The 72,089-nt window shown below is 40.5% G+C and overlaps 4 protein-coding genes and 2 long non-coding RNA genes across 7 annotated transcripts in view; 2 read left to right on the top strand and 4 right to left on the bottom strand.

The window, feature by feature from the left end:
• Positions 1-5,854: 5,854 nt before the first annotated feature.
• LOC5573525 (tyrosine--tRNA ligase, mitochondrial) lies at positions 5,855-9,079 on the bottom strand. Its single transcript, XM_021847539.1, has 3 exons — positions 8,830-9,079; positions 6,123-7,216; positions 5,855-6,061 (listed from the first exon to the last, which is right to left on the bottom strand). The coding sequence occupies exons 1-3, from the start codon at positions 8,961-8,963 to the stop codon at positions 5,898-5,900; spliced, it is 1,392 nt and encodes a 463-aa protein (XP_021703231.1). The 5' UTR covers positions 8,964-9,079; the 3' UTR covers positions 5,855-5,897.
• A 4,487-nt stretch (positions 9,080-13,566) lies between these two features.
• LOC5573520 (chondroitin sulfate synthase 2) lies at positions 13,567-35,306 on the top strand. Its single transcript, XM_001660869.2, has 2 exons — positions 13,567-15,434; positions 34,175-35,306. The coding sequence occupies exons 1-2, from the start codon at positions 13,866-13,868 to the stop codon at positions 35,006-35,008; spliced, it is 2,403 nt and encodes an 800-aa protein (XP_001660919.2). The 5' UTR covers positions 13,567-13,865; the 3' UTR covers positions 35,009-35,306.
• Positions 35,307-43,221: 7,915 nt separating this feature from the next.
• On the bottom strand, positions 43,222-44,379 carry LOC110677080. Its single transcript, XM_021847762.1, has 2 exons — positions 44,035-44,379; positions 43,222-43,788 (listed from the first exon to the last, which is right to left on the bottom strand). The coding sequence occupies exons 1-2, from the start codon at positions 44,215-44,217 to the stop codon at positions 43,384-43,386; spliced, it is 588 nt and encodes a 195-aa protein (XP_021703454.1). The 5' UTR covers positions 44,218-44,379; the 3' UTR covers positions 43,222-43,383.
• Positions 44,380-44,483: 104 nt separating this feature from the next.
• The window catches only part of LOC110677048 (bromodomain-containing protein 4-like), a 35,402-nt gene continuing 7,796 nt past the window's right edge, over positions 44,484-72,089 (top strand). For both annotated transcript variants that reach the window (XM_021847596.1, XM_021847669.1), the window contains exons 1-5: positions 44,484-44,643; positions 44,706-45,209; positions 62,198-62,295; positions 62,366-64,625; positions 66,310-66,524. In XM_021847596.1, coding sequence (XP_021703288.1) covers positions 44,916-45,209; positions 62,198-62,295; positions 62,366-64,625; positions 66,310-66,524 — 2,867 coding nt within the window. In that variant the 5' untranslated portion in view covers positions 44,484-44,643; positions 44,706-44,915. The remainder of the gene's footprint in view (positions 44,644-44,705; positions 45,210-62,197; positions 62,296-62,365; positions 64,626-66,309; positions 66,525-72,089) is intronic.
• LOC110677114 lies at positions 50,357-50,811 on the bottom strand. The gene is made up of 2 exons (XR_002500962.1): positions 50,708-50,811; positions 50,357-50,647 (listed from the first exon to the last, which is right to left on the bottom strand). It is a non-coding gene; the product is annotated as an uncharacterized LOC110677114 (long non-coding RNA).
• Positions 52,090-53,633, bottom strand: LOC110677125. Its single transcript, XR_002500978.1, has 3 exons — positions 52,503-53,633; positions 52,368-52,443; positions 52,090-52,295 (listed from the first exon to the last, which is right to left on the bottom strand). It is a non-coding gene; the product is annotated as an uncharacterized LOC110677125 (long non-coding RNA).

Genomic DNA, 72,089 nt, shown 5'->3' on the forward strand with positions numbered 1-72,089 from the left:
CACCTAGAAGTGAGATAAAAAATATTTTTTTTATCTGTTAAGGATAGACGGTCGGTGTCTTCAGCAAAGTTGTAGCACATGTTAATTCAAGACACTTTGTCTAAGACACCAAATTTCTATATCTTATACATTACAAGATATGCCATTTTTTCTTAAAATTACCCTTAAAAATCACAATTTTAGTATAACTTTTTTCTAACATTTTTGACATTTTTTGTGCCTTATACAAAGTTGTTTATCAACCAAAACTACATGTTTTTGCTGAACATTGTAACTTGCTATCTCTTATGGTAAAATAGTTATTTCTAAATAATCGATTTTTATGGGGCTGTTTTGGGCTAATAGCATTATTTTGGACGCAGATTGACGCACTTAGCGATTTGTGATTTTGCAAGGGCTATTTTATGACTTTCAAGTGACATAAAGAACTTTTGGCCAGAAGCGGTCTATTCATTGATTTGTTTTAACTAGTTAAACCATAAAAATGCATTCAATTGCGGTTTTACGACTTTTTTCTCATTTTCATTGCGTTATTTCATATGGCACATGCTGCATTTGATACGTTACGGTCATTATTTTAATCTAATTAAATTATTCCCTCACCTACAGACTTCATTTAGCATGGAAATGTTTAACTTTTTTATTTTTGTTTAAGTCATAACGTTTGACCCAACTTTTTACTCTCCATAAAGCGTTACGTAATTTGTAAACGATGCCATTTGGTGAGGGAGTAAATAAAAATATATTGAAAATTACCATAACGTATCAAATGCAACATGTTTCATATGAAATAACGTAATGAAAACGATAAAATGTCTTGAAACCGCAATTAAATGCATTTTTATGGTTTAACTAGTTAAAACATAGAAATCGATAGACCGCTTCTGGCCAAAAGTTCTTTGTGTCAATTGAAAGTCATAAAATAGCTCTTTCAAAATCGCAAATCGCCAAGTGCGTCAATCTGCGTCCAAACTAATGCTATTAGTCCAAAAAAGCCCCATAAAAATAGATTATTTAGAAATAACTATTTTACCATAAGAGATAGCAAGTTACAATGTTCAGCAAAAACATGTAGTTTTGGTAGATAAACAACTTTGTAGAAGGCACAAAAAATGTCAAAAATGTTAGAAAAAAGTTATACTAAAATTTTGATATTTAAGGGTAATTTTAAGAAAAAATGACATATATTATAATGTATAAGAGATAGAAATTTGGTGTCTTCGACAAAGTGTCTTGAATTAACATGTGCTACAACATTGCTGAAGACACCGACCATCTATCTTAAACAGATAAAAAAGTATATTTTTTATCTCACTTCTAGGTGATTTAATCACCTGGCCGCTAGTATCAAAAGAAGCGCTTTTACAAATCAAGAAAAGACGCTATTCCATTTGGATCACAAAATCAGCAAAAAAAATCACTGTGCATTCTTTTCACAAAAGCAGCTGGAACACCGTCTGGCCCCGGCTTGAACGAAGTTTTGAGCTGTGATGCCGCTTTCGAGATGGTTTCTTGAGTGAGGTGTATTCTGCTAAGCGTTTGATTAGCCAAAGGCACATTGTTGGCCGCGGTATTGATGGAATCGACGGAAAGCTGTTCATTTACAAACACACTTGCAAATTTGTTTGAGAACAGATTGCAGATTTCCTCTAGGTTAGACCCAGTAGTGCCGTTGAATGTCATGGATGATGGCAAACCAACTTCCTTCCGCTGTTCGTTCAAGTAATTCCAGAAGGATTTGGGATGCAATTTTAGTCGGCGTTGTATTTTACTCTGATGACGATGAAAACAGAAACGACTCAAACGCTTGTATTCATAGTTAAGTCTAGCGTAGTAGGATTTTGATGACCATGTGCGAAATTTGGTAAACCGTCTGAGCGCAGCTTTCTTCTTCCTCTTCAGCAAAAGAAGATCGTTGGTCATCCATGGAACACGTGAATCGGTCCGAATGACTTTTTTAGGAACGTGCCTCTCAATGACATATGCCAAGACGTGAAGAATGCAATCCAAATCTATCTTGGACAGCAATTCAGCTATACCACGGAAATCAGCTCTGCGAAAGTCATATGCAACAACCGATGGACTAGAGATGAAATCACGAACAACATTGGTTTCGATGGCGACTACTAGCGGCGGATGATGAGAAACAACCTTGACCAAAGGTGCAGGTGCCGTCGATATGAAAGAAGCAGTATCACCACCACTCACGAAACAGAGATCCAGGTAGCGGACATTTTCGTTCATCACGTGGTTGATCTGAGCCAGACCAGAGTAGCAGTACTGTAACAATCAAGAAGATTGACAGCATCAACGAAATGCGAAGTGCGTTGATAATCGGGACACAGAAAACCACTGTGAGTTGGAGTCCATTCCAAGTAACAATTCCACAGCAATTTGGCATTCGTGTGGATTTATTAATTTTTTATAACAGTTACGTGAATGCTATGATAGCTAGATGCAACATTTAACGTTGCTAGAAGATGATATTTTGTACGTCAGCTCTTAGTTGTTTTCAAAACCTGTAAGAGACAAACTATAAAGTTAAAATGTGGTGGCTACAAAACCAGCTTTATTGCAGCATATAATACCTCATTTAAACTGCTAGTGGTGGCTGAATAACACTTATTTGTGACGGTTATGATAAAAGATTGATATAATACACTTTGTTGTCATGAAAGCTGCTTTTAAACTGATTGACTTGCACTTGAATCTTGATAACTTAACTTATTTATACCTTATTTTGGCTCTTCAGATGCATTACGAATGCATTGCGATGCATTGCAAACACTTATTCCTAGCTGAAAAACGACAAACTAATGTCAGTTTTCATTGTTTTTGTGCATATTCTTCATAATAACACACCCAAATTGCAAACTTTGTTGAATGCTGCTTAGTCACCATAAAAAAACGGAAAAAAGCTGAATCATCTTCAATCAGCATTTTTAAGGCAATTTTACATCTGCAAATGCCGAAACATAACAGTGTGCCCTTATTTGTGTATTTATGATGGCAAAACAGCATTTGTCGATGGAAATCTATCAATTATGGTTCCGCCATATTAATTTCACTCCGGTTGCCACAATTTCATTTTTTCAAATCATATTATCACCATGAATTTGCTCATAAGATGCTATGGTGTGATGATTAAACTGACTGATTTATTTTAGCAATTGCTAAATAACTAGAAATACGCCACTTTCAGAGGGGGCACAGGCAAATTCACTTCTTTTTCATCACATTTCACAGTAAATCTCACTCGGCACTAATGATTTGAGCACTATATCAAAATAAATCATTTCAAATAAATAATCACTTTGAAATAAATTACCATTGACGTGTTTTCAATCTTATTTTGTTTTGTTTACTTTGGAATAAATCCGGCCATATCGACGTTATGATAAAATCATTTTCAAGATTAAGCGACATTCATCTAGAACAGGTGGCTTCAAAACAGCTACCATAAATGCTATTTTGCTTTATTCGTGTGACATAAATATGCACTTCATAGCCTCTTTCAGAGTGGGCCAACTAGTCACGTTCTAATCTACAAGAGGTTTTGGGGGATGCGATGAAGGCAACAGTGCCTTGACCGTGGTTTTATGGGCGTTCATTTATAGCATCCTGGAAGTAATTCGTAAAACTAAAATTGTTACTTGGGATGCGATGTCTGGCAAGTTAAAATCACCAAGAACGATCTTTTCTTCACTAGGGGTGGCATATTCCGAGACGACGGCGATTGATTGACAGTGCGGGTTGATCCCAGACAACCAGAAGTCGCATAACAGTCTACGGACAAAGTCGTTTATTTGCACAAATTTCATCACAATCGCACAACATGGTAGATGATATCGTTTGATCGATGAGTTTCCTCGCATAAAACGCTATTTTCTGAGTTCATATGAACATTACGTTTCGTCCCGTATTGTCGTACAAAGTAAGTCGGATCAATCCGTAGCAGCTGTCAAATCAATTTTGTTATGATAAACTAGTGGTCCCGGCAAATTTCGTCTTGCCATCAAGTAGGCTGTTGATAAATGCTGTTTATAGTCCTATACAAAATGACAGTTCCATTCACACTCGTTTTTTTTTTCACTTTCCCTGTGAATATCCTAGGATTTTTATAGACATAAACACGTCGGAACACTTGATAAACAAAACGGAGGAAGAATCATTTAAATCCGTTGACCCGTTCGTGTGCCATTTCGTGACATACAAACACCATTCCATTTTTATTTATATAGATTAAGTCGCATAACAGTACAGACTAGTTGGCAAGAAAATTTACACAATCGCATAGCATGTTATTTTTTATCATACAAAATATGCATGTATAGCGCCTCCACTTTTGTACGTATAAGGCCTTTTCACATCGCATAACGCAAAAGGTGATTTCATTATACGTACATTCTGGTTGTCTGGGATGTAATCCATATCACGAGTCCGGTCCGGGGGGATGTATACCACGCATAGATAGAGTTTGCGGTCGCTAAGCTGAATAGCCACCCAAACTTGTTCCACAGAAATCCAGGAATCGTTTTCGATTAGACTTGCTTTAAGCCGGGTATGGACTTCCACAAGCACGCCACCTCCAACCGTTTGGCGGCTGTAATTCGTATTTCTATCGTAGCGGAAGACCTCGTATCCTTCTCCAAAAATGTAGCTCGAAACTGTTTGATAATCAAGCCACGTTTCGGTCAAGACTATGACATCATAGCCGTGATCTAAAAAGGCTAAATGATAGTCGTCTATCAGACCGTTCATTCCTCCAACATTTTGATAGTAAATTATGTTGTCGGATGCAGTTTGTTGAGCAGCGGCAGCACTGGAAATAGGATTACTATCAGGTACGGAAGCATTGGATTGCGGATGGTACTTGCCGACATTCGGACTTCGGAAGACCCCGTCACCCACCCCAAGCACAGGACCGGGACGGCTGCAAGTCGCTGGCTGGAGAGGCTCGACTGTGTTGGGAGGATCAGGGGCTTCCTTGATGCCAACGGTGATTTTGCGTCCCGGTGATGAAGTATCTCCATTAGAGGAAAGCAGTTGAACGGACCGGTGGAGCGGATGTTGCGTGGCAGAAGTAACTCTATTACATGGAAAAGAGCGTTCAGGTTTGCTAGAAACCGAAAAGCTATCAGGCGATGCAGAATTCAAGTTTACTAAATGATTCAGTTCCATCGAATGTTCAGCAACGTTTGAGGCATTTTTTTTTTCGTTCTCAGTAGCATTTTTATGTTCTGTCCTTTGTCCTTTGTAAACTCTAAAGATAGGAGAAGCCTATCTTTCTGCTTCTTTAGCAAAGTAGTGGCGGCTAGACTGCGTTTCTGTGGGAAGTAATTACACGGAGGCCCACCAGGCATCGTCTAACTACCGGCGAGGTGTTTTCGGCATGCGTTAACTGGTACGGTTTAGAACAACATACATACGAATCACAGAGTCGGCGCAAGGCATTGATGATAAACATCGTATACATACACTAGACTGGTCCAAAATCATTACCGGTTATTCCGCTCATGCTTGCGTAGCAAGGATTGGGAAACAATTTCCTTGTCATATCCATTCAATTGAGCATATTCATGAACTACTTTTCTCTTTTCTTTGAGCTCTTTGTTTTCCATTGGGATATTGCACAGTCGGTGTACCATCGAATGGATGGCAGCTTGTTTTTGGGATCTATTTTGATTAGAATCCGACGTAATGTAACGGTCTGTGGCTACTGGTTTGCGATGAATGCCAAACTTCAACGTATTTTCCTCTCCAAATTCCCAATTATAACGATTAGGTCCAAGCAATCACACCACTTACCTGTTTTTCTCAAGGATGATTTCGGATAAATGAATATCCAATTCGATTGATCAACTGTCTCTTCTTAATTTTTAATTGCCAACTAGTGTTTAAATTAACCACTTAACAATGTAATAGTTGCGCTTACCTACTCGGAGCAGCGAAATGCCGTTTTTAAGAATATGAACACCTGGCGCCAGCACCTCAGCGGGATTCTTCGCCTTGTTAAGGTTGATAGTGAAACCACCGGCACCGATAATCCGAATCGCGTCCTCTGTTTAAGAAATCAAAAATGTTAGTAAGATCAATCACTCTCGCGAATTCTACCATCTTACTCTCAGTTGGGAAGCATTTAGCCTTCATCGCCACCTGCAGAACGGTCATGCCCGGTTCCGGCAAAATATCGACCACCGGTGCTCCCCCGAAAGTCTGCTTAATGTCCTTCACTTCCAGCTCACCCAATGCCTCAACGTTCCCACTGTACAAGGCCGCCGTTATGTCTTCTGCCTTCTTCAGACCCTCCTCCCCATGAACCAACAGTGTCAACTCCTGTGCCAGTTTCTTCTGCGCTTCCCAGAGTTCCGGTGTTCGCTGGTGTCTCGCCATCACACTCCGGATTTCATCCAGCGGTAAGAACGTCAACAACTTCAACAATTTTTCAACCTCCGAATCCGGTGTCCGCACGAAGAACTGGTACAACGCATACGGCGAAGTCTTATCTCCACTCAACCAAACTGCATTGCCCGCGGATTTCCCGAATTTGTCACCTTCCTCGTTCGTAATCAGCGGTAACGTTAATCCGTAAACGTCCTTCCGGTCAACCCTCGAGATCAATTCGTGTCCGGACATAATGTTTCCCATCTGATCGCTTCCGCCGAGCTGAAACCGACAGTTGTGCGCCTTTAACAAATGCAACCAGTCATACGCCTGGAATATCTGGTACGTGAACTCAGTGAAACTCATTCCACCCTCGCTCTGCAGCCGGCTCTGAACCGACGCCCGCGAAAGCATCGACCCCATTCGGAAGTGCCGTCCCACGCTGGAGATGAACTGCACAAAGTTCAGCTCCCGGTACCAGTCGGCATTGTTGACCACCAGGACGGGTTTCAGGGCTCCGCTGTGGCCTCGCTTTTCCCACAGAAACTTCCGATGGTTCTGGAAGATGGTGTCCATTTGCGATCCGATGCACGCCAGGTTGTGGTTGACCATATCGAGCAGCATGGCTTGCCGTTCAGTTTTTCGACCACTGGGATCACCGATCTGTCCGGTGGCACCGCCCAGGAGGGCGATCGGTTGATGACCGGCCCGTTGAGCATGTAGCAGGCCGATGATGACTAGGAGGTTGCCCACGTGCAGGCTGTCCGCCGTGGGATCAAACCCGGCGTAGATGGTTTGTGGAGATGCTCCGAGCATACTGCGCGCTTTGTCACTGCGAATAATGATAATCATGATTAATTATAAGTCGACTTTGGTGATCATCTTAAGAGAACATTAAGTGTATGATGCAAGTAGAAGTCTAGTAACGATATTTTACTAGAAATCGAGAGATCTTCTAGCTAGCAGATCATTGATGTGATTTGAATAGAAGTCCAATATCTAGAGAATCCCTACATTACTGAAAAGACAGATTTTTGTGACTTATATCTGGTTCTTAGACAAGATTGATGATTCAGGCAGCACCTTGTGACCAAGAATCTTTTAGATTTATTTCTTATATTTAGACGTTCTATGTTAGGCAGCACTATCATGCTAATTTGGTAAAATTAAGGGCCCTATTTTATAAGTCGAGTCGATCAAAAACGACTCAACTGGAGTCACTGTCGACCAAAAATTTTGCTCGAGTCGGCTTTGTCAGTCGAGTTTATCGACAGTTGTCACTTTATGTGACTAGATTACTGTGGGAGTCGACGGGTGACATCTGAAATATGGATGCTTGCTTTGATCGACAATGACTACAGATGAGTCACATGAAACCGCTCGATTTACAAAATAGACCCCTAAATTGAGCTTTTATTAACGTTTACGCGTATTTTTTTTTTTTCAGAACAATGTGATCTAAATATGACAGCACCTTCAAAATAAGTGTTGTATGAATGGCTTAAAAGGTACAATACTCAAATCTACTTATTAAATTTTCTTTACTTGGCAATATCTAAACCATTTTTCAATGATTCCGTCATGCATTTTTCGGAAAAATTGCAAGGCATCCGAATTCCAACATACTGCATACGAGCATACTGCGCGCTTTGTCACTACGAATAATGATAATCATGATTATTTAAAAGTCAACTTTGGTGATCGTCTTAAGAGAATATTAAGTGTATGATGCAAGTAGAAGTCTGGTAACGATATTTTACTAGAAATCGAGAGATCTTCTAGCTAGCAGATCATTGATGTGATTTGAATAGAAGTCCAATATCTAGAGAATCCCTACATTACTGAAAAGACAGATTTTTGTGACTTATATCTGGTTCTTAGACAAGATTGATGATTCAGGTAGCACCTTGTGACCAAGAATCTTTTTAAATTCCTTCATTAGATTTATTTCTTATATTTAGATGTTCTGTGTTAGGCAGCACTATCATGCTAATTTGGTAAAACTAACGTATTTTTTTTTTCAGAACAATGTGATCTAAATATGACAGCACCTTGAAAATAATTGGCTTGTGGATAATTGTCTGAATTTTTAAATAAAAATACTAAAAAAATCATTTATGGCCTACATTGGCCCGTCGGGCGGAATTAAAAGGTACAATACTCAAATCTACTTATTAAATTTTCTTTACTTGGCAATATCTAAACCATTTTTCAATGATTCCGTCATGCATTTTTCGGAAAAATTGCAAGGCATCCAAATTCCAACAATAACGATTATTCCACAAATTTTCAAAACATTTAAAATATATCTTCCATAATGTCATGGCAGTTCAGAAGTTTTAACAGAAAACCGTTTTCGGCATTGAAAAGAAACCCCCCTTGAAAAACTTTTGAGCCCTTGGCTTCAACCCTGACCAGAAAAGCATAAACAAAATATCGACTCACATCGCTTCTGCGGGGAAAACGTCCTGAAAGAAACCCCGATCCTGCAACTTGAGAATGTTCCCCTCGGTGTAAGTCCGCCTCAGCTGCACCACGGCCGGTCGCACCAGACAAACGCCCACCCTTCGCAGGATCATTTCGAAAAGCTTTTCACCCAATTTTATCGTCACAATTCCACAATTTCAATCACGCACGCGAACAGCGGATCGCGGTTACTCAACTTCTGCTTTGTGACTGACAGCGGTTTGTTTGGGTTCGTCCCTGTCGGAAAGTGAGGAACGAAGAATGCAACCGCAACGACCAATCACGAAGGCGAGGCGATGCACCACGTGCATCGCAGGTGCATCGTCCTTCGAAACGTCAAAATTGATGTTTCGGTGTGTGCGTACGGTGCGTACCGTGCGTACACGAATGCAATCGGCTTTCATAGGCGTAAATAAGGGGGTGGGAAGGTGGTATCGAAATTATTGTGTCGCCAGCACTGAAATGAAGTTCGGAAGTCCAGACTTCCGAAATTTTTTGACATTTGAATTTGGCAGATACGATATATGATGAGTTAGAACTTGTTTTGGTTAACAGAATCGGAAGGGAAACAGAAGGTTATTTGTTTGTTATATTTATATTGTGTAAAGCTGTGTTTTCCAACATCTTGCTTCTTAGCTTAGTTTATATTGCTGTTTGCGTTTCACGTGCAATTGCTGTCTAATGGTGATAAGCTCCATCGAGGATAATACGCGATTGGCGTATTAACTTCGATGGAGCTTACCACCATAAAAGAGCTTCAAATGCGGCAACACAAAATACAGTCGACTCTCCACATCTCGATATCTCTGCCTATGTAGATAATTGCTTCAGTCCCTTCATTTGACATACGATTTTTCTCTTCATATCTCATATCCTCCTCATCTCGATATCGCCATATGTCGATGTGTTCCTGATGATTTTATGTCCCAAATTTCTCGCCATATGTCGGTTTGAACATTATCAAAGGTTTTTTTTTTTACTTATCTCGTTTATTTGGCAGGCTCGGATTATGAAAGGTAACTAGACCAAATATAAGCGATTCAGAACAATTTGGATACTCAAAATGAAGTTTGTTTGTTTATTATTTTCCTAGTAACGGAGTGATTTTCAATCTAGTGTGCGCGGTGTATCCTATGCAGCGCACCAGTCAATACTGTATGCCCAGGGAAGCCAAGGAAATTTCCATAACGAAAAGATCCTGGACCGACCGGGATTCGAACCCAGACACCTTTAGCATGGCTTTGCTTTGTAGCCGCGGGCTCTAACCACTCGGCTAAAAAAGGCCCCTATATTCCAAAGCAATATTCACGAATGTCCTATGTAACATTAGAATCGTGTTTATTCACACACGTTACATAGGACATGTGGTAAGTTCTCTGAACAAAGGTCCGCGTAGTAGTAAGCACCAAACAAATACATATATGATATATCTAGTTTCTCCTCTCTTCGGTGATCAATCGCTCTGCAAATGCGCGTGCAAGCCGCGCGTAAGCATTGCTCGTGTTGCTACTGGGAATCACATGCTTGGTCATCTCTGGATCTGGATGGGATCGATACAATGCATTGTAATGTCATCAGTTTGTACAATTTCATTCCCCTGGTTTACACTCAATACGTAAACTATGTGAAGAGAGGAGTGGAAGCTGAGAAAATGTCGATTCCATCCAGTAAAACACGTAAAACATTATTTTGACAAAACTACCAATATACAGTTTTAGGTACTTCATTCTCCTTTGATTACTTGAGCGTTTACAATTTTAGGATACAGTCCTGCTCTGAGAATATCGAATAAGTTGATTGATTAACTATCAATGTGACGTTTTATACTTATGAACTGTGTCTCAGATCCGCTTGTACAAATAATTCTGGAATTTGAACACTATTCCAAAGCTATTCGAGGAATGTCCTAAGTAACGTGTTCGATCATGGTGTTACTTAGGTCGTATGGTTGATTCTCTGATCAAAAGTCCAAAGTAACAATAGGGCGATATTCAAAACTGAAAAGGCAATAGATGGCTCTTTTTCAGTGGTAGTAAAAACGAAATCCCACATAGCCGTAGCGGTAAACGCGCAGCTATTCAGCATGACCATACTGAGGGTCGTGGGTTCGAATCCCGCTGGCCGAGGATCTTTTCGTAAAGGAAATTTTCTCGATTCCCAGGGCATAGAGTATCTTCGTACCTGCCACACGATTATACACATGCAAAAATGGTCAATCGGCAAAGAAAGCTCTCAGTTAATAACTGTGGAAGTGCTCATAAAGAACACTAATCTGAGAAGCAGGCTTTGTCCCAGTTGGGACGTAACACCAGATAGAAGAAGAAGAAAAACGAAATCCTGAAGCAAAGCAAGCACCACGGAAGGTGAACTAAACACAAAAAGTTATGTATTCACTTTACACTTGAAGGTCATTCGTCCCTATTTACACTTGATTTCTAATCACTACTTTTTTGATTCAGTTTCCTAATTACGTTTACGGCGGCCAGTGAAAGAAACTGAATGTTCAAAAGGTTGTTGCCTGTCCTTTTTGCCGCTGGCGCCAACTGTTAGCGTTTAAAAACTAAATGAACAATCGTTACACTATTGGTAAGAAGCGATGCAGATTTGAACATTAATCATTTTTTCAAGCTTTTAATAGATTATTTTATAGAATATGTATCAATATGAGTGTTCTAATGTGATGTTAAGAGCATCTTTAACGGGGGCGACTATTCCGGTGAGTAAAATGATCACCCACAGAGCTGTCATTTTAGTTTAGCACTCATTCTCACACCGGTTGCTACTATATTTAGTAACTCATTTCCGTATCGGTCGTTGCCTTTTGGGTCAACATATTGGGTTGTGAAAATAATGGTGATCATTACAGGTTGGAAATTTTTGGAACTCTACTGGAATATCTATTATATTGTGGTGCGGAATCAAAATAATTCAATCGGAAATACTTGTGAATCTGACTACAAGCCTTGGGATTCCGACTGGAATCCTTGTGAATCTGACTACAATCCTTGGGATTCCGACTGGAATCCATGGGATTCCGACCGGAATCCTTGGGATTCCGACTGGAGTCCTTGGGATTCCGACTGGAATCCTTGGGATTCTAATCAGAATCCTGAGGATTCCAACCGGAATCCTGAGGATTCCAACCGAAATCCTGAGGCTTCCCACCGGAATCCTGAGGATTCCAGTCGGAATCCCGAGGATTCCAGTCGGAATCCCGAGGATTCCAGTCGGAATCCCGAGGATTCCAGTCGGAATCCCGAGGATTCCAGTCGGAATCCCGAGGATTCCAGTCGGAATCCCGAGGATTCCAGTCGGAATCCCGAGGATTCCAGTCGGAATCCCGAGGATTCCAGTCGGAATCCCGAGGATTCCAGTCGGAATCCCGAGGATTTCAGCTGGAATCTGGTTCGAATACCAAGAATTCCGGTTGGAATCCCGAGAATTCCAGTTGGAATCTCAAGGATTCCGGTTGAAATCTCAAAGATTCGAGGTGAAATTCAAATGAAAGACAAATTCTTTCGAGAAATCGAATATTTCAAAAATTTCTCCCGGATTTCCAATAATTAAATCAGATTCCTAGTATTCTTATCAAATTCTTGAAATTTTACTAGAATTCCCAAAATTTCATAATTTCCACTTTATGCGCATCATATTTTCAAACTTCCCACCAGAATCTCAGAACTCCCACTGTATGCTTAAATTAAAATCGAATAGCAGCGCTACTATCGCGCAACTAAATTTGCTCACCCGATGCTTCCCGAAAGCGGGGTAGTTAGCAGCGCCCGGTACGGATCAGCGTAATGATGCTGCGCAATGTAATTTAGTTTAGTCGCGCACCGTTAAAGTTGCTCTAAGTGGTGCAAAACTAACGCTTTGTAATCAAAATCTCGATTTGTTTATATTTGTAACTTAGGACGTTTTGAGTTACGCGAGATTTGAATCAAGCTTTAGAGAGCCGTCAGCATAAATTATTATAACTTACTGCAAAGTTCCGTCCATAATTGCTGTTTTCAGCTATTTTTTCAACTAATACTGCAACCAAAAAACGATACGAAAAGTGATCGCAAAAATGTTATTGTTTTGATTTGCTAGTTACAATGTTGCGAGATCATAAATATGTTTTGAACAGAAAACAGCGTCGGAAGTAGGAAAAGTTGCCATTTGCCAGCGACCTGCCGACAATTTTTGTCTAAATGCACAATATGTTTTACCGACTGAATTCGTCATTCAGTTTTAAGCCTGATTTGCTGCTGAACAGGAATCGCTAAAGAAATTTCTCGCCGATTCCTTGCAGAAATTTTCTACAGCGACTCCCGTTTGAACTGACATCTCTTTTCAACTGCGTACTACGATCAGAAAAAAACGCTTCCTTGATCGATTCCTTGCAGGAATTTCCCATGTATCAAGATAGGCCAAGAAATTACTTGTCAGCAGCGAATCAGGCTTTACTGAGATGAACTTCTACGAAGCTAAGTATGCTGTTTTGCTCAACAAAAGTAAAGAAATTCCTTGACGGAATGGGTCAAGAAATTTCCTACAGCCCCCTTTGAAATGACATCTTTTCTCAAACTGCGTACTGCGATCAGAAAAACGAGATTTTCTGGACCATTTCTGAGAACAAAATTTTCCAAGCATCGAGAGAGTCCGATTTTTCTTATATAAATATGGGTCACCTTAGTGCCCCCCTAGGTCTGATGCCTATTTACGTCCATGTCGGCCGTCAGCAGTTCTGTTTTGATTGCTCGCCTACGCGTATCGTTTTCTGTGCTCGGCGGGGGCAGAAATATTTGCTTTGATTTTTGTTTCGCTTTGCGTTTTCAAGTGGTTTTCTTGGAATTTCTGTGGATTTTTGTACTAGTCTTTCTTGTAGTGTATTTCAGTAAGTGAATTTTGCGTTTACATTCCGGGGAAACGAGTGCCGTGAAGTTCCTTCAAACGGGATCCATTCAGACCGGAAATGAGCATCGCCAATTAGGTTCAATCAAAAAAGTCGAGTCAGCAATCTGAGCATAAAAATGTGGAAACTTTGCAATATCAGCCGAAATCAGTACTTTCTGATCGGTCTGCTGGTTGGATTCCTATACAGTTATTACATGCCCCAAGATTTGACGGAGATCGTCACCGAATGCCCGGAAGCCACGGAGAAGGAGCACTTGCTTGGGGAGGAGGCCAAGTATGGGAGCGAATTCGAACCGCAGCTGAATTTGGAGCAGAAGCCGATGATTGCCAAGAAGCAGGTGAAGAACATCGTGAGGCCGAGGTATTACTACACGGAGCTTGGAATCCGGGAGAAGCTGTTCGTCGGAGTGATGACGACGCAAGAGAATATTGATTCGTTGGCCACGGCAATCAACAAGACGTCTGCACATTTGGTCAACAAGATCAAGTTCTTCATCAACGCGGACAACGTCAAGACTAACTTCAAGCTGAAGAACATCGTTGGATTCACGGACACCCGTGAAAACCTGAGGCCATTCCACGTCCTTAAGTACATTGCGGACAACTACCTGGACGATTACGACTACTTCCTGCTGGTTACGGACACAGGATATATCAACGCGAGGCTCCTCAAAGAACGCCTGTCCCATATCAGCATCAGTTTCGACATCTACATGGGAACTGCCCACGGGGCGACACTCCACGAGGACGAAGACAGACCCGCCGATTCGCAGTACTGCGACCTCCACGCAGGGATCGTCCTCAGCAGTAGCGTCATCCGGAAGATTCGCGCCAATCTGGACTGGTGCGTCCGAAACGCCGCCTCCAACCAGCACAATCTGAACATTGGCCGCTGTGTGAAATATTCCAGCAAGATCGACGGCTGCCAACCGTCCTGGCAGGACATCAACGTCACCAGCTATAAACTCAATAGCTACAAAATCTACCGGGACCTGCATCTGATCAAACGCGAAGACGCCTTCAACAAAGCCTCCGTCGTTTATCCCATTACCACGGCCGACGACTTCTACCTCCTTCACGCGTACTTCTCCCGTGTCCATCTGGAGCGAATAAACCAACAGAAGCAACAGATCCACGACCAAGCATCCACCATATCGAACGGAACCCTACCGAACGACGTCCTGGAAGTTCGCTGGCCTTTGGGCGTCCCAAAACCCAACCCTCCAGAGTCCCGTCACGACATCGTCCCCTGGACGCACCTCAACCTCACCCACTCCTTCATGTGGAACTCGGAACTCAATGTACGGCCCCTGTCCACCGTGGACGCCGAGGACATGCAGAACATCCTCAACAAAACCATCTTGGAAGCGTTCCGCACCAACCCCCATCTCGAGTACCGGAGCATTCATTCGGCGTACCGGAAGTTTGACGCAGTCCGCGGCATGGACTACCGGATGCATCTGAACTTCTACGACCGGAAGCGGCGCCAGCCGGTGCTGAAGTCGTTCGAGGTGGTCAAACCGATCGGGTTGATCGAGATCGTGCCGTCGCCGTACGTAACCGAGAGCACCCGGATAGCGATTCTGCTTCCGACGTTCGAGCACCAGGTACCGGAGGCGTTGCAGTTCGTGCAGAGTTACGAGAGGGTGTGCATGGACAATCAGGACAATACGTTTTTGATGCTGGTGAGTGATTGTAGCTATTAATTGGCCGTGTATAAATTACTTGGAGGGGAAGGAGGAATAGCAAAAGTCTACGCGTTGTTTTTGGGATTATCTCATGATATTACGATAACTTTTCAAACTTTGTGTGGACGAAGGCCTACAAAGACGGAGAAAGGGGTCGAACATTCCTCCATTTACTTCCTAGCGTAACGTCCCTACTGAAACAGGGTCTGCTTCTCAGCTCAGTGTTCTTTTGAGCACTTCCACTGTTAACTGAGAGCTTTCTTTGCCAACTGCCCATTTTTGCATTTGTATATCGTGTGGCAAGCCAGAAGGTACTCTTTGGAGATTCCTCATGATATTATTGATGTATGTATGTTTACATTATTTTTTCCAAGAATTGTTTCAGTTATTTGCCCAAAGCTTGCTTCAGATTTCTTCTGGAGTTGATTTAGTGATTAATTAAAAAAATCACTAAACTTACTAAAGTTTCGTTTAAGATAGCTTCAAAAATTCAACCTGTTCAAATTTTTCTAAGGATAACCACAAAAGTTACTCCAGAGATTCCATCAGAAACTCCTACAAAGATTCTTTCAGGATTGTTTCAAGAAGGTCCCAAATCCTCCAGGAATTTGTCCAATGATTCTTCTTCTTCTTTCTGGCATTACGTCCCAACTGGGACAAAGCCTGCTTCTCAGATTAGTGTTCTTATGAGCACTTCCAACTGAGAGCATTCTTTGCCGATTGATTATTTTTGCATGTGTATATCGTGTGGCAGGTACGAAGATACTCTATGCCCTGGGAATCGAGAAAATTTCCTTATCGAAAAGATCCTCGACCAGCGGGATTCGAACTCACGACCCTCAACATGGTCATGCTGAATAGCTGCGCGTTTACCGCTACGGCTATCTGGGCCCTATTGTCCAATGATTATGCTATCGTTTTCTCGTGACTTTCCTTAAGATTCCCAAATAGAACATCTACAAGAATTCAACCAGTATTTTCTCCAGGAATTTTCTAGGATTTCCTACAATATAATCACTCAGGTTTTCTTTTCGATTTCAACCAGAAATTTCTCTTAAGAATACCTGCGGAAATCACTCCAAAGCTTCTTCCTGAGATTCCTTTAGGATTTATTCCAGAAATTTCGCAGGGAAGTCTTCAATGCATTTTTTTATTATTTTCCAGAGATGTCTTCAGAAAAGCTTAGCTTAGCTTAGGTGGGGATCGCTCATCAAATCTTCCGGTCCGCCTCATAGTTACATACTATGGGCTCATTCATTTATTTCATAACGCTAAAATTGGCTATTTTGGACACCCACCCACCCCCTTGTAACGCTTTCTGTATGAATATTATTCTGTTTTTATATGCCCCGTAACATCGTTTGGACACATACCCACCCCCTTCAGCGTTATGAAATTTGTGAATGGGCCCTATTTGGTGCTGGGTTGTTGTTTTTCCAGCTGTATTGAAAAGCATGAGCCATAGTCTTTGGCATGCAATCGGATCTTTCTTTACCAGAAAAGATCCGAAATGTCTATCGACGACCAGTGATTGCTAGCAGGTATCCCAAGCAACACACATGTTATAATTGAGCATTATCAACTGAAATATGACCAGATCTGGTCGAAAATGCTGAATTATAACATGTGTGTTACTCGGGATAGTGGGAAGCTTGTCTTGAAACGTTCATCGCTTCAAGCTAGTTGAAAAACTGAATACACTGATTGGCTGTAGATCAGAGCCGAACTAGGCATAGATCGTATACATACATCTAAATGCATGTCTCCGATGTATTACATCGTTCCAGGTGGGAGTTATCTGATATGTGAAGATGGTACCATAACAGAAATTCTCATCTGAATGAAGTGACAAATCATAATATTCCGCAAACTATATCACACATCTAAAGAACATATTGCGTGAAGTTAAGACACAGAAGAGTATTGGGTACAGAGGACCAAGTCCCTGCCGGGTAGCGCGAAACTGATGAGCGATAGACAATAGAATCATCAACACTGTCATATGGGATAGTAGCCATGTGACTATTGTCGAAACTATCATTTATTAGGCAAATCAATTATTATCAATATTAATATCTCATTTTAATTTTGCAGCGTTTGGTGGGGCAATGAGAGCGCAAGTCAGTCCAAAGCCGGAGACAGGGATATATAATGGCTTTAATAGTCTATGCAGACCGCTTGAACACCATCGGATAGGAAAGGGAGGGTTGGGGTAGGGTATAGGGAATTGGATTAGACTTGACACAATAATGCGATTAATGCTGCAAAATGTAAATGTGCTGATAGCAACTTAATTTGAGTTTTGAAATTTGATTTGCTTATTAAAATTTGAAATGGACTAGCTATTGTACAAGTAAGGAAGAATGGGCTGATCGTTTTTTATAAATTTTATAAACAACAAAATAAGAACAATATGAGAGTGATGCTAAGGACTGCTCTTACTACGCTTTAGAAGTTTTTTGATAATGATTGAGCATTACTATGAATAACGCAATTCAATCGATGGTGACGACTTTACAAACTTTATCTGTTTTTATCATGTACTGAAATATAATTGAAAGTACTGATTTATATAAAGATATTTGATATTATTAGTTCATTTGTTTATGTGATTCAGCAGTTAATAATGAAGAATTGTAACTTACTCTTGATGATAATACTTCTCTGACTAGGATTATCCTAGTTTCAGGCATTCCTTTCGAAGCTATTCTGTCCAGTTATCCATGTACTGCTTACAATCCTGAAATAATTCTTATTGTGCATGCTCATGCATAATATTAGTAATGATCATAATCATGCAACAGATAAGAATGTGAGAAAGAGAGAATATAGGGACAGTGATTAGTAATGAGTTGATTATGTAATTTTGTTAAAGAATTCAACAATGTAACAGTACTGATGAGTAGCTTCAAAAGAATGATTTTACAGCATAGCTGAGCCTTTGGGATCGTAAGACCGATGTATAAAAATTTGTTTCGAAATTGTCCGCGTGGTCTACTAGTGCCCCTGTTAAATAAGAATCAGTCATAGACATACATATCGAATGTTCGCCATGACCCTATGACCAACATTTGTATATGTATAGACTTAGCTGATGTGGCTTTTCTGATAGGCAGCTCTTTCACTCATTGATTGTCTTCAAAACCTTGTCAAGTATAGAAAATTGATTTTATTTCATTTATTACTACAGTGAAGCTACATTGTACTTGTTAAGTATTAGGTATTATATTATGTTTTTATCACTATTGTTATTATCAAGGCCAGAATTCCCAGTGAGTGAAGAATGTTATAGCACTAGAACACCATAGAAGATCGCTAAACATTACCTAATCATGGAACGGCTTTTTGTTCTATTGTTTTAAGTATCTTCCTTTGCTCCTATCCGCAACCCGGTGCACGCGCCCTGTTGGATTTCGAAAACCTTGTAGAAGATTACAAACCGTCAATGGCATTCCTAATTACTACCCCACATTGCACATTCAAGGGTCTGATTGGGCGCCTAACCCACCCTCAGTTCGTAATGTTCTCGCCAGCTTGAAATTATATTTTCCCGAAGCGAGAGTAATTTTGATGAGTGATAGCCTAGTGCAGCCCAACTGCACAGTACAGTAGTTTAACCAGAATCTTTAGATCAGAAGATAAAATCTAAATATTGTGATAAGGTTGCCATTGCTTTGAAATTCACCCAACATCTAATCAAAACTACTAACAACAGCGATCAATCATCAAAATTCATCGCTCCCTGGATTTTTTACGAACTTGCTAAAGTTTCGTTTAAGATACCTTCAAAAACTCAACCTGTTCATATTTTTCTAAGGATAACCACAGAAGTTACTCTAGAGATTTTATCAGAAACTCATACAAAGATTCTTCCAGGGTTTTTACAAGAATGCCTCAAATCCTCCAGGAATTTGTCCAATTCTGCTATCGTTTTTTCGTGACTTTCCTTAAGATTCCCATATAGAACATCAACAGAATTTAACCAGTATTTCCTCCAGGAATTTTCTAGGATTTCCTACAATATTATTACTCAGGTTTTCTTTTCGATTTCAACCAGAAATTTCTCTTAACAATACCTGCCGTAATCACTCCAAAGATTCTTCCTGAGAGTCCATTAGGATTTATTCCGGAAATTTCGCAGGGAAGTCTTCAATGCATTTTATTAATTATTTTCCAGAGATGTCTTCAGGGAAGTTAGCTTAGACTGACTACACATACCAATGCATTGCAATGGTTGCTATTCCGTGATTGACCGAAGTGATTGGCCATAATCTTCTTCAGTGTGCATAATTCAGTGCCTCTATTTATACAGGGCCAATAACGGCGCCGGCCACGACCTTGCAGTCAGGTGGGATGGGGGGAAGGAATGTTAGTGTGTAGCCTTTGCTATTTGGAGATCGTGTTTTCCTCTGCATCTCCACAAAGGTTACTGGGAGGGATGTTTGTTAATGGGGAGGATCGTTGGGTCACAGTATTCACTTTGATAAGCGATTAAACCATGATAAATAATTATTTGTGAGATATAAACATGCTTATATGTAAGTATAATATTTTCGTTTGATATGAACAATTTCTATGTAGAGGAAAAGTATGCCGACACTTGAGGTGACGAACCATTCAAAGTTTGTTGAACAAATACCTAAATGTAACATTCCTACAGCTGTCAGGACGAAAGCATGTGTTATTATATTTTACTTATTTGAAAAGAAACAAAAAACTCGATTGGCTGGAACATCATAGAACACTCTTATTCTTATGCCGACACTTACAGTAGCGAACCATCCAAAGTTTGTTGAATAAAGTGAACCTTTCGCAAGTCTATACTTGTAGTGTCAAACCATTCAAAGTTTTTTATTACAAAAATAAAGGTAAAAAGAAAGGAGTTTTGCAAAAAAAAAATGGTAAACTTGAACAATTCATGAATCAGAGTTTATTTCGACACTCAAAGTGACGAACCATTCATAGTTTGTTGAAAAATCATATTTACGTCCCACCGTTGTCACGAGTAAATGTGTAGTCATGCATATTTTATAGATTAGAAATAGTAGCATGAAACGGGCTCACCAGTTGATCCGTCATCCTTGATTGAGCAGCCATAATCCACTTTCAGCTTCACTTCTTTGCTCGGCTATATAAAAGCACTCAGAAAAAATAGGCGTGCGACCCGAGAGGGAAAAAATGACGACTGCTCAGGCTTTCTTGACGCACTGCCCAGGAGCAAGCGTCAAGATCGAAAGATCAAAAAAAAATCCAACGCGGAACTTTTTCATTTTACTCGACCGACGCGCGACATGTTTGATCCTGCCCTCAACGCCCGCCCCCACAGGAGCAAGCGTCAAGGTCGAAGGATCAAATAGAATTCTTCCCGAGATGTCTTCAAAAAATTATAAAAAAAAAATTCAGAAAATTTTGATTACTTTTTTTATATTACCTGCCGGATGAAAAAAGTATAAAGCATATCTTGAACAAGCATCTGATAAAACTTGATTAAGTTTCAAAATAACCCTTGATTAATTAGCTCAAGTTTCTCTGAAGGAACTCGTGGATTTTTGAGGAGTTTGTCCAGGAATTCTGCCGGGGATTTTTTCAAGGAATTCTTCCGGAGATTTCCTCTAGATTTTTTTTTTAATTTGCACTAGGAATTTCTTCGGAGATTTCCTTCGAAACGTCCTCCAGGAATTTCAAGGATTCCCAAAAACTACTCAGGGGATTTTGTCCAGAAATTCTTCCGGGGATTTCGTCCAGAAATTCTTCCGGAGATTTCTTCCCGGGATTTCATAAAAAAATATCCAAACATCAAGGATGGAAATCTAGTGATCATGACAAAATAAATTATTCATCGCGGTTGTTCTTTATCCTGAGATCATAGCAACAACGATCAACCTTTTGTCGGTAAGCTATCACAACAAACTACGCTCCGCGAATAATGCATCGTTCTGCATGTGCGCTAGCGATTAATTGTTCGCTAGTCAAAATTTCATTATTCTGAGGATTCTTTCGTTTTTTTATTAGTGATTTGAATTCGGATATGCTGTTTATTGATCTTCAATCATTTTGGCATAAGCTCCAAGAAAAATAACAGCTCGCAGACGGCATGATTCGAGTTTGATCGCTACTCGTAACAACATCCGATAAACTCTGTCCCACGACAAACAGTGCATCTGATGCTTGATTTATCGGTCCAACGCGCGCGTAGTGAGGTCTTCAAATCATGTTGCTGCAAGAGCGACGGCCCTCTTAGACCGTTCAAATACCGTGTTGTTTGTCGCTAGAGTCAATTTTTTTCCATCCTTGCCAAAGATTGCTTCCACAAATTTCTCTCCTCCTGGGAATTTCACAAGGGATTTCCGAAAGCAATACCTGTGGGGATTTCGTCCGTTGAGAAATTCCTCCGGGGATTTTTTTTTCAGAGAATTCATCCGGAGACTTTCTCCAGAAACTTCTCTGGGGATTTGCGCCAGTAGTTTCTCCGGGGATTGCAAGGATTTCTTCCGGAGATTTGCTCCAAAAATTACTCCGGGGATTTCATCCAGGAATTTACTTGGAGATTTCTACCGGGAATTCCTACGAGGATTTTCTACAGAAATTACTCCGGAGATTAATCCCAAGAATGCCTCCGAGCCGTTGCCGTAAGCAGGAATCCAGTCCGCGGAACAATATTACTAAGTGGAGCTCACGAGCGACCAATAAAGAGACTTTAAATAGTACACGTCTGTGAAGCTCTTTGCAATCCTGAAGATGAATACCAATGTGATTATAAACGATGTCAAGCAGAGCAAATTACTGTCAGTGGAACGACCGGAAGTAAAACCGTGTTGATCAGAACAAAGATGTTGCTTGCAGTGCAACAGAAGAGGTTCCATGATAACGAGTTCGGAAAGCTTCGATACGGCACATAGCGACGTAATCCCTCTGTAATTGTCAACGTTACGCTTGCTTCCTTTTTTGTTCACCGGAAACATGTGTGCAAACTTCCAGTTAGAAGGGAATATGCCGCTCGAAAATGACGAACGAAATAAAAGAAGAAGAGGGGTCAGCAAGCCGGCAGTGTGCTTCTTTAGGATTGCTGAAGAAACCCCATCAGGTCCAGGATTGTTGGACGCATCCAGTAGCGTTGTTGCCTTTGAGATCATTTCAATCGTCTATATCGATTGCACCAAATGTTTGGTCGTTCAAAGGTACATTTCTGGCTGCAAGTGAAACTTCATGGCTGCGAAAAGTCTCGCTATTGAAAACCATTTTACGCAGTTTGAGAGGTGCCTGTCAATGACGTATGCCAAAATATGCGTGTTCTAGGCATTTCCAGGTTTCGTTTTCGACGGCCCTCGCTTTCAGTTCCCGTCGAACGGCAACGTGTACGCCAGTAGATTTCTTGCTGTTATTTGGACTCCGATCACAATGGAAAACTTCATGATCTGGTCCAAACATTTAACTAGACCATGCATTCCTGCGCAATTCATCCAGCAATTCTTCCGGAGTTCCTTCAGCAGTTCCTCCGGACCGGAGTTCCTCCAGAAATTCCTTAAGAGTCTATTGGCTATAGGCATCGCCGAACGATGAAACGACCGATTTGAATCGTGCGATTTTCATAAGCTTCGCACACTTGTCACACATTCAAATTAAATTTGGACTATCATGAACGATTTTAACAAATGGTTTATTTAGCTTTTTAGCCGAGCATGTAAGGTGAATGATCCGTATCAAAATGATCAAAACATATCTCTTTACTCCAGATAAGTTTTCACAGTAATCCTTGTGGAAACTACACTACAGAATGTAGAAACGTTGGAGTGCTCAAGGATTTCCTGGAGCAAATTCTGAAAAAAATCTAAGTATGCCTTAAGACATCGCTAGTCGAATTTTTGGGAGATTAGATGAAGAAATCAGAGGAGGAATTTCTGGATGGATCTATGGAGGAGTCCCTGGAAAAATGCCAGAAGAAACCTTAGAAGAAATCACTAGAAAAATATCTGCAGCATTTCCTTAAGGAATCTTAGAATTATGTTTTGAAGTACATGTGAAATAGCCTCTACTGAAGGTTACTCAGGAACCCCTAGAATTTGTCAGCAGGATTCACTGCAAGCAGAATAATGGTAAAGTTACTCAAGAGGCACTAATAGAAACTTCAGAGACCTTCCGTTGAAAATAGAGACTTTTCAGCGACTTGCATTTAAATAGAGACCAAGTCGCTAAAAAGAGGCCTGCTACCAGCCCTGCTACCTCCAGGTATTCGGATGAATATTGTTTTCTAGATATACTTCACATTCTGCTAAAGAATTCACCAACAATTTCATCAGAAATTGTCTTATGAATTCCCCAATGGTACATCCTCGAATTTTAATGTGTTTTGGTTAAAAATATAACCTTGCAGATGCTTATGCAGTTTACCCAGGTTTTACGCGGTTTTACGTTGATTTCTACGGGAGATTCTTAAAAAAAAACTCCCATCTACAGATTTCAACAAAGATTGAACTGTTTTTACGAAGATAGCTATGAACAATGTTGTGAAGATCGCAAATTCTCATATCTCATGTTTCAGGGTGTCTACTCGTTTACCGAAATCAAATTCCCTGATATTTCCAGGTTTTTCCAGGAATCACAAAATAATTCTAAGTTCAAGAAATAATCTAATTTTGAATGGCTACAACAAAATAATAACAAATTTTAAAATGTTAGTAGATGGGAAAACCGAATTTAGAACTATACCATTTAATTCCACTAGAGTTAACTCTAGTGAAATTAAATGGTATAGTACTAAATTCGTTTTTTTTCATCTACTTATAGGTATTCCACTAAACAGCTCCAAGATTTATTATCATCATTTAAAATGTTTTCAATTTAATAGCAATTCATACACTTCAAGACATTTTTTAACGCATGCAAGTGATTATTTGCCATGAAACCTCTCTAAGAATTTTCCTAAGGAATTTCTAAAAAAAATTGTTTTGCATATCTAGATATAAAACCTGGATTTTTCCAAAAAATACTACAAACAATACCTCAGGGATTCCAACAGGAATTCCTTATTTCTGTTTTTTTTTTCAATAAAGCCCTTAGTCCTCTAGAATTAAATCCGGGGATTGTTCCATCGATTTTTCTAGGACATGCTTTAAGATTCCCGTTTAAATCATGTTGGAAAATTCAACCAGAAATGTCTCCAGATGTCTCCAAGGATTTCTCAGGATTTTCTGCAAAACTGTCCTTCAGAATTTCTTTAAGATTTAAAAGAAAATCGTGAAGTATTCCTGAAGTAAATCTTAGGGTCGCATCTGTTAAAACTTGTGTAAGTTCTTAAGCCACCCTTGATGAATAAGGATAGAAGAACAAAAAGAACTCAAACTTGAGGAAATTTAGGGCCCTATTTTGTAAGTCGAGTCGATCAAAATGACTCGACTGGAGTCACTATCGACCAAAATAATCGCTCGACTCAACTCTGTCACTCGAATTTTTCGACAGTTGTCACTTTATGTGACTGGATTACTATGGGAGTCGATGGGTGACATCTGAAATAAGCATGCTTACTTTGATCGGCAGTGACTACAGATGAGTCGCATGAATCTGCTCGATTTACAAAATAGACCCCTTAACAAGATTTTGTAGATTATGCTAAGATAATTAAAAAAAATCAATTGAATCTCTGCATAATATTCCGCAGGAATTTGTGGAGGAAGTCCTGGAAAACATAGAACGAAATTCCTAAAAAAAGTGTAGGAATGATCGGGAGATTTCTTGAAAAAATGCTGTAGTATTAACGGGTGTAGAGCCTTAAATGAACTTTTGAATGTTGCATGAGAATTTTTTGAGTAATCCATAGAAAAAAGTTTGAAATATTTCCACTAATCCTTGGATAAAATGCTGGAAAAATGCTTAGAAAAAAGTCTAGCGAAAGTCAATAATGAAACACAGGTCGAATTTAAGGAATTGTTTGAAATGTTTTTAATACATTCACTCGGATAACCCGTCGAGAAATTTTAGGAGCAATTCTGTTCTGTCACCATTCAACCGCCCCTCGGTTGCTGCGATGAAAAAAAGCTCCAGTGCAGCTTGAAGAGAAAAACCCAACCAGTTTCAGTTCTCGCAATACAGCGATCGAGTTCAGACCACTTGTAATTAGTTAAGAATAAAAGTAGTTAATCGTAGCACTGAGTTTTAGTTGGTCCGTTCCCAAGTTTCGCAGTGTCACAGTGGGTGACCGTCGTAATCCCGGTAGTGTCCGTTCCGTCGTAGATGCCACAGTGCGTGGACCAGTGTTCCCTCCCGAATTCGTATGGTAGCAGGATCACAGTGCGTGATCGCTGCATTCGTTTCCGTCGCCGGATTTACAGTCCTCCAACAATCTCGTTGCCCGTTACCGTTCCGAACATAAATTGGTCCGTAACGAACCGGATAGCAGCGGACATTTCGCGAAAAAGCTGTCCTGTCCAGCTTAGTGCTATGTGAAAAAGTGGGTTCAGCCTTCCCACCGTGAAAAAGCGCATTTCCAACACGTCCGTAAACGTGTTCAAACTTGTTCCGACAAGTTTGATGTGTGTGTGTGAAACATTTCACAAACTTTGCCGCTTGTCCGATCCTATTCGGCAAGTTTCTACTTCGTCGATGAAAAAGCTCCGTCGCGACGAGTGTCGTTCGCGTGTGTAAGTGGAAGCGAAAGCTTCAGAAAAAAGCTTCAAGCCGACGAAAGCGTTCGTCCAATTTGACATTGACATTCGTTCGCCGCGAAGTTGAAACGTACGTCGCGCTTCCGCGTAGTGATAAAAACAATAAACATGGAGCAGGAAACCTTGAAGGATCAAGCAGCCTCTTCAATGGAAAAGGATGCGACTCATCAGACCCCGAAACCGACAGGATCCGTGAGGGTGCCAAGACCCTTGATTATGACATCGTCGTCGGAAAGCAACCCCTTCCATGGATTCAGTCAGTGGGAAATCACCAGCGACCCAGAAACCGCAAAGCAGCTGAAAGCAGTATTCCGGCAGCGTCACCAGATTTATCAGAAAGTCGTGAAGATGGAGAAAGTGATTTCGGATCGCAACCCGAAAAGTTTGGCGCAGCTGAATGTCATGGCTCGGAATCTGGCCGCAGCGTATACGGAGTTCAGCAGTTTCCATAGCCAGGTAATGGCTTTGATTCCGGATCAAGATGTTGACAAACAGGAGGATGAATATACGACGTTTGAAGAACTGTATAATTTCGTCTCCGAAGTTGTCGAGGAACTCATTTTGGAAGCCAAAGATGCAGCAGTTGTTACTCCCACCGAGAGGCAGCTAATTATCCAGCAACAGCCGTTAAAAGCGCCAATTCCTACCTTTGACGGTAGCTACGCTGGATGGCCCAAGTTCAAAGCGATATTCAATGACCTAATGTCGAAGTCTGGTGATAGTGACGCCTTGAAACTCTACCACCTGGACAAGGCGTTGGTCGGATCCGCCGCAGGAATATTGGACGCAAGAACAATCAATGAAGGGAACTATGAGCAGGCATGGCGAATACTGACCGAGCGGTACGAGAACGAAAGAGTAATCGTCGAGTCCCACGTTCGTGGATTATTTTCGCTAAACGAATGACATCGGAATCTTCGAAGGATCTTCGTGCCCTGGTTGATGAAGCTTCGCGACATGTGGAAAATCTCCGTTTTCTGAAACAGGAACTTCTGGGTGTGTCCGAGCACATGGTAGTCTTTCTCATCTCCAATGCATTGGACAAATCCACCCGGAAAGCTTGGGAATCAACGTTGAAGAGAGGAGAGTTGCCGAAGTACGAGCCAACCGTCAAATTCCTAAAGAATAGATGCCAAATTTTGGAGAATTGCGAAGCAGCCACTCAGTCATCAGCGTCACAACCGATCAAGCCGAAGCCTACATTTGCCACCAGCAAGCCACCAGTTCAAAAGTGCTACGCGTCTGCTGTAAACCCTTCGAAATCATCAGTCACCAGCACAGATCGATGTGTATTTTGCGAGGGTCAGCATCGAAATTTCCAGTGTGACGTCCTAGGGAGCCTTACAACAGCGGAGAGACTTGAGAAGGTCCGAACAGCCGGTGTGTGCTTCAACTGCCTCAGGAAGGGGCACCAGTCGAAAGAGTGTCCGTCATCGAATCATTGCAAGAAATGCCAGAAGCACCACCACACGTTGTTGCATGGAGACAAGGAAGGAAGCGTGAAACAAGATGTCAAGTCGAATGTGTCCATTCCGAAGCCAGCACAAGAACCTGCCACGTCGGCGCCACAGCCGGTTCCAGAGGAAACTAGGACGGTTTCTACATCGTGCTCCTGCAATAACTCTCAGCCAGCGGAGACAGTACTTCTGCTTACCGCGGTGGTACATTTAGCGGACTCAAGGAATCAGCTGCATCCGTGTCGAGTTTTGCTCGATAGTGGCTCTCAGGTCAACTTTATTTCAGAAAAGATGGCTAACTCGCTTGGTCTACCGAAGCAACCCGCTAACGTCGAAATCACCGGAATCAGCGCCATCCGAACGATTGCTCGTGAAAGGATTAAGGTCAAGCTCCACTCTCGTGATTATGCGTTCCATGCCACAATGGAATGCCTGATTACGCCGAAGGTAACAGGAACCGTGCCGACAGCCAAGATCGATGTGAGCGATTGGGAGCTGCCCGATGGAATTATGTTGGCCGATGCCGAATTTCACAAGCCATCACAGGTGGACATGCTTATTGGTGCCGCACATTTCTTCGATCTGCTAAAGCCTGGTCAAATCCAACTTGCGCCTCATCTACCGCAGCTTCGTGACAGCCATCTCGGTTGGGTCGTGGCTGGCGTGATAAACGACAGAGATTCTCCAGTCAGGACTCCTGTTCACTCCAATGTGGCATCAATCACCGATATCGAGAAGCTGATGTACCAGTTTTGGCAGATTGAAGAGGTTCCCAACGTGTCCAAGCATTCAGCCGAAGAGCAGTTCTGTGAGACCCATTTTCAGTCAACTCATCGCCGAGATAGTTCCGGGAGATTCGTGGTGAAGCTTCCCTTCAAGGAAAATGTGAATCAACTGACCGACTGCCGAGAGATTGCCTTGAAGCGTTTTCTACTGCTGGAGAAGCGTTTTCTGCGGGACCCTGAGCTCAAAGAACAGTACGTTAAATTCATTCGGGAGTACGAGTTGCTGAATCATTGCCATCAAATAAATGAAGCCAACGACCCGAAGGACAAACAGAGCTACTATGTGCCGCACCATGCCGTGCTGCGGCCTACAAGTTCCAGTACCAAGTGTCGTGTCGTTTTCGATGCGAGTGCAAAGCCGTCGCCGTCTGCGTTGTCGTTGAATGACGTCCTCCATGTAGGACCAGTTGTCCAAAGTGATTTGTTCACCATAGCGATTCGGTTTCGTAAGTACAAATTCGTGTTTTCCGCCGATATCACCAAAATGTACCGGCAGGTGTTGCTGGTGCAGGACGACACGTGTTACTTGAGAATTTTTTGGAGAGAAGACCCTTCGTTGCCATTGCGCGTCCTGGAGCTGAATACGGTTACGTATGGCACAGCTTCAGCGCCATTCCAAGCCACCAGATGCCTCAACCAGCTCGCCGATGAAGATTCCAGGATCCCTCCAGATGTAGTCAGAATCATTAAGGAAGACTTTTATGTGGACGATGTGCTTTCGGGCGCAAATACCATCGAGACAGCGGTTGAATATTATGAGCAGCTGAAATCATCCTTAGCTCGAGGTGGTTTCCCGTTGACGAAATGGTGCTCCAATTCAGAGGAGTTTTTGCAGAATATCCCAGAAGAAGACCAAGAAAAACAGCAAGCGATTCCAGTCTACGAAGCGAACGAGTTGATTAAACTGCTAGGGTTGACTTGGGACCCGAAAGCAGATACTTTCCACATTGCAAGCCCGTCCATCTCATCGTCTGCCGCCAAGCCCGCCACCAAGAGAACAATATACTCGGAGGTAGCAAAACTCTTCGATCCTTTGGGACTGTTTTCTCCAGTGATCGTGGTCGCCAAGCTTCTTGTGCAGCACCTGTGGAAGACAAAGCAAGGCTGGGATGAACCTGTAGAGAAGGAGTGTCAACAGAAATGGAACGAACTACAACAAGCTTTGCCGCAACTAGATCTCATCCATGTCCCGAGAAGAGTAACGAGTGATGACGCAGTATGTTTTGAATTGCATGGTTTCGCCGATGCGTCCACCGTTGCCTATGGCGCCTGTTGTTATATGCGAAGTGTGTTCTCGGATGGATCAGCGAAGCTTGTGTTATTGGCCAGCAAATCAAAGGTGGCACCGCTCCATGACTTGTCGATTCCTAGGAAGGAATTGTGTGCAGCATTGCTTCTGACTCGTCTGTTGCAGAAAGTGATTCCAGCGATGCAGATGGAGTTCCGAGAAGTGAGTTTGTGGTCCGACAGTACCATCGTTCTTGCCTGGTTGAAGAAACCGTTGGAGCAATTGCAAACTTTTGTGCGAAACCGTGTAGCGGAGATTTGTAGTAACACAGCAGATTACCAGTGGAAGTACGTAAGCTCGAAGAACAACCCTGCAGACATCGTGTCTAGAGGGCAGTTACCTGAAGCACTTTGCCAAAATCGTTTGTGGCAGCATGGTCCAGAATTTCTAGCCTGTTCCAACTATGAAATAGAGGTTGTAGACAGCGTACTACCAGAACCGTTACCTGAAATGAAGACCGTTGTAGCAGCAGTTGTGAAAATCGATTCCGCTGTGTTCCCGTTCATGTATGACTGCAGTGACTTCCGCAAGGTTCAGCGAATTATGGCGTATGTTCGACGGTTTGTGGAAAACTGTCGTAAGAAAAATCCGCTTCAACGAGTGAAAAAGGTGTACCTTACCGTGTGCGAGTTACGTCAAGCCTGCGATGACATCTTTAGAGTGGTTCAGCACAAGCATCTAGCCGACGAGATCAAGCTGGTTTCATCGGGTGAATCAAGCAAACGAATTGGAAACCTACGCCCTGTGTTCATCAATGGCTTGCTTCGTGTGGGTGGCCGTCTCGATAAGTCAGCGTTGCCCTTCGAATCCAAGCATCCGATTATTTTACCCGATAAAGACCCAATCGTAAGAATGTATGTCCGAACCGTTCACGAAGAACTCCTCCATATTGGACAGACCGGTTTGATCAATGCTCTCCGTCAAAGATACTGGCTGCTTAATTCTCGTTCCACTGTTCGACAAGTAACACGCAGCTGTGTCAGGTGTTTTCGTACCAGTCCAGTCGGCACTACGCAGCTCATGGGAGACTTGCCACCAACCAGAGTAAATCCATCGCCTCCGTTTGCTGTAACAGGGATTGATTACGCCGGCCCTATCTGGATTAAAGAAGGCAAGTATCGTCCGAAAATCGTGAAGGCATATATTGCGGTGTATGTCTGCATGGCTACCAAAGCCATCCATTTGGAAGCGGTTACCGATTTGAGCACCAATGCATTCTTGGCATCGTTGAAGAGATTTGTCAGTCGTCGAGGTCTGGTTCAGCGGCTTTACTCCGATAATGCCACAAATTTCAGGGGTGCTCACCATGAAATGAACGAACTCTTCAAACAGTTCCAGGATCAGAAAGCGATCGACGATATCCATCAGTTCTGCCAAACACGTGAAATAGAATGGCACTTCATCCCGCCGGATGCTCCTGAGTTCGGTGGCCTTTGGGAGTCGGCCGTTAAATCTGCCAAAACGCACCTGAAGAAAATCGTTGGCAACTCCAAATTGACCTTCGAAGAGCTTGCGACCGTGTTGGCAGAGATAGAAGCAGTATTAAACTCACGTCCGCTATTCGCCATCTCAAACGATCCAGCCGACTCGAAGGTGATCACTCCAGCTCACTATTTGATCGGGCGTCCTCTTGTCGCCCCAGCCGAACCATCTTTGGAAGACGTTAATGCCAACCGTTTGGACCGTTGGCAGCACCTGCAAGTAATGAGAGATCACTTTTGGAGAGCTTGGAGTCGCGATTACCTTAACACCTTGCAGCCTCGTAAGAAGTACTTGAGAACCACGCCGAACATTCCAGTAGGAACGATTGTCCTGCTTCACGAAAAAACGCAACCGCCTCTCAGTTGGAAATTAGGACGAGTTTCCGCTGTGTATCCTGGTGACGACGGTTTGGTAAGGGTAGTCGATGTGTTCTCCAACGGATCCACATATCGTCGTCCCATCACGAAGGTTTCGATTCTGCCGATTGAGGACAACCTTCCAGAAGCAACGCCAAGAGAAGAATGTTGAAATTTCCATTCCAACGGGGGGAGTATGTTCTGTCACCATTCAACCGCCCCTCGGTTGCTGCGATGAAAAAAAGCTCCAGTGCAGCTTGAAGAGAAAAACCCAACCAGTTTCAGTTCTCGCAATACAGCGATCGAGTTCAGACCACTTGTAATTAGTTAAGAATAAAAGTAGTTAATCGTAGCACTGAGTTTTAATTGGTCCGTTCCCAAGTTTCGCAGTGTCACAGTGGGTGACCGTCGTAATCCCGGTAGTGTCCGTTCCGTCGTAGATGCCACAGTGCGTGGACCAGTGTTCCCTCCCGAATTCGTATGGTAGCAGGATCACAGTGCGTGATCGCTGCATTCGTTTCCGTCGCCGGATTTACAGTCCTCCAACAATCTCGTTGCCCGTTACCGTTCCGAACAAATTCTTTGGAATAACCGTAGATGAAATGGCGAAGAAATTCTTGTCGGGTTTCTTGAAAAAAATCCTCGAACGAATTTTACCAACAACTCTTAATCTAAAATTAACCTTTGCGGGTATACTTGAATTTTTTTTTGTGAAAATCTTTGAAAGATCTCTTACATTAATGACTATAGAATCTGAAAAGTTAGTGGAGGAAGTCCTAGAATTGTCTTTGGAAAATTGTTCAAACTAATATCTGAAAAAATACTGTAGGTAGTTAAGCCTGATTTGCTGCTGGAAAGGAATCGCTAAAGAAATTCCTCGCCGATTCCTTGCAGAAATTTTCTACAGCGACTCCCATTTGAACTGACATTTCTTTTCAACTGCGTACTGCGATCAGAAAAAAGCACATTCTTGATCGATTCCTTGCAGAAATTTCCCATGCATCAAGATAGGCCGAGAAATTACTTGTCAGCAGCGAATCAGGCTTTACGTTGAAGTGCTCAAGGATTTCCTTAAGCAAATTCTGGAGAAATTCCTTTAAACATCCTTTGAAAAATTACTGAAAGAATTGGTAGAAGAATTTCTTGAAGAATTTCCCGAGAGAACCCTGTTTTAGTTCTTGATAGTATTTTAGATGAAATCCATGGAGAAACCTCTACGCTAATTCCAGAAGCTGTTCTTGAGAAATATTGGAAGAAATTTTGCATCATAATCATCTGCAAGCAAGAATGAAGAGACTACAGAGACCATTTTGGTTACAATAGAGACTTCAGAGACCTTTCATCAAAAATAGAGACTTTTTAGAGACTTGGATATCAATAAATACCAATTATCTAATAAGAAACATGCTACCGGCCCTAGATAATCATTTACTGTTAATCCATGTTAATCCTTTACTGAGATATTCAAAACGCAGCCGAATTTTTTTTCGATTGAAGAGAATTTTCTTGCAAATAATGGTTGCTATGAGGTTTTACGCAAAAATCCTTTGTCGTGACCATATTCTACCATGAATTACAGCCTCAAAATAATTTCCCTGATTGTGATCCAAATTCCCTGAGAATTCCAGGTTTTTTCCAGGTTGAATAAAATTCCCTGATAATTCCAGGTTTTCCAGGTTTTTCTAGGTAGTAGACACCCTGTGTTTAGAACGTATGTAGATATCGCATGACATCTGTAGATCAGTGTCCAGATATCGTTCGCGGAGAAACTCCATATTTGAGTTTTTACAATCAGTCGATCAACACTGGTTCCAATAACGCCTTCTTTGCTTAGTCAAAAGTTCACGATTAATGCTTATTCCTAAGGATTTTTCTATGAATTGCATTGAAAAAAATCTTCAATGAATTTCGCTAGTTTTGTTCTTCTTCTACCGAGGTTATTTCCACGTTTTTCTCCACGATTTTTTCCACTAGCTTCTTCCGAAATTACTCCAGCAATTTCTTCAACAATTCATGGTTTATCAGTCTTTAGAACTTTCTGGACAAATGTACAGAGAAGTTCCTGGTTGAAATCTTAGAAATATCTTGAAAAAAAAAGGAGGATGTGCTAAGGAAAACTGTGGAAGATTCTTCGATGAATCCATTAAAAAAATAAAAATTAAAATTAAAAAATCATCATGGGATTCTAAAACACTCCCAGAACAAACTTCTAAAAGAACCCTAGAGGATTCTGTAGGGCAGTTTTGGAGATGTATTTATTGAAACTAGTTTAATTGTTAAAGAAGTCCAAAACGAAAATTTTAAGGATAATTCTGGGAAACTCTTGGAGGGATTTTTGGACATATTCCTGAAAGAATGATAATTTACTTGAAACATTTATTGAAGAATCATTGAATTATTCTCTTTAGATATCTCTAGTAAATTTCTTGTTGAGTTTTTAAAGATATCCTGAAGCGAAATCTAACTATTCTGATTTTTACCAGCAATCCTACTTCAGCTTTTTACACACCCTAAATCTAGAGTGCCTGTAAACAAGAGTGACGTCATGTTCCAGTTTTGACAGGTCTCCTGCTCGATTGGAACGCGGATTTGTATGGAAATGACAGTTCGCCGCTGTTCCAATTTTGACATTGACGCCACTCTTATCTAGATCCACTCTGCCTAAATCATAATCAATATTTCTAATTTCGAGCCTTCTTCTCTCCCTTCAGATCTTCTACTACCGAGCGGACACGCCCAGCAAGGGCGACGAAGATGTCTTCCTGCCGCTGAAGAACCTCGCCCTGGGTCTCACCGACAAGCACAAACAGGACGGCTCCCGCATCGCGTGGGTCTCGATCCGTCTTCCACCGGAGCTGAGCGCCCCCTTCAACCTGAACCATCTCTACTCAACCTCCCTGTACGGTCCCAATCAGCTGTTGAGCTTCGTCGCCACGGATCTGGCCCTGCGTAAGATCGGCCTCGACAGCCTGGTCATGATCTGCTCCAGCTCGGCCACCTTCCGGTCGGATTTCCTCAACCGCGTCCGGATGAACACCATCGCCGGCTTCCAGGTGTTCAGCCCGATTGGATTCACCATGTATCCCTGCCGGTGGACCAAGCTGTGCAAGGAGTGCGACGGATGTGACGTCGGCCAGAGCAGCGGCTATTTCGATCGGGCCAATTACGACGTGGTTTCGTTCTACAGCCGCGACTACGTGGAGTCGAGGAAGTTGCTCGAACAACAGCTGCCCATCGTCCGAAGTGACCGGGACATTGTCAATCTGGTCAACTACACTCAGGAGGATGGGATTCAGAACGTGGCCGAGTTGTTCGTAAGGGCAAATACCAAGATTCACGTGCTGAGGGGAATTGAGCCGAATCTGAGATTGGGTCGGGCAATAGAGAACTTCCTGGCGTCGGACCCCGAGGGGGAGCAATTGACGGCGCTGCGATGTGAGGAGTCGAACGAGGAAAGATGCGTGAGAATTGCCTCCAAGAAACAGATAGGGGACGTTCTGGTGCAGTATGGAAACAGTCAGCAGGAGAACGAGGTCAAGAGATGAAAGAGAATGGGAGCCTGGGAGGTGGTGAACTAGAATTTTATGAAGGTATACTGGTAGCATTTTTAGTCGAATAGTGTTTTATACAAGCGAACAATCTTGCCAAATAACTGAATTGTATACTGAGCTTTCACAGTGAAGCATTTAGATCAGTGATTCGCAATCTTTTGAAAATCACTGCTTTAGACTTTTTTTTTCCTAAAAAGAAGATAAGCCAAACTCGTATTTACTCGTCTGTGTTGTAAAGATATTGTAGGTTTAAAATGACAATAAAAAGTGCCTTTTACGATATGACAAACAAGCAGAGCGTAACGTAATTATTGTATTCCTTAACTGTTCCTTTCTAATTTCTAGGAAAACATTGGAAAGAATTTGTGGTCGAATTCTTTGAAAATTTAAATTAGAGTTGGGGTTTTGATTTCCAGAAGATAATTTTGAAAATGATGATTTTTATTGATTTTTATATTGTGGAATCAGAATATACTGCCCATAAATGCATAACAGTCCCACGTGACTTTTTGTCATTTTTTAGTTAATTACGGGAAACGTCATTAAATTGCATGTACTTTCATTGTATTATAAGAAAATAATACGTTTGTTCTAGAAATGTTAAAAACAATATCGAACTTGGTCTGTCCCACGTTACTAATAAACGCATGTCAGTCTCGCGACTTGTGTGATAAGGACTTGCCACAAATTGTGTTGATGAGTAAGTCAAGTAAAGGAAAATATACTTATCCACAATTGTTGCCGTAACCCAGTGGTCAGATAAAATCTACGACACACTTAAACGGAAGAATCGTTTGATTCAGCCAGATGAAATACAAAGCTATTGGATTTCCTTGGATCGTCTTCCTCGTACTTGTACCGACGCCGTCTTTGAACATTCACTCGTTCCCCTCGTTCCACGCACTGGCGTATAAAGCTGGTTTGCTCTCGTGAATCCAATGCCTAGAGCAACGTGTTAAGACGAATACGGGTTTTCTTCGGTATTTTAAGCCCGTAGTTCATTATACACCCACAAGTGATAAGCTTTACTTGGTGCGATAATCGACGCATCTTGGCGTTGTTTGTCGCTTTCATGTTGTTGTTCTCTTGCGTTTTTGGCAAATTCATCAACGGCTGTTTGACTTCCGTCTGAGTCCATTTCATCAGTCCCCGTCACATATATAGTGTCCTCCAAGGATTTTAAATAGCTTATCCAACGTCTTCGGTGGAAACTGAAATATGCCGTCGCCGCCAGCATTGCCGTCCTTATCGTCGAAGCCAGCGAACTTGTCTTCAGAGCCCGCGTCATTGTCCAACGGGACGCCATCGGCCATACTCCTGCACTCATCCTCGGAACTATCAGAAGTACCATAACTTTTCAAATAATCGAGAGCAGACATTTTCGCGACTTTGAATGCGGACACTAAACTGTCAAACAACAATAATACACATGTGAAGACCGATGCATCATAGTAAGCACTGATACTGTTATGCGTTTATTCTCGTACATTCAAAAGCAAAAAAAACGCATATCAGTCACGCGTACATTTTTCCGTATATTAACTAAATATTTGAGAAAATTAATAAACAAAATGTATGTAATACTGTAATTAATAGTTCATTGCACCATTTGAGTTCATATTTGGGTGCAAAAACATCGCATTTTCAATATAATTTGAGTAAAGAAAGCATGCAGGTGTTCACGACTTCTATCGCGTTTTTCTTGGGTGCGCTGTTTTGCTAGTGTGACTGGTATGCATTTATGGGCAGTATAGCCCACAAACAAAGTTTTCATATTCAAAGTAAACAAGAAGGGGTTACCCAGAAAGCTTCTCTTCCAGAACCAGAAATGCATCGATAGTTATTCCAATTGCTGTAGGTTCCGGCCTGGGTTTTTAGTGCTCACATGCTAGGATAAACACACTGCAGATTGGGTTGAGAACAAGGTCCCGCCTTTGAGCCTTTGGGAAGAAGCTGACCTGGTGGTTGTGGACGAAGATAAAATCCCTCGTCCCGACGAGCTAGTCTCTTTCTTCGCATTTAGTGCAAAGTATAGCAATGATATGATACTTTCACTCATTGAGAGTCAGAATGACAATCTCTACACTGACACGTGCACTGAGGAAACTGAAGTTATGTTCTTCATAACACCTTTCGTATGAAACAGTATTTTGAAAGATGAAAAACATTTCATACGATTCGTATGATGCCCATAACTTGCTTATGAAGAGCATACAAATAAAATTTAAGATTCATACGAGGCTCTATAACATTTCATACGATGTGCTTATGAAATCCAAAGCAAGCCTTATTTGAAAAATATCATACGTTTTTCTTATGAACCGAGCATGGTCTATGTACAAATCGATTTAAAATGGCGTTTGCACAATTTCGCGAATTTCAAAGTTTTGGCAAAGGTCTTGGCTGTGTTTAGAGGTAAAAAGTAATTATCTATAATCCTACGTAGAGTGCGGTGTAAATAGGGCGACCAAAAGATGAAATTTGCAAAGCTTTATCTCGTGCACAATGGAAAAAAATATGAAGTTATCGAAGAGGCTAGAACACGTGAGAACGTGAGTTTAGTAAGTTCTTAGATTTTATCATGTATTACAAATTATTAATCGACAATCTTCTTCAGAAGCCGTTTTTCCGGAAGCGATGCCAGACTGCCAGGGGATTTCAGTTCTGCCAACGGCAATATTCGATTGAATGGCAATTTCAACGGGTAGACAAACTATTGATTTAAAAACAATGATGAAAATGTATATTTTTAAGTAAATACTGTTTTCTTATTTTTTACATAAATATAGCATAGTTTTATAAAGTTGAAGTGAAAAAGTGATGTTCTATAAGACATATTAGAAAAACTAGATGAAACGTCTTGTTACAATTGAAGTACTGCAAAAGGCATAATAATATAAAATAAATTTCATAAATGTTCGTACCAAGGTCATACTTGAATATGCTGTGATTCATACAAGTGCAATTTGATATTCATAACAAATAATCATAGATTTCATACGACACATTATGAATTCTATACTACTGTACTGTAAAACACATACTATACCACAAGCTAATTCGTTCATACCGCCGTCGTATGAAATTTATAATATTTTCTTCTAGTAAAATTTCATAACCGTTTCGTATGGTAATCGATATATTTTTTTCCTCAGTGTGGAGGATTCTTAGGCGCCACGTCAAAGGTGATCATGTAGAACTTGTGCTATCTGTTGATGACTCTTCTTTGCGTTAACTTGGTGAAAGGCAGTTACGGGCAGATTCTCATGAAAAAGAAACGCCCTGTGAAAATAGTTGCTTCTGATCAAAACCCTAAGAATGTCCCAGAAGATACTGTCATGGATTCTATTCAAGTCCAACAAAACTTAACAATTCCAGGGACAAGTGGGCTTGGCAGAGAGCTTCTAAAACCCTCTCCGGGAAAAACGACTGAACAGGTCAACTCTCATCAAACATGTGCCGGGCACGGAGGTTTAAACATCCAAGGGCAATCAAATGCCCATGGTAACAATAAAACCACCAGTGATATACCCAGTACAACTAAGAAGTCGACGATTCAATGCCGTCTGGAACGGGAATAGAGTGCCCCTGGAAAGAAGGTAAGTCTATGCTAATAAAATCAGTAATTAAAAATAATGATTTACTAACATGAATCTTATAAAAATTATTCAAGTGAACCTTCACCATGCAAAGGGTGCGTCAGCAGTGCTCAATAGAAGGTTCACGAAAGAAAATATTGGCGTGGGACTAATTCAAGAGCCCTGGGTAAATAATGGTAGGGTACTTGGCTGCTCTTCGCAAAATAGTAAACTTTTGTATGACGATAGTCAGTCCAAACCAAGGACAGCAATTTTAGTAAATAGGGACATAAAATTTGTCCCAATTACAGAATTTATATCAAGAGACATTGTTGCGATTAAGATTGAGGTACCAACAGTTCGTGGAAGAACGGAGGTATGTATTGCTTCTGCTTACTTTCCCGGAGACGTTGAAGACCTGCCTCCATCTTTGGTCGTTGATTTTGTAAACTACTGTATAAAAATAAACGCTCAATTTATAATAGGGTGCGATGCAAATGCCCATCATACAATTTGGAGCAGCACGGGTATCAATAAAAGAGGAGAAGATCTTTTGAATTAAGGTACCGTGGGGTAAGTGGATACAGAAAAATCAACAGTCAACTTCATTGTTATGTACAGCTAACGTGAATAATGTAATTCAAACTTTTTTCTGTGGATAACAAATGAGGGACTAATGTGCTTCAAATCGTTTCTTATTTCTATTTTTTCTATTCATTTCTCGACATCGAAGGAGCATTCGATAATGCATCCTACAGCTCCATGAGATCAGCAATGGAAATAAGGGGCTTGGATAAAAGCATTATTGAATGGGTAATGGCTATGCTCAGAAATCGGGAGATATCCGCTGATCTGGGAGGTGCGCAACTATCTATAAGATCTAAGAAGGGATGTCCTCCGGGAGGAGTATTATCGCCCTTACTTTGGTCGTTAGTAGTAGACGAACTCCTTAAAAATCTAAAGGATCAAGGTTTTGAGGTTATTGGATACGCAGATGATGTGGCCATTGTGATTCGTGGAAAATATGATGACACAATCTCCAATCGGTTGCAATCTGCGTTAAACAGTACTCTCAAATGGTGCAGAAGTGAAAGCTTAAATGTAAACCCTTCGAAAACAGTTATTGTTCCTTTTACAAGGAGGAAAAAGGTGAACCTCAAACAGCCTTTTTTGGATGGAATTCGAATTCAGTTCTCGGAAGAAGTAAAACACCTTGGTGTAACTCTGGACAAGAAATTGAGCTGGAATTCTCATCTAAATAAGATCATAACTAAGGGTACAAATGCCCTGTGGGTCTGCAATAAAGCCTTGGGGAAAACCTGGGGCCTACGCCCAAACATGGTACATTGGATTTATTCAGCAATAGTGCGACCTAAAATTACTTACGCTTCACTGGTGTGGTGGCCTAAAACAAATGAGGTAACCACTCAAAAGAAGTTAGCTAAGTTACAAAGGCTTGCGTGTATATCTATGACTGGGGCAATGAAAAGCACACCATCAGTTGCTTTGGATGCCCTTTTCAAGGTAGTATTGCATCAATTTGTTAAACTGCAAGCTGCAAAAAATGCCTTGCAATTTATCCGTTACAATAAAATACTAGATGGTGATCTGATGGGACACTTGAAGATCATCAAGGAATTCAACTTGAACTCTTTTTTTTTTATGTTGCTAGCCGTACAGTGAATACTGTCCTAAGCTCTAAACTAGACTTTAGATAGGAAAGAAGACGTAATCCTTCTGAAGCAGGTCACCAGACGTACACGGAAACATGGCTTCCAAGAAGACACTGTTGCGATCTGTCTCAGAAGGTTACAGTAGAAGGTGGGAAACGTTCTTTTCACACTATCACTTCACTTGATAACTATTAGATTACTTCATAGCACTATTCACTGGTATTGATATCACCATCTTAATTATCAACAGAATTTCTACTAACATCACCATTAGCTGTACCAATTTTGTTATTAACATCACATTTATAACCCAGCCACAACACAATACTACTGCTTCATCAAGTTTAAAGTATAGAACGTCTCATTCAAAATAATCACTGTAATAAATAAACCGCATCAACACTCAATATCACAATCTTCATTAAAATAAAAGTAGGATTCTTGTTGCTTATATCACTAATATTCACAATATCACAAACTATCATCACTAGTAATCACAATCTTAGTAGCTTACTACCATTAACCACACAAAATTATTCGACACAATAACGTCATCTCACTATATTATCACATTATCACTATTTTCTTAGTAACATGATCAAAACCAGCAACGGAATTATTCATATATCTTCTTGAGGTGATCTCGCCGAAGGCTGAAGGCCGTATAATAATAAGAACCATGTCCTGCAACAATGAAGCGCATTGCACAAGAACAGTGTTGGGGGTGTTAGTGATTAGTTCGTACTCACTTATATCCTAGTATTTTTCTCATGAGTTACTATTCCTATTCACGGTTACGGGTACCTATAAATAGAGATAGCGATTAGTCACAAGTTTTTTTAATCTGACGGCATTCTTATAATATATTCAATGTTATAATGAAAAACCTAATCCTGAATTTACGCTAGTTGACGAGGAGAGAATGATTTAATTAGTAAATTAGTAAATAGTGATATTATTAGTATAAGAAACGGGTTTAATAAGGCTCTGTTGTATCCTTGTACGGCCATGCGTGTTCCTGTTCAGCACGATTTCTTCAATGTTAGGAAGTTTTGATGCACATTAAAATAGATAAAATAATGCTCCGGATAAGTGTCTGGAAGTATAAATAAAAAACGTATAGAAAAAACAAACAAGGGCCGCTTCATCATAGACCACGTAAAGTATCGGTTCACGGTGATGCTAATCAATAGTGTTCATTAGAAAACACTTTTGATTATTATCACCATTGGCACCACTAGTGTGCATCTTTCTCTTCAGAGTAAAGATACATTTAAGCCCCGAGACCTGACAGCAATCAAGCTGATCACAAGGTTGTGCCTTTGCCCAGGGATCAAGGAATTCAACTTGAACTCAGATATAAAAACAGTAGAAGACTGGATGATAACGAAGACAAACTATGATGTGCCCTTCAAAGTGGTTAAACCAAACCGCAATACGTGGGAATCTGGTGGGCCAAGTTTACGTCCAGGGTCTGTTGTATTTTACACCGATGGGTCAAAGATGGGCGAAAATACCGGGGCTGGAGTTTTTGGTCCCGGTATTAGTAAGTCTATAGCTATGGGATGCAGCCCCACTGTATTTCAGGCTGAAATTCAAGCAATTTTAGAATGCACAAATGTTTGTCTCAAAAGGAATTACAGGTTTGCTAAGATCTGTATTTTCTCGGACAGTCAAGCAGCATTAAATGCGCTAAAGGCATTTACATGTCAATCGAAGTTAGTGTGGGAATGTATTCTCTTTTTGAAGCAATTGGCCAGTAGGAACGAAGTAACGTTGTACTGGGTTCCCGGCCATTGTGGTATTGAAGGGAATGAAATTGCCGACAATCTAGCAAGACAGGGTGCAGCTTCGAGCTTCGTCGGCCCTGAACCTTTTTGTGGAGTTCCTGAGAGTACTCTTAGGATGAAACTAAGAACTTGGAAAATGTCCATGGTAGAAACTAATTTGAATGCCACGGATACAGCCAAGCAAGCGAAAAGATTTATTAGACCCAGTCTGTCAAAAGCCCGGGCCATATTAAATCTTAATAAAAAGAATACCAGGGTAATAACCGGTCTGATGACTGGTCACTGCCCGAGCAGATATTACCTTTACAAGATTGGAAAAATCCAATTCTCAGAATGTCGATTTTGTTTGAACGAAAACGAAACCGCTGAACACTTGCTTTGCAGCTGTGGAGCATTGTTCAATCAAAGGTTGTCAATATTTGGAAAAGGGTTATTGGAGCCCTCCGAAGTTTGGCAATGCAATCCAAACAGGGTAATAAACTTTATAAAACGAGTTGAGCCTCGTTGGGATAACGTGCTCCATCAACCATTGTCCACCACATCTCAATTGTAAGAGGATATTTGATGAACACAAAATTAAATATGGGTCGTACCACAATATTCCTAATTATTGGACGCAGTGGGTAAAAGGCTCTACAGACAAGGAAAAAAAAAATTCCAATTGGGTCCTAAAATTTTTAATGAAATAATGTTTTTATTTAATAACACGAAAAAGCATGTTACTGTAGCTACTTTAGCAATTTTTCCCGCTCAAATAACGGCTATATCATGTTTAAACTTAATTTAAAAATTTGGTCCATGAATGAACCTTGACACTTTTGATCATGTTTGACGTTCGCTTAGTCGACAAAAACACCACAGGGGTTTTAGTTCGACCACTGGGGTTGTTCCTATCTGACATTTCGTAAGGGACACGGAAAACAAAATACACCCAAAATTTGAGTTTAAGCCAAAGGATGTGACAAAATCTAAAAAAATGTTTTTTGGGCTTAAACCAACGGAAAACATTAGAAAATTGAGTAAACATGTGTTTTTGGCCTAAACTTAAGCGTTTGGCACTAAAATTGGGACAGGGCTTTAGGACCCTATTAAAAGTGCTTCTATCCAAATGTCGAACCAAGAAGGATACCGTTCTTTCCCATCTACCTTCCGAAAAAACATCTCCAGGCATTTCAAATGCTCGAATATAATTCTACTAAAAATCACATAAAAACTATAATGACTCAACGCGAATCCATTCCCTCGGCAAATCGAGAGAAAGTTAACTAAAATTACGCAAAAAATAAACTTACCGAATTATTAAATACAGAAAAGCGAAAAGACCACTCTCACTTGTAATACCCACGATGGTGCTGCATCTGCCGTTGCTGCCGGAGCTCCTTTCGCGTTTCCCGGATCAGCTGTTTGGTGGTATTTTCGTCGGCGTCGTCCCATCCGGCCCGCGTCCCATCGTCGTTCCAATCGGTCAGTCCATCCTCCACCGGAATGTCGATCTGGGCCGTTAGGCGTGAAAATTGCGACCCACTTCCGTCGAGCGGTCGGTCCTCTGCGATGAACAGTTTCGGCTGACTGAATGTCTTCGGTGCCATGTCTTCGAAGAAATCGATTTGCTCCTCCGGGGGCGGTTCCTTAGGCGGAGGCGGAGCAGCCAGCTGCTCCCGGTAACGCTCGATGTGCTCCTCCACTGTCGAGGGGGAATCGTCCCACGAGTTCCAGTCTTTTTCCACGACATTCTACAAAGGAAAGGCGATTAATTCAAGATCCTACTTTTGGGACTAGTAGCGACTCTGATATTTCCAGGTTTAGCCTCTATAATTTTACACCATGTTTTATTCACAAGGAGAAAAGGGTAAAGAGTGACTTTAGAGAATATTTAGGTGAAAATAAGAGACTATAAAGACCTTCCAATAAAAATGGAGACTGCAGCGACTTGTAATAAATTAAAGAGCCCTGCTACCAGCCCTGCACATCCGACCTACCTTAAATCTAGTTCCGGAATCGCGCACCACGTCCACGGAACTAAGCGCGGCATCGCCAGCCCCGGCCCCATCGCTGGTCGAACCTTTCCTGCGGCGGGAACAGCAGCAGAGGATGCGCTTCAGAAGGGCAGCTACGGTGACCAGCAGGTGCCGTAACCGGGTCATTACCAGATTGGTGATCATCACTACCTGCTGCCCGAAACTGATGTTCGTCCGAACAAATCAAACCAAAACGGAACTGCTACCTGCCGGAAGAATACGCATCGAAACACGTAATGGACAGTCAAGAGGATTCAGAAAGGAAAAAAGCAGGACTGAGCAACACCGGATAATCAAAAACAATCCGGAATGACGGATGCCTATTTTTACGCCGCAGCGGTATGTGCCGCACTTATCGTTTATCAGTCATTATATTAGTGTTAGTGATATCGATTATACTGTCAGTTTCAGATTCGACAGGCGTCGCGTTTCCAAAACAAAACACAAATTTCTCGTTCAGAAGTCCCGCAGAAATTTCAGTCAAAAGAGCAGACGACGCTAATTCAGAAAGATAAGCAAACGCGCGGGGCCTTTTGCGAATGATTTCTACAGTGATGATTTCTTTGAGCTGTAAGTATTTCACGAAAATATCTAAAATTTGTCATGATCCTCCATTGTTTAACTGTCGGCAGGCTCCACGAAAATTTCCCCGCATAGCTGGAACTTTCGGCGCAAGAGGAACGAAATGGACGCGACGAAGGAAAGTGCGGGATGTGTGGATTATCTTCAAAGTGTAACGATTATTGCAACAGAACCGCAGGAACTTGGAAGTAGCGGTTCCGAAATAACTGGTAGAGACGGAAGTGGCGGAAGATCCGACTCCAGTGGAGATAACGGACGAAATGTGTGCAACGACCGTGGCTCCCGAACCATCCGCCCTGGAAGCTTCTGTAGTAGCCGATGAGGACGACGACGATGTTCGGATTACGTCCGTGGAAACGATTCCGATTGCGTTCGATCTGAGTGAAGATAACAACGATCCGTTCATCAAGATGGCCAACGATTGGTACTGTTGTAAAGTGTGTTCCCGCCTCTACCAGGCGTTTCCCCAACTGGTGGAGCACCTTCGCGATGTAAACCCGGACAAGGCGGAGATATTGCGCCAACGATCGAAAGAGTCCTACTTCCGGGCCAAGGAAAGTTACCTGTGATTGGCGTGGTACGCAATTTTAAAATAACAAATCTAATTAAGGTACCGTGGGGCAAGTGGGTAATGGATTTCGTTGGGATTCTTCAAATTCTAGAGGCTTTTAATTAAAACAAATGAGGTCGTGTATATTTTTTAGCTTGACTCCCACCAAATATAATCAGTATGCTGAAATTGATTTCTATGTACCGTAAGGACGCCATTCACCGCTCATTTAACAGCATTTCAACACGTTAAATTCTGTCAAAAAACGGGTTTTCGGTATTTTTCGCAACTTTTTGCGCTAGACGCAAGATAAAACATTTGTTTCTGTAGGAAAAAAGTTGAAATAAGAATAACGTACAATGGTACCGAATAACATGCATGCTAATGATACATGTGTAGGGCGCCATTCACCGCTCATCCTAATTATGAAGCTCTGTATACACCACTACTTGGAATTAATTTACTTTCATTAGCTGGTTGTTATCTTTGTACTATAGTACGACAACATATTAAACTGTGACAGCTAAAAAGCATTTTTCGATCTGCCATACAAATATCATTGTTCAACTCATGTTTACTGCCTTAAACAGCCTAAAATTATTTTTTTACAAGTTGTATACAATATAAAATCATATGAATTTCGTTCTGATACAATCCATTTTGGTATCCTGATACATTCTAAAGACTTTTATTGCGAAAATTTGTTCAAATTTTTCAAAATAATTCAATGAGCGGTGAATGGAGCATGAGCGGTGAATGGCGTCCTTACGGTAAAATTGAAGAAAAAAGTACAGAAAAAGTTTTTGAAAAACGTTACCTTAAGGTGAAGATGAATCGAAGCCAAACCTCAAATGTTCAAGAACACGGATCTGGAGAACCGAACACCCGTTTGAGCTGAAAATTTAATCGATTGGTCACCACCAGCGAGTGACCAATCGATTAAGTTTTCAGCTTAAACAGAGAGGCATTATTCAATGATATCCATTACATATAGAGTTTTCCAAGAATTCCTCTATAAATTTTATATATGATTCCTCATAAGGCTCCTCCAGCAATTTAATCAAAATATTTTTGCTGCGGTTAAAACATTTCTTTAATATTTTTTTCTTGTTGTTGTCTTGTAGGATATTATTTGGAGATTCTATTTTTTATTAATATTTTTAGGAAGAATTTCATCAAAATCCAAGGGGAAGGTCACTCTACGCACTTTATTCGGCCTTCAAAGAACCTCTATAGGGGAACGTGGTGCAAGATGAGCACCCCTTGTTTGTGTCGTTCTTATCGACGTTTATCAAAAAATTTTTGGGGTCCTGATGAATATCATTAAAATGATTTGACGACCATAAATTTCAACAAAAAATTCAACAACGGTACGTAAATATTGTCAAAAATACATAGTAGCCCAAAAATTTACCCATTTCATATAATATTTGGTCATTTAAAAGTGACATTTTTGTTGCGTAAACAAATTCATTCATATGTTTTTTTGCCGTAAAGTTATAGAGCAATCTTCTGTAGATAATCTGGAGCAAAAGTTTTATCAAATTACAAAAGTGTTTCAATTGTTTTGATTATATTAAAAAGTAAATTTATAGAACCACATTTAGCTGTGGCCTTGACTTACGGTATCCGCTTTTCAGAAATTAAAGATAATATCTTCGGATCTTACAAGTATTGAAAAATAATGGGACCCTAACGAAAGGCGGAAACACGAAAGACGGAATCACAAAAGGCGGAAACTCAAAAGGCAGACTAACTTAGACGTGTAACAAAAGGCGGAAAATAACATAAGGCATAATCTAAAAAGGCGGAATTGTTCAAAAACGATTTTTTAATGCTTACTTAAGCTTCCAAACGATAATTAGACTTAGCTGTTTAGGTTCCTATTCATATCGACGTTTTTAAAATCTCTAAGTGGACTTAGAATTACTTTTGAAAAAGTGTTTTATTTTTGGTTTTTCAATTTATATGTAGGTATTAGCCACTATAACCAAGAAATATCTTCCCACACCAGGTCGATGTTAGGTGAAATATCCGTCGCCTGTTTCTATTTCTTTTATTTATTGTCGACTGTTTCAGCCTTAGGTTTGCGCTAAATTTTCGAGAAATCTAGCCAATTTTATTGCTTTTTCTTCTTGGCACTACGCCCCCACTGACACACAGTCTGCTTCTCAGCTTGAGTTAAATGAGCACTTCCGCCGTTATTACCTCAGAGCTTTCTTTGTCAAAGTTGTCATTTTCGCATTCTTATATAGTGTAATTCTACGTCACTAGCCCGAAAGACACTTGCTCGAAAATAACATTTGCCCGAATGATGGACATAGTCTATTCTTTGGAAAGAAATATCTAATACATTATCAGTGATTTTTCCTTCTTTTAATCATCGGCTATTCTTTCTGAACTTATCACCTTGAATATGTTTGGCGCCACGAGCAACTAAAGAGCCAGTTGAAATTGATTCTTCTTTGAAATATATACCGTTTCGATTCATATTACGGACAGCTTTTAATGCCGGACACTCTTCTTTATATGGGAAACATTTCACACGAAATGTTTAAATTTTTGTCGTTTTAAAGTTCGTACTTTTGTAGCTTTTTTCATCGATATCTATGAAAATTAACATTGCTCAACTGCATCACACGTTTGTTTAGTAGTTTAGCGATTTCAATTGATGATTTGATTTATCGTTTTACGGTTTTCATGAGCTGTCCGGAATTTGAATCAAAGCTTCCGGAATTCAAGGCAAAAGTAAGGAAGCGTCCGGAATAAGAAGCATGAAAAGTCTACACATTTGTATTTCTTTAAAATTATTAACGTATCGAAATCGAAATCTTCGCTCACAATTCGAAAGCTAAGTGTTGTCAAGGCTCGATAATGCGGAAAAATCTTACAAACTGGTTTATTTTATATACTTTTTGATCAGTTTTACTCTACTGAGGCCTTAAGTGTCCGTAATATGAATCAAAACGGTACTGTTTTTTCACCTAATATTGCTGCTAGTGGTATTCAAGCTGCTCATATTCGCGTTAAGGTGAATATGAATCGAAGCCAAACCTCGAATTTTCAGGAGCACAAATCTGAAAAACCCAACATCCGTTTGAGCTGAAAACTTAATCGATTGGTCACTAGCTGGTGGTGACCAATCGATTAAGTTTTCAGCTCAAGCGGTTTTCGGTTCTCCAGATTTGTGCTCTTGAAAATTTGAGGCATGGCTTCGATTCATCTTCACCTCAATGTTATGGCACAGAAAAACAGACGTAACAGCTAGAACAATTACTCATTTGAAACTTTGTCTCGCAAATGTTCGCATTGGCTCATGGAAACATCGAGTCATGGAACAGAAATGCTTTGGAGAGCTGCACAGAATACAAAACTATTAAGTCATACTCATTACTCTACTTTACTTGCGAAACTCAAATTAGATTTGTGAACATGTGACATCATTCCTAACGTAGCATTACCATCCGGACAACTAGATCATTTTTTTTTTATAAATTTGTTTAGTATGATATTATGAGTTGTTATAGAGTCATGGAACATCGACTCATGGAGGTTTCACTGTAAAAGCAAATCACAGAATCACATAAGGCTAATTTAAACGATTATTATTTTTCTTGCTTCCAAGAAAAATAATAATCGTTTGATTGCTTTGGTGACTGCGAAGCCGAAAAATTCCCCAGTGATCTTGAACCTCAGTCGATAGCATTCCGTGATGGCTAATTTGACAAGTATTGAAAAATAATAGTTTTCTTTAGTAAATTTTATCTTTTTATGGGGGTGCCCATCTTGCCCGGAGTATTTTTGACCGATCATAAAAAAGCTATTTTTCAACGTGTTATTTGGAAAACTATTTATAACTTTTTGAAACTTTTAATGGTTGGAAATAGGCGAAATACATAAAATACCCTAATGAATGTAAAAACTTCTGAACCAACAAATTTCTAATGGAGGAGGAAATGGACATTTCCCAGTAATTGAGTTCGGGCCGTTAATGTCCCCCTTACATGACATGTCCCCCTTACAAACGTATGTTTTAGTGAACTTTAGAATAGATATGAACACTTTTTGCCCAAACGGTTCGTCATTTAACTGCTCAAGTAAGGAATGGCATTGACTCATATATTTTTTTAATTTCCTCAGATTTTCTATCACCTGGTTCGATTGGTGCTACTTGCAACCTGAAATAAAAATATAGTTTAAAAATGTAAAATCACAGGCATTAATGAAGGAATTTTGAATTTTTGAAGATGTTCTAAACGGGAATGCTGAAGGAATTCCTAGGGAAATCAATGGGATGATTTTTTGATGGATGATTCCTGATGTGATCCCGCATAATTGGGTTGTTTAGTGATAACAAATTCACGGTTTTTTGTAGCTTGATAAAAAGAGCACGTTTTTTGAAGTGTAACACGATTTTACTGCGCTTTAATATCTTAATTTTTATATAGTAAATGATTAAAAAAAAATTCCCGAGGGGTGATTCAAACGCGATTTTCATACTAAGTTCAAATGGATTTTAAAGATAGTTTCAGGGCGCGGAAAATTATGAAACTTTGGATTCTGGCTCAGTTTTTAACATAGAATCAGAATATTTAAAAAACAGGATATCCCTAAACAAGCCAATTATGAATCGTATTTCGACTGTTTCCGTTATTATCCATAACCACATATATTATCCATAGAAAAATTTCTGATTGAATAATTGAAGGCATATAAAACGAAATTCATGGAAGAATTACTTGGCAAATTCGTGACAAATCTCAAAACAAATTCCTGAAGAGATCTGCGGAGTAATATGTGAAAGAAATCTACACGCTATAGCGTGTAGTTATAAGATCAGTCTACCCAAATATGGGTAAAGTTTACCCATAATCGTCAAAAAGTGCACACACTCATTTTATTAGTAAAGTGGGTTTTACCCATAAAAAAGCAAACTCTTTAAACCCATAAATGGGTATTTGATTTTGAGCGAAATTATGGCAAAAATACCCAAATATGAGTCCTTCATTTCTCTTTTATTTGCTGATTTCCGATAATAAAGATATTGAACAAACTAGTTACAATATTATAAATATATGCTGTACTTATTTTATTTAAAATTATTAGGACAGTTAAACATACAGACATTGACATACGTTTGCTCTTTAGTTGGGTTTTATCCCAATCAGGGAACATCCAACTATCGCCTCATTCCATCTAGCGGGCCCCAAGGAACGTATCCTCACCGTATCCGTAGAGTGACAATAGAAATATTAGTAGTAGAACGCTAATGGCGTTGTTGTCATAAAACTGATTTTAATTATTATTACCTTTAATTATGATTCATCCAGGAACATAATTTTAACCACAGATTGGAATTTTCAGGTTGAAGACTTTCGATGCCGAAAAAGTTAAGTACGCCAAAGTTTGCTGGTGAAATGTTGGATTCATCAAATAACACCGCTGAAACAGATAATATTTCAAGTGTTAGTATGTTTTTGTTGAAACAATATAAATAAATACCTTGATATTATCAATTTTAGTTGTTTTTTGCTGTTACTCTTCTATAATTGTTGATGTTTTATTTTTGGGTAAAACGACTTTACTTATATTATGGGTGAATTTACCAATTTTTATTGGTAGATTTTACCCATATTATGAGTGTTATAAGAAAAACTCATAAATGGGTGAATCAACTACCTATTTATGGGTAAACTGATCTTAGCGTGTATAGCAAATCGAGCTGTTGTACTTGTCGTAATGTCATGAGAAATTCCAAAAAGGACCTTACTTAGAAAAATGTCTGTTCAACTTAGGAATCAAACTCTCATCTCGTGCTTCCTCCTCGATCATACTACCAGCCCTGATTTACCTAAAGAAAAAATACAAAACGCTCTCCAGAAATTCTGATTGAACTAATCTACGATGACGTCACGCTGCAACTTCCAGCGGGAAGAAAACCTTTGCTGCGGGCCATGTTAACAGAAAATGTATGATTTCGCTGCACATTCATCCACTTCATGTTCAATCGGTGAACATTCCTTCACTGGATGTTGGTCCGGATTTATGTAAACACGGCCCTCTAAGTGCGGAAAAGAAAAAGAAAATCGACAATAAAAGAAGACCGTGGATAAGTCCATCCTAAAGAGTCTAAATTATAATTATAAATAATGCTTATAGTTTCTTTAGTCCATCCCATTTTAAGGTGAAACATCTCGGAATCCAAAGATGGCCGTCACAATGGCCGACTTGTGCCCCTACTCACGTTTTCAAAGGCACAAAACTGGAGAAATAATTGGCAAACATGTCTGATCTTCTTATTTTAAGCTTTCTGCTAGTGCACAAAGCCAAAATAAAAAGTTAACTGCTGATGGATGCTTTCTTCGCGAGATTTGTGCCTTTGAAGTTTCAGTGCAATCTTAGAAGTTGATTCCAAACTGTTTCACCTTAAGAGAAAGCTCGATTACTTTTTCAAATCGACGTAAGTAACTTTCATACTGTTTTGAGAAAGTAAATTAAAAAGAATCACAACCTTTCTTCTCAAACTGTTTTAAAATGAATCCCCTGTTTAACATTTTTTACCGTGTATATCGCTTAAATTTTGCATGCACTGAGAACAGCATTGCGGTAAAAAATACCATGTTGGTGGTTTAAATTAAATGCGCTGCACCACTTGATTTGTGCAGACTACGTTACTCATTCATCTCAAACGGAAAGTGTGGTCTTTTTTACCATGTCGACGATATTTGAGCCATCAGTCAAAATTACCATGCTGCATGGTAATCTTGACAACAATTCATAGTCATTTATTTTACCATGCGATGCGTTTAAAAGGACAGCTATCGTACAGTAAATTTGAGTATTCTTTATATTTATTCCAACCCATCAAAAAAACTACTATCCAATTCCATCAATCGTAATTATTTATTGAAGAATAAATTCTCTGATAATGTATTGTGTTTTCTAGTCCATTAAAAACAGGATTTTTGGATTTCAAAAACGGCGATCGTAGTGGAGTCATGCAGAGGACTTTATGTCCGTATTTGCCTTCATTGATCTCTGATGGAACATGGCGGCACATGCAGAATCTGCTCACCATCGCTCAAATTTTCTATAAAACATGTGCATGGTTAACATCGCATTTAATAAAACGTAATAAAACGATCAATAATGGAATACTCACCAATAAAAGTAGAATGAAGTAGTCTTAAATTATATTTTGGATCACTTATTTGGGTCTGGAAATTGCACGATGCAATCTGCAAAATGAAAATAAATTGCTGAGCGAATTGTTGTATATTTTGTGAATATTTCTTACCAATTCTGGAAATTCTGGATTAATAGCAGCATGGGTAGAATAGTTACTATAAAAACATTGCTTAATATTACGTCCAAAACACAAAACAAAAGTCTTTTATATTCGCGCTGATGTTAATCCTTTACAAGTTGACGGAGAAAAACATCCAAGTTGGTGGGGTCATTATTACTACGTTTTGTTGTTAAAATTACCATGCACATAGTAAAAATGACAACATTGTTCATTAAAAATTACCGATCTTGTATTTATCTTCAATGCAGGGCAACAGTGCTCTTGACTTCTCATGATAGTAAAATTTATCGATTGATGGCATAGTAATTTTAACAATATTGCAGTATTTGTAAAGACAAACACGTTAAATTTTAACATAATCCTGAATAGTAATTTTAAGAACTATGCAGCGGTTGTATTTACTCCAACATTAGTTTCAGTGTGCAATCAGCTCGCGTTAAAATAGACTTCGGGTTTGACTTCCGTTCGGTGTGGATCGACAACGCTTGTGATTTTTGACGCGTGTGTTTTCTCGGGACCAGTGAAAAAGTGAAAAGTATTTTTCCAACCGCATAAAAATCTGCGTTTTATCGCTGTTTGTGCTTCAAACCCGGTGAAATTCAGTAGTTGAGATTCTCCGGATCGTAAATATAGCAGGTGAAGTGTCGATTTCGTTCGATTTGGCAGAATTTTTCCAGTTTTCCCCAAAAGCCGACAACCCGTAATCATGAGTGAAAAGGAGCACCAACAAAATGGCGATCACCAGAACGGAGATGAGGTAAGTACCCGAGCGTTTTTTTTTAATTGCTGTGGCTGAAAATCGAGTTATTTAGCCAGTCAGGTAGTACAATTTTAACGGTTATTTCAGGTAGGAAGTGGTTTCGGATAAAATGTGAGAAAAATTAGTCTAAACCAGAGTAATGATAATGATGGCTTGGCTCATCAGCGGCTTTTTGCCGCCATGTTGAAATTTCTCCCCAAATGACGCGTCGCGAGGTGCGCTTTTCGTGTTGCATTTTCGGTTGCCACCACGACCGTTTTACGCACTCTCTTTTTACAGACAAAAATTTGGCTTCATTTGCCTGCGTCTTGTCTTTTTGCGGTGCATTTTGTTCCGATCACCTCAGAGTGCTTCGTGAAGCCCAAGCAGGACAGTTCGGTTTTGCGTCGTCCGATTGATTTAGCTCACGGTTTCGCGCGTGTTTTCGTCGCCGGAGATTTTTTTTTCTGTTTTGGAGCGTCTTGCTGGGTAAGCCTTCATGAAGCCCAAGTACACTGAGAAAACGGAACGTATGAGGTACATAAGAATTTCTTATGGAATAACGACATAAGAAGTATTTTGTTCTTCATTCGAGAATCTTATAACATTCCACAACAGACTTATGAAATTACACTCATTACATAGACAGATATAATTCCATAAGAAACTCTTTTTGGATATCAAACGCATTGCTCATTGACATTCATAAGACAATCTAATGGAGTACGGTTTTCTTAACAATTTCATACGAAAATCTTATGGATTACGTGGAGAGATGCTAATAACAAAATATTCACGATTGAGATTCATAAGCGCGTGTATGACAATGATTAGTAACACTTGTGAAAAACAGTCGACTTCCTATCAAAAACCACGTAAGAATTTCATACGAAATTCTTTTGGAATAAAGACATAAGAAGCATCTAATGAGACTCATAAGAAAAACTTGTGAACTTCCATCGATCATTGCGTTCATAATACAAATAGGTATAATATCATAAGATACTCTTATGAAGGATCATAGATATCAATTATGGAATTCTTTAGGACCATTATGTATTTAGAGAATCGCTCTTTGAATTTAGGAAAATAAAGATATTCATAAGATCTCTAATGATAACGACAAGAATTTCTTGTGAATATCGGACGTTTTGTGTTTCATAAGAATCTTATGAAAGAGAGAAAACCAGTCAAGAAATCAATTCACAAGCGTTCTCTTATGAAATTCGTACGCAATTTCTGGCTCAGTGTAGGACAGTTCGGTTTTGCGTCGTCCGATAGATTTGGCTCACGGTTTCGCGCATGTTTTCGTCGCCGGAGATTTTTTTTTCCTGTTTTGGAGCGTCTTGCTGGGTAGTGCTTCGTGAAGCCCAAGCAGGACAGTTTTTACATTCAGAAATGGAATAGTGAAAAGTGAAAAAGTGATTTGTTTAATTTGTGTCCTCAGTACTGTTGGTTTTTGGCTGCCCTAAGTTCACCGAACCATCCGGAAGTGACAGGCAGCACATAAATTTAGAGAATCAATCCGGTGAGTTTGTTCCAGTATGATACTTTTTCTTTTGTGAGCCTTCCGGATCGTTTTTGTCCGCGTCGTAGAACTTCTGATCGTTTCTTGAACGGAAAATGTTATTTTCGGAGTTTGATAATTATGTTCAGATTGCGCATTCTGTCCGGGCGGATGTTACGCAACTAACAATCGGTTGTGGATGCTTTTTAACCGTTCGATGACCCTGGAGGGATCGATTCTGCTTTTCGTATAATTTTGAGCAGAAAAACCGACTGTGTTATCCTAGGGTGTTTAGTTCGAACGCGCTTCCTTTCGTTTTTCGATTATCTGAAAATACAGTACCACCCAGTACAGTTTTTCAATGGGCACAGTACAGTTTTTCAATAGGCGTGTTTTTTTTACGTGTATCGTTGTTTTATACAATCCGATGACCCTGGAGGGATCGGTTTTGCTTTTTACTGGTTATTGAGCAAAAATATTACTGCACAATCGACAAGCATTTCGCGAAATACTATTTATACTATAAATAAGCTATTGTTTTCTCTTTTGATTGCCGGCATTCAAAAGATTAATTTGAAAACGCTTAAACAACAAATATTTATGGTCTATCGCCAGCTTTCTAGGCGAATCCTGACAATATACCTTCCCCAACCTCCAACTCCGTAGCACTTATGAGGGTGTCGCTGAGTCGGTGGCCTCTCATTAAGTAAGTGCTACATCAACATTTCCTTCCCCTATCCCAAGTTACGGTAAAGATGGGCGTGGCCGGGAATAGCGATATTCATGCTTTTAGTATTCTTGTTTATGATTTGAACAAGGTATACTCCCCTGCCTTGTTCTTGAAAGTAGTCAGGATGAGATTATTAAAAAGAAACATGAATGTTGCTAGTATCCAATCTACGAAGTATACCGTAACTACGCTAACGCTAACGCAATCAGCTCGCGTTAAAATAGTTCCTATCATTTCCCACAAAAAATGTATGACAAAATGATAAGCCGTTTCAATTAGTTACTTACGACGTTTTTGTGCCAGTGTAAAATCGACTCAAGTAGTGTTTTGTTTTGATTCGTGGTTAAGTCACTTTGTCTTCCATACAACGGAGCGGCGAAAGCTGGGTGCTGCGGACAAATTCGATATGCTTGTCAAACGGGAGCCTGATTGCCGGAGCCAAACATTTGAAATTGAGGTTATGTTTGTTTCATAATTATGTGTTTCAACAACATCGGCCACATTGTTCGATATGGATGAAATACATTGAGATACCCCTTGATTCCCGACGACTGTTTCGAGCAGTCTTAAATATAAATAGCCGGGATAATCCAATATTCAAGTGGATGTACAATATCCACTTCGAAAGTACTGTGCAAAAGGATAGGACAAGTATTAATGGCCAAGAAATACTTCAGCTATCCAAATTACTTGAGTTGTATCCAGTTGACAAGTAGAGCTGATTTCGTAACATTGGTAACGCCTGCCGTACAAATTGGTTGAAAATATTGCCGTTTGATTTTGCTGGGAACAGCTGATCCACAGACAAACAGACGTAACACTTAGAACAAATTTCTTCAAATTCATCACCCAGTTTACACCATCATCATCTGGTGAGCTTGTTGCACGAACAGGTGTTTCGTGCAACAAGACCGGCAGATGGCGGTAGTGTGAAACGTCAATCACGGAGAAAAACGATGCGCGCACCTCTGTTTGTGAGATTTGTAACATAACGAATTTGAAATGATCGTTAAATGAGTGGTCGATGAAAATTTCGTCAGTGTTACGTCTGTTTGTCTGCGGCTGATCTTTGTTTATATTTTCAACCAGCAATCTTTATGTAGTGTTGGTGACTATTGGGGCTACGAGACGTACTCATTTTAGAGTACATGTACTATTTTTTGACTTGAAATTGTGTGTACTATTCTTTTTTGCTAAATGGGCTAAAGAGCTACTTGGGCACTTCCATGGTTCACTTTGGCACTCAGCCAAATTATTTGAAACTCCCTATTACTGACGATTGCCGAATAAAACAAATAACCTGTTGAAAAAAAACAGCTCAACAACATTTTTGTTGAGTACGAGTTAAACAAATCACTCGTTAGCATGTTTCAACTGAATAAACTGCTTCTTCAGCTAACAATGTTTCTTGGGTGGTTAACCACTTTCCGATTATTAAAAAAAAAGCTGTAATCGAATTGATACGATATGTAATAATGTTTCCTCTTGGCACGTCCTCACTGGGATAGAGCCTGCTTCTCAGCTTAGTGTTCAATAAGCACTTCCACAGTTATTAACTGAGCGCTTCCTTTGCCTTCTTCTTCTTTCTGGCGTTACGTCTCTACTAGGACAGAGCCTGCTTCTCAGCGTAGTGTTCTTATGAGCACTTCCACAGTTATTAAACTGAGAGCTTACTATGCCAATGACCATTTTTTGCATGTGTATATCGTGTGGCAGGTACGAAGATACCCTATGCCCTGGGAAGTCGAGAAAATTTCCAACCCGAAAAGGTCCTCGACCGGTGGGATTCGAACCCACAACCCTCAGCTTGGTCTTGCTGAATAGCTGCGCGTTTACCGCTACGGCTATCTGGGCCCCATAGTTGCCATTTTTGCGTATATCGTGTGGCAGGTACGGTGCTACCAGGTCCGTCGCACTCGGGCTCAGATTGGGTACCACTTCTAGTACTGCATTTGGTCCCTCGGTAGTGTAAAAGGTACCCAAGTTTGACAGATCGCAGTACACTTTGAATGGCATTCTAGATTACCTTATGAGCCATAAAATTTCGGGCAACTGCAAGGGACATGGGGGTCTTTAATTTGTCTTTGGTGCTACTGTATGGGTTCATGCACAAATTATGTCACGCTTCAAGGGCGTCAAGGCAAGTACACTTGCCACATGTGACAAGCCTTACGAAATTTTTGGAGGACTCATACAACAATCGTGACAAAGGGGGGAGGGGTTAAATAAGTTTAAATTTAGAGTGACATATTTGTGTACCATCCCTATGCTCAGGGAAGTCAAGGAAAATTCCATTACGAAAAGATCCTAGACCGACCGGGAATCGAACCCAGACACCTTCAGCATTGCTTTGCTTTGTAGCCGCGGACTCTAACCACTCGGTTAAGGAAGGCCGAGTGAAATTAAATAGGATTCATTTTAATAAATACTTGAAATATTTTTTTTTTTTTCGAAACATGTGAGAGACAATATTGTTGTTGAACGCAAGCATCTTCCAGAGTTGACGAATAAAAAATGAAGTTAATTTTGGGAATCTTACAATCAAAAGTTGAGAATATTATCTACCTGAGAACCTCAACTGTGCAAAATGTAGTAAAAATGGTTGAGATTATGATTCAGTAACACAAGAAAATTAACCATCTAATATTATGGATCCGACAGAAATAAGGACAAACATTATTTTTAAATATTTGTTTTCTCAATCTCCAAGCGTCGCGACTAATATTTGAATAGTGCGCTGTGTTCATAAACATCGTAAGAATGCAGCGCCACACATGTCATTATGACAGTTATGAAGGGAACGAATCACACGTCGCGTGTCCCACACGCGCGTTCCGATTTGGTGGGCGCGCAACAATAGTTAATTCGATACATTTGATTTTGATTTTTAACTAATAAAACGTAACAGCTTATAAGGGTTCATTCATTTATTTCATAACGCTGAAAATCGCCAATTGTGACACCCACCCACCCCCTCGTAACGCTTTTGGTATGAATATTCTATCATTGAAATAATTCTTCAATTCTGTGGGAAAAATAACTACGCCCATTCTTGAAACTACCATGGAAATTCAGACCAATTTACTATGTTTACGGTACACCCCACCGCATTACTGGTAAATTTGACAGAAATAATTTACAACAATCTGATTCCGACTACAGACATGGTAAAATCAAGCGCATTTCTGGTCTGCTGAAAATTGCCGGTGCGAGCGCTTGAGTTAACCCCCTAAAATGGTAGTTTTTAGCGCACAATTTTTTTGCGTGTACACATACCACGTGTTCATTTTGCGGTCCTTAAACTCATGTGTGATAACAAATACAATGTAAGCATAAATAAGCATATATGACCGTACAATTCGTAGTTGCTACTCCGCGATTGACCAGAACAATCGAAGTTGCACAGGGAATTAATGAATGGAGCTTGGGATTAGCTTACCATTCTTCAATGTGCACAGATCGAGAGCTCAAATTTAAAAGTCAATAACGGCGCCGGCCACGTCCTTACGGTCATCGGGGAAGGGAAGGAATGTTAGTGTGACTACCGTTGTTACCAGAGACCGAGATCACCTCTGCATCTCCACGGTTGTCATAGAGAGGATATTGGGTTAGCGGGATAAGGTAAAGATCTGGGAGTCACCAATGTTTGGTGATGCGATCCATGATATAATCACGCCTAACCTGATTCGCGAAATAATTCGATAATCGCATTAAACGCCGAACAAGTGTTCGTCACTCGCCCACGCAAGAGCAAGCGACGCGATCAATAGATCAAACACTACTAGCGATCCGCGGTGCTTTTTCATTTCTCTGAGCGAACGACGCGCGACAAGTTTGATCCTGCCCCATCGCCCGCCCCCGCAGGAGCAAGCGTCAAGGTCGAAGGATCAAACACTACTAACGAACCGATCACTTTTCCACCGCTTCACTACCGACGCGCGACATGTTTGATCCTGCCCTCATCACCCGCTCCCGCAGGAGCAAGTGTCAAGGTCGAAGGATCAAGCACTACTAACGAACCGATCACTTTTTCACCGCTTCACTACCGACGCGCGACATGTTTGATCCTGCCCTCATCACCCGCTCCCGCAGGAGCAAGTGTCAAGGTCGAAGGATCAAGCACTACTAACGAACCGATCACTTTTTCACCGCTTCACTACCGACGCGCGACATGTTTGATCCTGCCCTCATCACCCGCCCCAGCAGGAGCAAGTGTCAAGGTCGAAGGATCAAACACTACTAACGAACCGATCACTTTTTCACCGCTTCACTACCGACGCGCGACATGTTTGATCCTGCCCTCATCACCCGCTCCCGCAGGAGCAAGTGTCAAGGTCGAAGGATCAAGCACTACTAACGAACCGATCACTTTTTCACCGCTTCACTACCGACGCGCGACATGTTTGATCCTGCCCTCATCACCCGCTCCCGCAGGAGCAAGTGTCAAGGTCGAAGGATCAAGCACTACTCCATGTGTGATAACAAATACAATGTAGTCGAAAAATCTATATATCTTGAATGCTATTTAAATAAAGATTATTTCTCGCATACTCTGAGATAACGCCCTAAAAGCCATTGGTAACCACGTGTGTAGCTCGTTGTTTCTGAGCAAATGAAAGAATAAGCACCCAAACCAACATCACGGGCAGGTAAATAATGACCTTTTCTTCCCTATAGCGTTGGTCAATAACATTAAAATACATTCAAATGCTCAGAAACAACGAGCTACACACATGGTTACCAATGGCTTTTAGGGCGAGATCAGAAGTTATGCGAGATTTGATAATATAAATGATATTGTTATGGGCTCGGTTATGTGATAATAATATATTTTAACGCTGCTTTAAATAATATAGTTTATTATTTATTCACTGCAATATTCAATTAAATGAATAATTACGCGAGGATTGACAATTCGACCAAGAAGGTGTCTTCTCCGTACTGCAGTTTATGGATCTGGATCTTCCAGACTCGTGAAGCTGCAACCAGAATTTCTTCTAAATTGCGCAACGAATCCACCATGAACAGTCTCGATTGAAGGAAACATGTAGCTTGAAATATGCTTTCGACGCACATTCTCATTGTTCCATATTCCATTTGCAAACTAAAATATTTAGTCAAATAGTTTTTTTAATCGAAAATTAAGTAAAATTGCCGAAAAACTTGCGAAAAGTTAGCGTTTTGTCCTATTCTGCAAAATGGTTGCCTCGTGTCTGACTTGTTTTGGTTGTTGATATTCATGAGTTCATTCTTCATATAGGTGTTATGTGTGAAACCACATAATTTTTTGCCATGTGTGTCTACACATATTTTTGATTTAATAATAATTTTGAATGAACTTTGGATGAATCCTAATTCATATTAATTTAATGTGTGAGATAGTTTTTAATAATTATGTGTCGTTACACATATAGAAAAATAATGAAATTTTTGCAGTGTACATATTTTGTATGAGCCGTACACGCAAACAAATTTTGTTGTATAATCTACCGAATCCATGGTAGAATTAAGAACTGCACCAACAATTTTCAACCGACTACAAAAATCTGTTAAGTTTACTATAATCTGGTGAAAATCACTGAGCAGTGCAGTAAATTTGACTATGTCCATAGTAGCATCCACTACAAAGCATTGTATTTCAATCTGTGACACCCACCGTACAACACAGTATGGTCAAAAGTATGATGCTAAACTTCTCAAATCAAGAATGTTTCTAGTCAAAAATACTACAACTCTGGTTAAATCAACAGAAGAAATTTTCTGGTGCAGTGATGTTGACTATGTTTTGGTAGAGTTAACAGATTAATGTAGTCGGTTGAAAATCGTTGGTGCAGTTCTTAATATTACCATGGATTCAGTAGTTTCTACAATAAAATTCATTTCAGTGTAACATCAAGGGGATCCACCCCCTTTAGCGTTATGAAATTTGTGAATGGGGATACCCATCCACCCCCTTTAGCGTTATGAAATTTGTGAATGAGCCCTAACAGCTAAGATATAAGATGCATGTGGGATTTCTTTTTGATTGAAAAATTAAAATTTCATTTTAAGTGTACGTTCAAACCCTTCGCTTTCGACTGGACAAATTCGTTCTCCGTTTTCAACGATATATTCTTCAGATCTTCGAACGAAGCCGGATAATATGGAAGACAAGGCGGATTCTGAACCGCAGATCATTTTGTTCGAACGGATAAACGAACCGGTAAGCATAAAAAACTGTGTTGCGTAGGCGATCACTATCGATTCCCCTGGGGCACCAGGATGAATTTGTAAGCACCTGCCTGGCCTGACTTGTTGTGAATGCAGTTAACTAGGTCCTGGCACCACCAACAAAGTTGCAGCAGCAGTTTGTTGGCAGCCGCCATAATGATCCGTTCGCTCATGGCCGGTGAAATGTCCTCGCTGGTCGCCGCCGCCATGGTGTTTAAACCGAAAGAGTCCAGTTGATTGATTCCACCGTATTCGTGATCAAACTCAACATCCCACCACAAAATCGCTAGTGTTTGGAGGTGTTTTTAACCTCCAAATTGCCAAATAACCTCCAAAACATCACCTCCAAGTTAGTTCTAATAACCTCCGTTATATGAAATATGGTGGCGCGTCGATCGTCGCAAGTTTATCGTTAAACAGTCAATACAAAAGATTAAACATTCAAATGAACTTGACCCACTTTCCGGTTTCTTGAAATATTTTTTTTCTGATTGCAGGCAAGTCAAACAATCTACAAATGCACATGGAAGGGATGTGGCGTCATATACGTATCTTGTTCTGAGGTCACCGCTCACGTACGAAATGCACATCTAGGGTAAGTGAACATTTCATGCTTTACGTTGACCCTATTGAACACATCGAACTCCCCGTTCCCCTTCCAACAGTCCCCGCAAACCGGACGAGGACAGCGATGAGGAGGATTTCTTCTTCACAGAAATTGAGGATGAGAGTGACAGTGTACTTAGTGCACCCCATCCACCATCGACACCGACTCTGAACCTCCGTGATATGACTCTACCCCCACTCGAGGATCCGGAGTATCAACGGCGAGGGCTGCTCTCGATGTCCTCCCAGCGGCAGTCCGCTCTACAACAACATCCCCATCTGCAGCCACACCAGCTATCGCTCGGGGCCGCCATCAAACCGCCACTGCCAGGGCAAGGGCTGCACTCGATGTCCTCCCAGCGGCAGTCCGCTCTACAACAACATCCCCATCTGCAGCCACACCAGCAACCGCTCGAGCCCGCCATCAAACTGCAACTGCCAGGGCAAGGGCTGTTATCGATGTCCTCCCAGCGGCAGTCCGCTCTACAACAACATCCCCATCTGCAGCCAGACCAGCAACCGCTCGAGCCCGCCATCAAACCGCAACTGCCAGGGCAAGGGCTGCACTCGATGTCCTCCCAGCGGCAGTCCGCTCTACAACAACATCCCCATCTGCAGCCACACCAGCTATCGCTCGGGGCCGCCATCAACCCGCCACTGCCAGGGCAAGGGCTGCACTCGATGTCCTCCCAGCGGCAGTCCGCTCTACAACAACATCCCCATCTGCAGCCAGACCAGCAACCGCTCGAGCCCGCCATCAAACCGCAACTGCCAGGGCAAGGGCTGCTATCGATGTCCTCCCAGCGGCAGTCCGCTCTACAACAACATCCCCATCTGCAGCCAGACCAGCAACCGCTCGAGCCCGCCATCAAACCGCCACTGCCAGGGCAAGGGCTGCACTCGATGTCCTCCCAGCGGCAGTCCGCTCTACAACAACATCCCCATCTGCAGCCACACCAGCTATCGCTCGGGGCCGCCATCAAACCGCCACTGCCAGGGCAAGGGCTGCACTCGATGTCCTCCCAGCGGCAGTCCGCTCTACAACAACATCCCCATCTGCAGCCACACCAGCAACCGCTCGAGCCCGCCATCAAACTGCAACTGCCAGGGCAAGGGCTGTTATCGATGTCCTCCCAGCGGCAGTCCGCTCTACAACAACATCCCCATCTGCAGCCAGACCAGCAACCGCTCGAGCCCGCCATCAAACCGCAACTGCCAGGGCAAGGGCTGCACTCGATGTCCTCCCAGCGGCAGTCCGCTCTACAACAACATCCCCATCTGCAGCCACACCAGCTATCGCTCGGGGCCGCCATCAACCCGCCACTGCCAGGGCAAGGGCTGCACTCGATGTCCTCCCAGCGGCAGTCCGCTCTACAACAACATCCCCATCTGCAGCCAGACCAGCAACCGCTCGAGCCCGCCATCAAACCGCAACTGCCAGGGCAAGGGCTGCTATCGATGTCCTCCCAGCGGCAGTCCGCTCTACAACAACATCCCCATCTGCAGCCAGACCAGCAACCGCTCGAGCCCGCCATCAAACCGCAACTGCCAGGGCAAGGGCTGCACTCGATGTCCTCCCAGCGGCAGTCCGCTCTACAACAACATCCCCATCTGCAGCCACACCTGCTATCGCTCGGGGCCGCCATCAAACCGCCACTGCCAGGGCAAGGGCTGCACTCGATGTCCTCCCAGCGGCAGTCCGCTCTACAACAACATCCCCATCTGCAGCCAGACCAGCAACCGCTCGAGCCCGCCATCAAACCGCAACTGCCAGGGCAAGGGCTGCTATCGATGTCCTCCCAGCGGCAGTCCGCTCTACAACAACATCCCCATCTGCAGCCACACCAGCTATCGCTCGGGGCCGCCATCAACCCGCCACTGCCAGGGCAAGGGCTGCACTCGATGTCCTCCCAGCGGCAGTCCGCTCTACAACAACATCCCCATCTGCAGCCAGACCAGCAACCGCTCGAGCCCGCCATCAAACCGCAACTGCCAGGGCAAGGGCTGCACTCGATGTCCTCCCAGCGGCAGTCCGCTCTACAACAACATCCCCATCTGCAGCCAGACCCGCAACCGCTCGGGGCCGCCATCAAACCGCCACTGCCAGGGCATCAGGGCGCCCAGCTCCATCTCCACCATCAGCAACAACAACAACAGCAGCAGCACAATCTGAACAACAACAATGCCATTAGTCAACAGGCACCGGGAAGCAATGGCAGTAGCGGCAGCAGTAATGGCGGTCGAAGCGCGGCCGTCCTCACGCACAGCAACACGTCGCCGCTGATACACCACAACTACACCTGGTCACAAGTTAGTCCGGTGAGTAGTTTTGGAGATACTTGGTTGGGAATTTATGGTTCAACATTGTTGAGCCTTACACGGAGAAAATGAAGTACCATCAGTGCACCAGTATCCGATTTCCGCTCAATAGTGTAAAAATAGATTTTTCGTGTCAAAAACCAACATTTTCGTACGGATATATTCTAGCAATATGACCAACTATCAAATGAAGTCGTCTAACATTATTTTCATTTGATAAAATAGGTAATTCTTTATATTGAAACCACAAGACCTCGTGAGCGGTTATTGGATCAATAGGTATTTTGCTGTGTTCCAATAACCGATCATGCAAAAAATTAAACAAAATTGTAAAGAAATGTCGATGTTAGTTTACAGCCTTCTTTATTGCGGTAGTAGCCACGGTTTGATCATAAAAAATATCAGGATAAATAACGAAATTCGAAATAATGCATTTTTTAGTAAGTTCGTCACGAAATCTGTTTACAGTGAGCGGAAATAGGAACACTTAGATGCAGTAACAAATGCAATTAAAAATTTTTTTGTGAAAGTATTTAAATTATTTTCATTTTGCCGCTGATTACTTAAACTTGGAGTTACATTGTGACATAAAAATAGTATTGATCGACACAATACTGCCCATAACTGCATATATGTAACATTCGACAAAAGTAGGCATTGAGTAAATTGAATACAAAGTGTGCATTTTATGGTAGTATGGGAGGAAACTGAAATTTCTAAAAATTACCAGAAACTTATAAGTGCTTATTTGAGGCTGATATTTTGTACAACTCATATCGCATACTAGGTGAATAGTCAGAAAATAATTCTGATAGAAATTTCATTGCTATTACATTACGAGACTCATTTATAATCTCAATGTGACTGTTATGCGGTTATAATTACCAATGTGGTATTTTTTCGAATTTTCTAGAACAATCTCACAGATTTCAGTAAGTTGATCGAAAGTATTTATCATTTGATGATTCTCCCCGGTATTAACTCCAATTTGTAAAAAATGTCGAATGTGACTGTTATCCAATTATGGGCAGAATAGTCATTGTGCTTTAAATACAGTCAACTCTCCCTTACTCGATATTGAAGGGACCATCGAGTTAGGAAGATATCGACTTACAGAACACAAAACCAGTGCAACTGCGATCCAAGGGACCATCGAATTAGCCAAGAAAACCAACTTTTAGTATGGTTCTCTAACTCGATATCGAGATACGGAATATCGAGTAAGGGAGAGTTAACTGTATGACATGGGGACTACATGAGCTCTATGGAAGCGGCATTTTGTTTCATATAAAGTCTTTATTAGTGCTTCCGTCAGGATGTTTTTTATTTAAGTTTATTAATTTCAGTTCCCTTCATTTTTTTTTTGTTTTTCTAAATGAATCGTAGAAAATTGTTTTTATGATATCTGGAAATCTTGAAAATAAAAATAAAGATTGTTGAATTTTTCAGTCAATTTCCAATAATCATTGATTTTGATAACCTTCTAACCTCGTTTGTTTATTATTCGGGTGTTTTTTTTTATTATCTCAGCATCGTACAAAATAAGTCAAACGAAGTACAGAAAACATTAGCTAGCACAAGTTGTCCACTTCATAAAATGAAAAGTCTCGGGTCCTTATTCATTTACCTCCATAAGCCTACATTTACATTTAACTACAAATCTAACAATAATTTAAAATTTCAGCCGAAATCGATGATGCCAAAGAAACGAAGACTCAGCGTTGCATCGAACCCCTCCGAATCTGCCGTTCCCGTTATAGATGATACTACTTTAAATGCTGAAGGATCCGAAGATTATATTGCAGAAGAGGTTGCAAGTATCACTCCGTCTTTCCCTTTGATCCTGAGCAAAGATCAAGTGACTACTGATCATTCCAGCGAGGAAAATCCAATCGATAGGTATGTATTGCAAACAAAGGATGTTTTCTTTTTATGCCCGACAAGGGACAGCGAGTTCGAACAGCAAGATATGATGCCAACATTTTTTTTATGAAACAACAAGGAGAATGATTACTGCTGGGATAGGAAGTTCACAAGTGTTTAAGGTAAAGTGGGGCAGATTGGTGACCTAAAAAAATCGACACGAATGCACCCTTCTGGTCTAAAGTGTCGTTAATACATACAAAAAAGAGCTCAAAGAAAAGTCGATAAAATGCTGAAAATTTCACGGTTTCTTCGGATTTTTGCACGACTTCTAACAATGTTTAGAACAATACACTAAAGTCTTTTTTTACATGTTTTTTTTTTGCACGCTTTATTTTTACACGGCTTTTTTTACACGTCTTTCGGAATTAACACGGTACTATTTTTACACAAAATTCGGAAATAACACGGTTTTTTTTACTTATTTACACGGATTTCGGAATTAACACGGCTTTTTTTTTCCTATTCACACGGATTTCAGAATTAACACGGTACTTTTTCCACGGATTCTAGAATTACCACGGTTTATTTTAACTCAAATTCCAGAATTAGCACGGTTTTTTTTTGCACGGAATTTTTTTGCACGGCACGGGGACCGTGTAAAAAAAAACCTTAGTGTACTAGATAGGGGTGATCGGGGCAATATGGGCCGCCTAAGGAAAACGCCATAGAATGCATAGAAAATCAGCAAAAAATATGGTTTAAATGCAAGTGACTTGTACTATTAAATGTTATCTTCCATTTTACGTCGATAATTAATGTTAACATCAACTTGCAAATTATTTCAGGAACTTTTTGGAAAACTATGTTTTTCTACACCAACCATATGGGGCATTATGAGCCACCCTACGGGGCACTATGAGCCACCTCATTCAATCGAATGATTTTTGTTTAAAACAGTATAGAGAAGAGTTAGTGGTGAAGAGTACATTATTGGAAAGGAAATTGTATTAGCTTTGCTTGAAATTATTGATTCTAGCGGCTTATTTTTAAAAGATACATTATACATAGTAAACAGACCATGTTAAACTAGTACTAAATTGCAGTACTTGGTTCAACGTATTTCGTTTGTTTTGCTCATTTTGCCCCACCCCTTCATCTTGAAAATAATATATTGTTTTTCAATAATTTTGTTTACGAACAAATCTAATTTCGCTCACGAACTGTTCATTATGATCAGAAGTTTCAATGGATTGGTAAAATTTACCAGAATTATAAATATAATTGTCTTATAGGCCTAATTAAAAACTGCCAAAATTATAAGCTTTTCATGACGAAGGACAAATTTGTACATTTTTTGTAAATATCTTGAGTGTTCAAACGAATATTCTTACGGTTTTTATTGTGGTGGCTATTTGAGGCATCCTTTAGCAGATCATAATGACAGTAGACATTAAAACACTGTTTTTGATGTCAAAACCGGGGTGGCTAATATTGCTCCGTATGTTCATATTGCCCCCATTGCCCCTACATATGATTTTCGTTGTCTCACACTGCTCACGAATGAATAAATGATTTTTCAAAATTTGTCATATCTTGAGTTGTTTATTTTACCTTATATAATAGGAATTTTTTTTTACTACGTTTAAAAGTAATTAATATTTATAAACGCTCCGTACAAAAAGTAGTAGTAGCACAAATTTCTGCCGCTTCCATACATCCGTGAAGATTGATCTACGCATCGATTAATCGTAATTCCGGATCCGCATTCACTGCATGATTTCACGACTTCTGCTAGCTCTTTGTTCGTCACCCTCGCCACTTCTTCTGCTTCATCTGCTGCTTACGGCGCTGGCGGTAGACACTCTGTAGGAAGCACCCCACATACTCGAGTTGTCCCTCTGGCATAGACTACACAGCGTAACAAAAATGACATTTTTGCGTGTCTCAAGGATCAAATTATGTGTTTCTAGTAGATTTGGGGTTGCTGAATCTAGTGCCATTCTCAGAAATGTTCCAGCACGTCACAATTTTTAGCTACAGGTCGCCAAAGTTGTATGAAACACTAGTTTTATTGATGTTTACATGAAATTTAAAGTACAATTTATCTAACATTTGTGTAATCTAATCCATCAAACATGCAAAATAAAACTTAAACTTTCATTTCAGACATAATTCGATTGAAAGTGCGCGATTAAATTTCAATTTAACCAATTTTTTCAACATGCTTGCAGTCTCCATACAAAATACTTAGTTTCTTCTATATGGCAAAATACAACAATTCTCTAAACCATCAAAAAATAACTTTTCCGCATCGAAAGTATTACAAACTCTGATGATAACTATTGTTATGCACATGAAGTTTGAATTCTGTGGCAAATTAAGCCAGTGCTATCAAAGCATGCCCGTTTTCGACTCTTGATTTCCTTTTTGAGAACTAACTTTGCCTCTCTGTGAATGCTGCACTGTGGTCTTCTCTTTGTGCGCGTTGCAATGTTCGTCTAGGGGAAGATTCAAATATGACGTCAATCGTTTTTCAGGATTCCTAGACCTCCTCCATCTGTCACGCTTTTTCCAATACCTTATACATGCACTGTCTGTCTTCTGTTAAATTTTCACCTTTCTAGGTGGTAGGTTTATATGGAAATTACTATAGATACATTTTAACAAATGTTAGTAGGGGCAATGGTGGCAATATGAACATACAGGGCAATGTGAGCCACTCCGGATTTGACGTCAAACACAGTGTTTTGATAGTGTCATTTTGATCTGCTAGAGGATGCTTGAAATAGCCATCACAATAAAAACCATTAGCAAATTCGTTTCAACACTCTAAATATTTTTAAATTGGTCAAATTTGTCCTTTGTCATGAAAAGATTATAGGTAATTTTGAATGTTTTCAATTAAGCTTATAAGACAATTATATTTATTATTCTGGTAAGTTTTACTAATCCATTGAAACTTCAGATAATACTGAACAATACGTGCACGAAACAAAATTATTAGAAAACATAATATTTTTTAAAAAGCGAAGGGGCGGGGCAAAATGAGCCTCCTAAGTTAAAGCTAGAAAAACGGAGTTTTGAACACTAAAATGCATGACTTAAATATATTGGATTATTTTTTACTTCAAAGTCATTTTGGTGCATCATTACAAATGGAACACTTTGCTAGAAAATAGGTTGAACCAAGTGTTCAAATTTAATACAAGAATTCCATGGTTTGTTTACTATGTGTTATGTAATTATCAAAAATAAGCCACTAGAATAAATAATTTCAACCAAAGCTACTAAAATTACCTTTCTAATATTGCACAATTTATCATTAGCTATTCTCTATTTTACTTTAAGGTAAAAATGCATCGAAGCCAAACCTCGAATTTTCAAGAGCACAAATCTAGAGAACCTGACAATCGTTCGCGCTTAAAATCGCGATTTGTGTTCTTGAAAATTCGAGGTTTGGCTTCGATGCATCTTCACCTTAAATACAAATCATACGATTGTATGAAGTGTATACATTCTTAGTCAGCTAGAAATGTTACTTGGGCATCTTGTGTTGTTTTTTATTTTGTGGTAGACTCAGCTGCTGGTCGTGTCTAATTGAATTGAAAATGATTGGGCACTTTTTGCATATCTTGAGGAGACCTATTTTACCATTAACATATTGCGGGAAAATTTAAAAATTTGGATAGCCTCGCGGAAATAACGCACACCAGGCTATCACCGCACAGAACAAAATTCACAAAGTGTGCTTTGCGTGCTGATTGATAGCAACATATAGAAACATAATGAGTCACTAGCTGGGCGTCATTTCCTATCACATCGCAGATTTACAATATTTCTGAAGAAAACTTGCCGTCGGAACTTTACAAATATTTGCAATGCTGTCAATACATATTTTCCTCCGTATCTGAATTCTACACTCAAAATAATCCAAACGTCATTGTTACGTGAAAACGTACGTGGTTTTTTTCCACCCCAATTTTCTCGTAATACTTTACGTGGATCAAAGGTAGCAGTGAATGAACGCATGAAAAAATGTACCTCACCACATCCATCGAAGTTTCACGTCACAGCTACATGAATTTCCTCGTAGCTTTTACTTTTTTTTTTTTTTTTTTAATAGTTTTTCAAAATGAAAAAAAAACTACTCAAGAGATTAAACTATTTAATATATTATATCATTTTTTTTAATAAAATAACCAGCAAGATATCTAGTAATAATAAATATACTTGCTGACACGGAGGCATTCCATCAGAACAAACACACGTTCTTCTAAAGTTTTTCCAGGTTGTAAGACATTGAAAAATGTCTTGTTTCTCCACTAAGTTGGTCGGACTTGCTGTTCAACGTTCCGTAATCTGTATTTGATATTAAGGTATAAAAATGTATGAATCATCAGTATTTATCATATATTTACCAAAAAAACTGATTTTTGAAGTCCAGCAGCTCTTAGAAAAACTTGCGGCCACCATATTTAAATTTGAACTCAAGAGCGAATGAACACTAAACGCAGATAGCCAAATGAATTTATGGGCCTACGTGATTTTCACGTCAGTTCTACTGGTAGCCACAGTAACAATCACCAGTCCCCATTTGGTGATTATACATGCTCTAGTAACTACCCAAGTAACCGTACAGCTGTATATAGTTGCATCAATATCACTTTATATGCTTCTATAAAATATGGCATATAAAGTCATACTGCATTATATGTCTCATTAATGCAGTATTAAAGTGGAAAAGGGCGCTATTAAAGTGTAAATACGGCTACATTTCTTAGCTCTATGTTGGCAATTGCTAAAGTATAGTTACTGTCTGTACCGTATAAAAGCTTTAGCCAAAGTGTATTTAATGCATGAAGGAAAGGATTAAAAATAGAAACACAAAATTTTTTTTGTATTTTTTTGTTCATTGGATGTCAGGTCAGCGTTGCTTTTTTTTGCTATGATTCATATGTATATTTTTGTTTACTCCCTGTTGCTTGGATTTGAACCTAAATTAATTGTGTGATGTTTTCGATGACTCGCCGCGCCTATCCTCCGGACCATGAATGCTGGATGTCTTGGCCGGAAAAATTGTGCAACTTCAAGCAGCTCCCTTTCATTGCCAGTGATAAATATTGTCGATTTCACTCCTTACACACTTCGGACGTGGACCGTCCCAAGTGTGTGAGCTCCTTCAAAATGTGTAAGCAGCTTAATCCTGAGCCGTCGAATCATGTTGGTGTTTTTAGTGCACTTATTCCTTGTGGTTCAAGGGACAAGTGTACCGAATACGTTTTAATGATCCGATGCAAGCGTGCACCCTTATCACATTTTTTGGACTCAACAAACTTTGTGATAGTCCAATGTGGGGTGAAGTGCGCAATAAGTAAGTGGACACGACTGCACTTGCAAGTTTACCACGGCTGTCGCTTTTTTGCTGTTGAGATTTTGTTTTGTTTTCATTGTGTGGGGCTAAATCTTCACGTTTTATTCGAGTGTACGAAGGTACGGTACTGCCATCTGGGAAAAGTTTGCTCGATGCGTGAAGCTTCAAAAATTTTACCCGGCAAGGTATAGGAAGCGAAATTTCAAATGCTCATATAAAATTAACTA

Source organism: Aedes aegypti, chromosome 1 (assembly GCF_002204515.2).
Source record: "Aedes aegypti strain LVP_AGWG chromosome 1, AaegL5.0 Primary Assembly, whole genome shotgun sequence".
NCBI lineage: Eukaryota > Metazoa > Arthropoda > Insecta > Diptera > Culicidae > Aedes > Aedes aegypti.

Excerpts from the sequence above, each read along its gene's own strand:
- LOC5573525 (XM_021847539.1), bottom strand. The coding sequence starts at position 8,963 with ATGATCCTGCGAAGGGTGGGCGTTTGTCTGGTGCGACCGGCCGTGGTG. Across the intron at positions 7,217-8,829 it reads GTTTTCCCCGCAGAAGCGAT|TGACAAAGCGCGCAGTATGC; the intron begins GTGAGTCGATAT and ends CATTATTCGCAG. Across the intron at positions 6,062-6,122 it reads TAAATGCTTCCCAACTGAGA|AGGACGCGATTCGGATTATC; the intron begins GTAAGATGGTAG and ends TTTCTTAAACAG.
- LOC5573520 (XM_001660869.2), top strand. The coding sequence starts at position 13,866 with ATGTGGAAACTTTGCAATATCAGCCGAAATCAGTACTTTCTGATCGGT. Across the intron at positions 15,435-34,174 it reads ACAATACGTTTTTGATGCTG|ATCTTCTACTACCGAGCGGA; the intron begins GTGAGTGATTGT and ends CTCTCCCTTCAG.
- LOC110677080 (XM_021847762.1), bottom strand. The coding sequence starts at position 44,217 with ATGATCACCAATCTGGTAATGACCCGGTTACGGCACCTGCTGGTCACC. Across the intron at positions 43,789-44,034 it reads ATTCCGGAACTAGATTTAAG|AATGTCGTGGAAAAAGACTG; the intron begins GTAGGTCGGATG and ends TTTCCTTTGTAG.